Raw genomic sequence first — 71,764 nt, 5'->3', positions numbered from 1 at the left:
GGGCTGACATGGCAGATACTGCTGCCTGCCTCAGCTGCAGTAAGTCAGTCTCAAGTCACAAGAAGATGTCATGAGGATCTGCTGAGCTCAAAACCTCTGTCAGGACCTGAAAAACATTCAGAAACATTACTGGCCATTATCCCAGACACCAGACTGGCTCCAGGCTGTGCAACATGGGGAATGAAAAAACGGTGTTATTTTGGGCTTTTGGCTCCAGGAACTTTGAAACTGCACGAGATCCTTGAATTGACAGAAGGTCCTGGTGTCAGAGTAATCCTTAACATACCCATACTCATACGCCTTGTACTGCAGGGCTCTTAGTATGTGCAGTTTTCCCTCTGGGCAGTGGGAGCTGAGGGTGCTCTTTCATCAGGATTTGAGCTGGGAAGGTTATGTGGATTCTGGCAGACTTGGCTATAAAAGAAATCACCAGACTGCGCTGCTTTTATATTCCCAAATAATATTTGTGTGTTTCTTGTTCCTTTTTGAGTGCAGGAGCTCTGAGGCTTGTGAGCACTGAGCTGTTTCCTTGGGAGAAAAGGCACCTGGTATCTGCAGCAGTGCAGCTATCTGTCTACAATTAGGGCCTAGTTCATCTGCTACATTTCTTTGAATAGGATTGTTTTTATGTTTGCCAATTCTCCTCCCCAAGTGACCCACTAAATCATGTTAATCCCTCCACTCCAGTCTGTTCTTCTACTAAAATCCATGTCTTCCTGTAATTTGCTTCTCATAATCAGTCCATATACCTGTGAGGTGCAAAACATTTCGGCCGGTGGTCAGTAAATGGAGTTTATAGACTAGAAACAGGTAGGTGTTCATGCCTTCCTTTTCACTCATGATGTGATCCCCTGAGAGACACATGGCTTTTGTCCCAGTTTCCCCAGCTGAAAAATTGTTTATTGCATTGCAAGGTTTAATGCAGTAAGGCCATCAAGACAGCTGATATAAAAAGGCTAAGGAAGAGCATTTATACTCACATGAACTTTGATAGTGCCAACAAAATTAGCCTCACTCCTTTGGTTTGCTACCAACAGTAGTCAGACTCCATCATAAACTAAAACTGTCTGCAAGAGTTCTGGTTTATCTGTTTGCACTGGGATTATTCTGTTAATCATCATGCCAGCATGGTGCAATATCATCTAAGAGCATTACAGGTGAAATGGATTTTTCTCTTCGAAGTCTTCAGGCATGTGTTTTGTGTATGGAGAGACAGGCAATGATCTTTTAGTGGCATATGGAAGGAACAGGATTTGTATTTCCTTGAGTGAAAGATAATACATTATCATGTATTCAGCTTGTCATGATGCCACAGGAACAATATGAAAGAAACGGGGCATCATGCTGAACAGGGATTGAAGTCTTTGGGGCAGGAGCCATCACTCTTTAAATGTAGACACTGTCTCCAGCATGGTAAGTGATGTGTCCCTGAGATTATTAAGCATTCCATCAGAAAAACATAATTATTGTCACCAAGGCCTTGTGATGAGATTTGTAAAGAAAAGTCTGATTTTTTTAGGGTTATACATGCAAAATATCCAAGAGCTGGCTGTCTGCTGCTTGGAAACCCATTTTGGTCCTTATGCATTGACTTTTTCAGGGTCCTGAGGCCCATGATAATAAGGGCTTTATGAAAACCTTACTCATTTTTCTGATGTGTGGAGCACACAGACACAATTAATCCAAGGGAGTTCAGGGATACAGCCAGGCATGTACAGTATCCATCCACTAGAGTAGTCAAAATGGGTGTGACCCAACAGGAGGCTGGAAAACCGCCTGACACACTTGGCAAGTGATGTAATTCTCCATTCTCAGGAGGAAATTCTTTATTGAACCCCTCTAGCAATGAACTTTTGGCCTGAAGCTGGAGTTAGGATTGCACAAGCTCAATAAATGTGTAATTATAAATACCAGAGACACATCAAGCCCCACACCACCCCCCTACAAGTAGGACCTGTTTTAGAAGTTGGGAAGGAGCAAACATCCAGCCAGCAAACCCATAGCAGGAGCCAGCTGCTCTGATGGAGAGCAGCCTCTGCTCAGGGTGTGGGCCCTGCAGGAGATGGCTCCTGCCCAAGAAAGTGTCATCGGTCATCTTGGGCATTGTGGCAGCCAATCAAGCCAGCAAATCCATCAAACATTCAACCTCCTCCTCAGGTCTTGCTGCTTTGAATTGGCTGCTTGACAAGTGTGTGGTAATTCTGCTTTTACCTGAAGTCATTGCCTAATTTAGAGTTTGTTTGCAGCTTTGCCATTTAGGAGCCAGAGATGGATGGGAAGCCCACGGCTATTGGGCTTCCTCTGATGTGGGAGATGGTATCATGCAGAAGGGGAGAATCTCAGCTTTCATAAAACTTCAGTCTCCCATCATGGTTTTTTTCTTCCTCTCTTCTTAATTTAGAATGACTGCAATGTAATGCAGAGATAGAGGATCCACTTTGATGGTAGAAATATACCTGCAGCAGCTTGAAGCTCAGCACTAGTGGACCCTACCCTGCTCCACTCACTCCAAAGGGAGGATGCAGAGCTCATGTTCCACCTGTAATACAGTGCTTTGAGTGGCAGTGGAAAGCAATGGCAAGCTCTCTTACAAGGTGATTTTAGGGCAAACTGTACTTATGATATTCCAGGCTAAGTGTGTATGTGCCCACCAGGTCGAGAATGAACACCCCAATTTTCAGTCCTGTGACTCGAACCACTGGTGTTTCTCATACATCTGTGCTGAATGGGGTGAGGCTGGGATGGATGAAAATTGTTTATATCTTCATTTCAGCTATGACAGTGTGCAGTGGTACAGGAAGAGTCATGACTCTTTGTTTTGTGGGGTTACCCCAAACCATGTTAACTGTAGCTCTGCCTGCATAGAAGGGTTTTTTTTAAAAACCTCTGCTGGTTTGCATGATGGCTTGCTAAGCTTTTTATGTATAGGGTGGATCCAGCACTGAAATAAGCAAATGAAAAGGCTGCTGAAGGAAGGGTTTGGAGTGGAACCCAGAGATGGCATATTTAGTTCTTTCTGAAGTCCAGGAAGACCTGTCCAGCCTGCTCACTGCAATTATTGGATAACTAGAAGAACTCAGCACAATTTTGAAAAGTCTGATTTACATCTAACTGCAAATATTAGAATTGACTGCCATTGGACAAAATCAGGCTGGAGCAAAATATTGTTAATCTTAAACTGGAGATGGAAAAACCAATCCTTGTCCTAAAGCATTCAGAGTAGTTACCCCTAAGCTGTGATGCACTGTGCAGCAAGGTTGTGTTTGGAAAGCATTATGACAAAGGGGGGGAGGGGGTGTATGAGTGTGTTTGTACACACACATGTCCTTTAGGGTTAGCAAATGGAAATGTTTTCATTTCTACCTGAATACAAATTTATCCTCCTGCTTTAACACACCTACCACCTCTTTAAAAACTACACAGCCTGTGAGGCTTATGAAGCACTGCTGGCAATGACTGTTAACCAGAGCACCTGAGTGATGATCTAGGTGTGAACAGCTTTGTCATGGTTCTGTGAGTTTTCTCACCGTTCCTTAAAGCTCCAAAGGGCATTAGAGGAGGTGTAGAATAGTCAGAATGTTCCTCTGCAGGACGCAGATCACAGCATGGCTACAACAGTTCTTGCTCTTGCAGCAGGGACAGCAGTGAGGCTCCCTCTCAGAGGTTTATCTAGTTAGAGTGTTCTTTGGGAGTGTGTGTATTAAACAAGTGACCAAATACCTTGTCACTGCACATGTGCAGTTTGCTGAGTTTGTTAATCCTATACAGGAAAGGCAATTCAAACATTCTTGGGACTATTTCAACCACATTATTCTATAACACTTGTAACATTGTTTCCCTTCAGATTCTGCAAGGTCATTCCCTTTGCTCATCTTTTTTTTTTTTTTTCTCTTTCAAGACTGCTGGTTGTATAACCTGCTGGTTCCTTTTGTTTTGCCTATGGATTTCAAATTGGTAAATTGGTTTGGCACCTTCTGCAATCGTGAAACCTGAAATAAGGCTAAGATTTTCTATATGTGCTAAATTAGTTGCATTAGCTCAGCAAAATATTTTATTTAGCTGTAATCATAGTACAGTATTCTAATATAAAGGTAGGTTATAATTTATTATGGTGTATTATTGCAGTTAGTAAACAACACTGTCTGGTGTAATTACTATATCAATACAGCCATGTCAAGGATCTACCCATGTTTGTACTAGAAAACTAGATTTCAAGGGTTTATAATTCATCCATTATATATTTCCTGAAGGTGGAATATAACACATTATGTACCAGTATTGGGGAAATCCCTATTCCCTTTGTACTATCCACTGGATTGAGGCTTATCATGCTTGGAGAAAGATCTAACCTCCTAGAACTACAGCTGTGGAGGCTTATCTTTATGGGTAGGAATCTGTGCCAATCCCCACAACTGAAGGTAGATATCTACTCTCTCCAGCTTCTAGTGAATGTTTCTTCTTTTTCTTTCTTGATTCACTGTCCAATTGGCTCATTTTACACTTTCAGAGGAAGGGAGTGATAGAGAAAGCAAGCAAGAAATGCTTAAGAGAAAAATTAGTTTCTTTGTCAGCAAAGAGATGAGAGAAAAAAATTCCTGGAGATGAAGTCTCAGTTCCAAGCTGCTAGCTGCTCCCTGACAGTCAGTGTTTATTCTTTATTTTCCAGAGGTAGGGAGGTATGATGGACTGGAATTAGTCCATACTTCCATTTCCCTAATCTATGGGGGTGTTCTAGGCCGCCTTCTCTCTCCATAACCCAAGGAATCCTAAATGAGATGTCTGGAGGGGAATTTTGAGATTTCTTTACAAATATTGCCCCCCAGGATCTATGTAGGGGCTCTTTCTCCTCCTTCTCGCCTGTTCCTGTTTCGGTTCAGGATGACACATGGCCTATGTCAACATCAATCTTCACCTCTTCATAAGGGGCTCCAAACCCACTGTTCTTTCCTTAATCCCTGTTGGCATGATAGTATCAGATACAGGTTTGAGTATTTGCCTATGGATGCAGATATATATTTATTTATTCCTGATGAAATGCTTGCAAAGAACCAGATGTGAATACAAGAAGAGATGGTGAGTCACAAAGGACAGGAGTGAGCAATGAGATGCAAGGTGCTGATGTTGGAGCTGTGGATGCCCTGGTCCAAAGGCAGAGTGTTGCAAACACGGAGGAGCTCCTGCTGGAAGGTCCTGCTGGTCCAGGGAGGTGCTACAGGGAGCTACTGTCCATTTGTGCAGAGGCACCAGAGCTGAGGGCTGGGATCCACTGGATCCATGAGTTAGCAGTGGTGTGTCCCGCAAACCTGCTAAGATAGTTATGGTAATAATAATAAAGATGATGGTGATACCTGGCAGAGTTTAGAGTGGGAGAATTTCAGGGAGATGTGCTATGAATCTCTTACTCTTGCTATATATTGTGTCTCTGTGTTGACATGAAGGTGTGGATAAGCCTAGAGAGCAAATCCAGGCACAAACAATAGAGCCATACTTTTTCCCCCCTCCAAACACAACAAGGATGAGGTTCCAGAATGGAAGCAAAATGAAGGAGCTTTCTGGCCTGCAAGTGGACTGTGATTGACTTCAGCTCTTTGAGTGCAGGAGTAGTGATGGCGAGTATGAGCAGGATGAGCTGGAACCAGCTCTTCCCAGGTTGATTCAAAGGAATTTTCTCATGACTCTCCTTTCACCCATCCTCCCTTCCCACAGATTCCATGCGCTCCGCAATCGGAGCGTGTCCCGTCAGTGGGAATCGGCAATCCCAGAACGCTCTGCAATAACGGGAACAGGTGGCAGGGGGCGCAGGAGAGCCGCTGGGAGCGCACCCCTGCTCAGCCCGGAGGTACCTGGCTGCCGTGCTAGGAGCAGTCTGCACTTCATACAATGTACAACCAAACGCATTTTAAACACACATTAATGTGTTTTAGAGCTTCCTGGGTGATTGACCATATCTCCTGGAATCCCACCTAATGAGCTGCACTTACCTTCAATTATTTGAGGCTACGTTCTTGTGCAGCCCTGCTCTCTCTGTAGGAAGCCATGCAGTGTAATGGGTTAACTCAGTTATTCACTCCCTAGACTAATTCAACTGCCTCGGGGATGAAATACAAAAGTTAGTTAACCACTAAGACTTCACAGCAGAGTTTGAGAGTGACACAAAATGCTGAGATTTTATATCAGTTGTCCTAGTGAAATCTGAAATAATTCTGTCAGCTGTCAATTGAATTGCTTGGTTTATACCCCTGTACAAAATCTATCCTCTAAAATGTCTCTAGCAGAAACTATATCAAAATATTAGCAACAGTTTGGCCAGAAAATGGAAACTAAGGCGATTTCTGCTGGGAATGCAGGTCACAGATGTATTTAAACCAGCTGCATACTGGCTTAAATGCATCACATATCACATATACATCTCTGTGTTGCACTCACAGGATAGAGGATAGTATGCATGTAAGCTATATTACTACACTGGAAAGCATTATGGAACACAAAACCAGAAGGACAAAGCCTTCCTATCTCATCCCAACATCATGTGAGACTGGCATGTACTCACCCAAGAGGCATTTGCCTTTGCTGGTCTGTCTGGTTTTACCACAAAAGGTTATGGTACCAGCAATTTGATTATGGTGCAAGTGGGGGATTATTAAGGGTTTATGTTTCCTGTGGTAAAATTCTATGATTCCAATTGCGTTATCACTCTGCTATTACTAGAACCATCTACAGAAAATACACTGAAATATTAAAAATTTGGCAACACTCGTTTTTTCCTCTTCTGTATGAGAAGTTCATCAATTTGTTGCCTAGGGGCTTGCTGAAGAGCAGTACTCAATGTCTCAATTTCTCTGGAAGTTAATTCTTCATTCTGCCAAGGGCCTTTTCTCTTTCAAACAACAGTAGTTGAGACAGTACCATCCACCCTATTCTTCTCTTGCCTTCAGTGTGCTAATATCTACCCCTTGCTTCAATAATTACCATGTTGATAGCACTTTGTAGATTTGTCTTCATGTGAATATTTATTCTGTTGCAAAGCACTCTGCACAGCAATAGAGGATTCATTGCTTTCATGAAGCTGTAAGGTACCTCTTCAGCAATGTGCTAAAAGGACAATGCTGATCTGAAAACAAAGCTGCCTTATTCAAATATCGAAGCTGGACAAATACAGACCAATGTATGGCAAAAGCAAATGTAAAACCCATTGCATTAATCTGCCCTCAATAAAACTTTAATCTGGTGCAGTGAAGGCTGAGAGAAATTCTATAATACACAGAACAGGAGAAAAAGGAGAGGTAAATGCCAGGGAGGAGGAGAACTGCTTAGACTGAAGGCAATATTGGCATATGAACAGATGGGCATCATCAAGCCAGTAGTAACTTTAGCTGGTAATTAGAAGGTTCCTAACCTCAGAAGGGAGAGATTCTGGAGCAAATTTGCTGTTGGGGCTTTTTTTCTCTACTTCTTGCTGTGAGGCAGAAGTCAGTAAGCTGGCATGAGGGGTTATATTATCTGATGTACTGGCTCTGTTTGCACATGTTCTTCCTCCTGTACCCCTACAGCTCTCAGTGAGCAGAAGGGGCAAGGGAGAGAACAGCCTGGAAGTAAACGTCAGCATCTACATGGTAGGAATTAATCTGGAATATTTTCATCTTTCCCATCCTTGGACTGTGGGAGAAGAAATAGCCAAGAGCTCTCTTTTTTGTCACTGCGACACTATCAGTCAGTCTCAGAACAGGGATTCCTGTTGTAAAGGCCTGAAGATCTGAGGTGGCAGGGAAATTCACCCTGGAGAGTCTGTCCCTCTACAAAGGATTGTGGAGAGGTCCTCCCTCATGCTGGATGAGATAGGCATGGGCCAGGAAGTCAGATTGAAACAGCTCCAGGTCCTCTGAACCTGTATGAGCCCATCTCCAGTGACATCTCATTGAATCTGAATCATTTCTCCAGCTGCTAATGTATAACAGGCAGATGTGCATTCTCACACCTACTGCTCACCTGTGATTCTGTTTTTCTCTTCAGTAATTGTGCAAGTCACCTGATAATTCAGCTAAAAGCCCTTGCGAGACATTACATAATGTCCTCGGAGAAACACTGTCTGCTGTAACATTGGAGAGATTATTATGTAAAACTTTCTCTTTTTTTCTCAGTTGTTTGGTTTTGGGTGGGGAGTCAGGCTGGATTTCCACTTGGCTGAATCTAAAAGATTTCAGGTTTACACTGGGTTGTTTCTCTGTTTTATTCATCTCTGGAGACTGTGCTGGAGCTGCCTTAGCATCACAAGTGAAATGAGTTTGGCAGGGCTCTCTGGATCCGGGGAGCACACCTGGCTGTGATCTGAGCTGCAATTCAGCTCAAGCGCTAACACTTACTCAAGAAAGCCCCCAGCTCTAATGTGATGATTTAATTAGCATCACTGGACCAGATCCATTGGATAAAACCTTCCCCCAGTACTCCCTCTGGACTGCAGAGCTTTCTATTTGCACAAGTATTGCTGAAGGGATCATGCATTGCTTGCACACGTGGCCGGGAGAGCTGTGGGCAGGCCTCTGTTGAGGAGGATGAGCACAAAGGTCCCAGCTCCCACTGAAGCCTCTTCCCTGTGTGCCTGTTGAAGGCTTAAGCAGAAGGAATGGCTCATTCACTCTCTCCTTTTTGCTCAAGCCCCTGTGGCCCTGCCTGCTCTAATGAACAGCCTGTGGGTGACACTGAGCTGCCACAAAGGTCTGAAGAAAGGTTAGAAGTCAACACCCAGAGCAGTGTGATTCACCCAGATGTCCCTCAGCATCCTGCTTCTATCAGGAAGTCTCCATCCCCAGCTGTAGGGTGGAGGGGAGCAAGCAGATCTCTGCTGGCAGTTTCCCCCAGCTGAAGGGTAACCAGCCATTCCCAGCACCAGCCTCCCATCCTGTCTGTGTCCTGCCTGGCATCCAGCACAGCTCATCATCTGCCCAAGCACAGAGCCCAGGAGCTCCTCAGGGCTGTGCTTTAGGCAGCACTTTGTAAAAGGAATGGGTGGGAGAGCAGGATGAGAGCCTTGAGGTGATACCATGGGCAGAGGACCTGTGCAGGGCTCTGCTCCTTGAGCACCCCCTGCCCCAGAAGCAGAAGGGGGACTGCACCAAAGCTCAGGTCAGTTGATCTTATCAAGAACTGTTTTCCTTCCTGTCCAGAGTTGATCTTATCAAGAACTGTTTTCCTTCCTGTCCAGAAGTTCTGAATGGAAATGCATTTTCTGAAATACTGCTGTTGGCTGCATATTTCAAAGCAGCATGAAGAATTTCATTTCAGCTAAAAGTGTTCTCTTCAAATTGAGGTTTTGAGAGAACATTTTCTTCTTGAAAACTGAGATTAAAGAAAGTCATCAGCTGCAGAATTTCAGTTAGGAAATCTGTCCAAAAGTGCAAAATACTAGGTTTTTTTTTAAACTGCCCTATTGATGGAGAGAAAAAACCCAATGATTTGTAACAGCTATGTTTTTCAAAAGGAATTTTTTTCCATTCAGAAAAATATCAAACAGCTCACTCAAAATTGTATTTCCTTCTGTTTGTTCACATCTCCTAGTCTTTTTTTATTTTATTTTTCCCTCTTACTTGGGACACCAACAACTGAGAATCCAGAAAGCCTTTTTTTCCCCAATGGTTTGCAAGCCTTCTTGATGAACAAGCTTCAGGCTTGTCATGAAACCTGAACCCAAGGAAGGTTTCCTGGCTTCAGCTTTCAGTCTGATCTTGCACATGGCTCTGGCTCAGAGGATTGCTTTAGAATTGCAGCAGGGATGGGAAATCCACTTGTGCAGAGGAAAAAAAGATGGAAAGTGGATGGGCTGCAATGTGGAAAATCCAGCTGCAGGGCAGGCTCTCTGCCCCTGCTCCTAAAGCCCAGGCTGGTGCTATGCTGCAGTTCTCACCAGCTCTGGCAGCTGAACTGGATTGCTGTGGACCACCTTAAATGTTTTCCATGCCAGCTGAGCACAGAAAGCTGCTGAAATGGGTCTCTGCTGTGTAGTGCAGCACTCTCTCTTAGCAATGCCCTCATGGTGACTCAGTCCCATTCCCCGCTTCTTTTAACCCACAGCAGGTCAAGAGTTTAACAAAGTGACTGGGGCTGGGAGCCAAGTCCCCAGAGTTGCAATCTGCAGCCAGCATGCCAGCATCTGGAAAGCGTTTGTGACCAATAAAAAATGAATGTGCAGACTCCGCCAAAGCAGCAATCATTTGGCATCTCAAGCCCAGATCTTTACAAGATGATTCTTCTGAGGCTTGGAAAGGCTTGCCTCAGTGTTTTCTAATAAAAACAGTTCTGGGCTGGGCCAATGGTCGGGTGAATAGTGCTATGCGTCGCCACATGGGAGACAGCCAGCCGGGAACGGGAAGGCATTGCTGGAGTGAACCTCTGGGGCTGGAGCTGACTGCCTCATGGCAAAGATGCTGGCACTGAGGCTGGGACCAGGGCACTGCCAGTGCTCCAGCAGCTGCACTGAGAGCACACCCTGACCCGGGCTGTTTAACCTGCTGTGGGTACAGAATACCCTGCTGTTGGGGCACAAAGCTCCTGGTCAGTTTGACAAAAGCTGCCTTAGACCAATCCCGTGGATAAAGCAGTTTCCAGTATTCAGCAGTCACTTTTCCAGCTGGTGTAGGTTAAACGTGCCAGACTGTCTGCAGGGTACATTTGCCATGTCTTTGTCAGTTCCTGACTGCAGAGATCAGTGGTTGTCAGCAGCTGCTCCCAGGCCTTCTCAAATACAGGTAACAGCACAGGTCCATGGCCAACCTTGAGGAGGCTGAAGAGAAGAGGTTCAGTGTATATAGGGTCTTGGTACTTTGGAGTGGTACAAGCCTGATAGGGGGCATTGAAAATGGGAAAAAGCAGCATAATGTGAGTGCTGCCATCGAGAGCCCTTGCCAGCAGCTAGCTCATACTGCTGTTGTTGACTGCATCCAAGAGACCTTCTCATTGCTTCCAAGCTCTGTCCCTCAGGATGTGTTGAACTCAGCACGCTGCTCCTCCTTGCAATCCTCAGTGGGATGGGTTTGTCTGCATGCATGTTCCTTCCCTCAGCTGGATTCCTCCCTTTCTGTTGCCTTCTCCCTCCTCTCTGGAGTGACCATGACTGGCAGTCCCTCCCATACGAGCCTCTAGGGCTGTTTGGACTCCAACCACCACATACCCTGAATTCCACTGTGAGGAAAAAACCAAAAATGAGTGGAAGTTTAGTAATTATCTTGCAAGTTGCCAGAATACTTTTGCTGGAGCTAGATGGATGTTGTTCTTCTGGTGTCATCCTTTCTACCACAGAATCTACCATAGCACAGGACAGTGCTATGGCTAAAGCAGTGCAGCTGGCATGCAAGAAACCCCACACCTAATCCCCTCTCTTAATTCTGAAGATCATGAAAACAAACACACATTTGGTTGTTCCCCTGATTCTGAGCATGATTTGCAGAGGCACTGCCACCACAGAAGAGGAAGCTGGCATCTAAACTGCAGGATTCAAGCACAGATACATTCCAGATGCTCCATCATCTTGAATTTGATCTTGTCCTTGAGGGCATCAAATGTGATGATCCTGAGGAAGCTAGGAGGATGAGGAATCCTGTAAGTGAAGGAATTTTCTTTTATTCATTTACCCTTCAAACTGCAGATATTTGAAGTGGGTCCTCTGGGACTACCAGGGCTGTGCATAATACTGCCATTTTACAAAGTTTGGGTTTGACTCAGCACTGTTTGATCTCACCTTAGTCCTGCTTACAGTAGAAAAATGAGCCAGAGTTAGCCAGTGTCAGCTGCTGTATGTGCTTTTCCATATATTCACAAAGGATAGGTTAGGGTGGCTGACCTGGGGCAGGTAACAACAGAATGACTTGAAGAGATGTTACTGGTCTGGGTCAACCTGAAGTTTTGCTACAATCCCCCCTTGTTTTGCCAGTCTTAGTAGGATTAACAAAACAAAACCTACCCTCCCCCTACACAACACCTTTTGCTTTGAATTTGTGTCATGCATGCAAAATTCCTCCAAAGAATCTACTTTATTTCCCTTGGTTTAGAAACTTTAAATTGGCCAAAGTTGGCTTTAAAAGCTGAGTAACTCTTGGCCAAAATCATCCTGATTCAAATTTTAGAACAAAGAGAAATCCAGAGACATATTTAGTTTTGCTTTGGGACATTTCTTGGAATCCTAGTTATTGTCACTTACTCCTGTAGTCAGTTTAAAATTAGTACTTGTGAGATGGCTGATTCATATTAGCCATGTTCTTTAGAAGTGCCAGTTCTTTTTCCTTTTGTTACTTTTAATGATTTTTTTGGGTTGTTGTTGGTTTTTGTTTGTTTGTTTGGGGTTTTTTTTGTGAGAGATGCCCCATTAGCCCTAGTAAGAGATTATTTAGAGCTTGCAAAATACTAAGTAGCAGTTTTTGTGCATCCCTGAATGCCGCTCCTGTTTCCTCTAGATGGAGATGGCCTGGTCTCTTTGCTTCTTCACAGGATTAAAAATGTTCCCCTCCTACAGATGCTTAGATAGGCTGGACAGGGGTTATGTTAACCCCAGCAGTGCTGCTCCATCGATGGGGCCTGTTGAGCCTCTCAGTGATAAAAAGCTGCTTTGTTACTGCCCTGGGCACCCCTGGGAGGTAGTGGGGTGCTAGGCAGGCAGATCCATAATAAAAGGGTAAGGAGTTATAGGGCCATGGCATGTCCTGGGCACTGCAACTAGCACAGGCTTGGACGCTGCATCTGTGGGGTGGCAGCTGGAAGGCTGGAGCAGATGACAGTGCAGCCAGCAGTGGGATACAGGAGAGCTGGATGGGAATGCTGAACATGCATCCACGAGGGGGGTACTGGGCATGCTGGTGAGCAACAAGCAGGAACTGTGTGCACATCACAAGGTGACAATGACATGTGAATGAGGTGGCTCTTCTTGTGATGATCCTGGAGCTAGAAATATTTCACCATTTTGATTTCTGTTGGCTTATGATCATTAACCCTTTTGCACACAGCTGTCAAGTGATAACAAAATACTTCATTAAACATGTTCCAGTAAAGGCTGCTGCATTGTATCTAAGCATTCTCCATGGTTGTTGCACTGTTTTTCTCTGTCCTGTTTCTCTCACACTGAAGGGTTAAATCCCCCTTCTTTCCACGTGCCTGCTGATGAACTCTAAATATGCAGCCAGGACCGTGTTTTCACGCATGTGTCCCTTTCCATAATCCAATCTTCTCCACTGGAGGCTCTTCTGCAGGCAGCTCTGCTGCCTTGGGATAAGAAGCAGTAGGTTGATTTACATAATCACATATGCAAATAAGCTAAATCATGGTCCTTTCATTCAGCTTTGGTTTTAAGGGGACTCTTTCCATGGGTTGAGAGCAAAAAGGTATGAAATGATGGTTTTCTTCTCTGGAGCCCCTGTGATTCAGAGCAACCCCTCAGAACAGTTCTGCTGTTGCCAGCCCTGTACAGCTCGATGGGTGTAAGTGATTAATTGTGCAAACCCACCTGATAGTCCATCCCATGCAAATGCACCCCTGCGCTCCAGGCCTACATCATCTGTTCCCTCTACTGGAAGTGTGGACTGCATCCTTATGCAGGAAATGAAAGAAACTCCATCTCCAAGGAACAAAGGGAATTCATCTTTTCATCTGGTGGAACACTTAAAAGATGTTAAGAGCAGCAACAGCCTCACACCTGTGGCATACCAGATGAGACACGTGGGGAGGTCATTTCAATGAGTGCCCTTAGAAAGGCTCCAGAGAATAAATCAGAGCACAGCACTGTCTGTCAGCACTTGGAGCCAGGACTCCAAACATTTGTGCTTCTACTTGGTTCAGTTTTCCTTGGTCCTGCCATGCTGGCTAGCCTGGTGTGGGTTTCTGGAAAGCTCCAGGAAGCTCCAGGAAGTGGTGTGAGCCATCCATGACAAACTCATTGATCAGTTCAGTGATCCTGTTTCCAGCAGTGTCCCTTGTAGGAATCCAAAGAGAATGAGGCAAATGAGGTACCTGGTAGGGGACCACCTGTTCTGGACTTGCAAGGCTCAGACAGGAACCAGCAGCATCACAGATTTGAGCCTAGCTGATGGAGTGCTCTAAAGATCTAACAGTCAAGAGATAAAATGTTTAATCAAATTTCTTTAATCCTTAAAAAACACCTAAAATTAGTAAGCTATTAATCTCTCTTGCAACAGTGGGAGTAGAGGTAAATTGAATGTGTTAATTAAACATTGAATAAAAAATGATGACGTTTTGTCAATTTTAAGTGCTTTGCCTTTGGAATTCCACTGACTTTAAGAGAATGTGTTTCTTGCTGTGCTGTTCTGCTTGAGTGATCAGCTCCTACTTGAACATACATGGAACTTTCCAATTTGTTTTAAAGCTTTAGATGAGAGAAAATATGGTCAGGTGCTCTAGCTAAATGCCACAGATTAAGGGAAAAGATCAAACCCAAGAGATACAGTAGCTGGGTGCTGTTGACTCTTGTCCATTACAAATTCTGACGGTGGGAAGCTTAACAGTGGACATTCAGAGGTAGGTAAAGTTGTGTCTTTAGCTTTAAGCAATCTCCTCAGTGCGGAAAATTATTTTTGATCCAAGTCTGTGAAGCAGCTTCATCATCCTGGAGTTCAGAGCTGCAGACTCCAGGCTGTTCTAGGGGTGCAGTGAGCCATGTCATACCCTGCTACCCAGAAGTTGGCAGAGCTCTGTAAACCACTACTGGCACATCCACTATGCCAAGGGCAGGCAGAGGGAATGAAAAAATACTAACTTGGATTGCTTTGGTGGAGTTAGGAGATTTCCTGACATCTAGGTAAGTCACCTCCGCAGTCTCTTTACCCCTAGAGCAACACACAGTTGCCACAGATAGGATCAGAGTTGGCTCATTAGGGCTGTGGAAGCTGTCCCTGCCCGGCTCTGCCTGCTGTGCACACTCTGTTGCACCCTAAACCAGTGTCCACTGCCATGTACCAACAGCATCACCTACACTAGCAGGACATCTCAGAAGAGCAAAGATATTGTGGTTCTTCTAAGAATCAGCTAGCACTGAAGAGAAATACAGCCTCTCTGCATTTTTGAGAACTATTGACACAGATAGTGTCCATCTCTTGCAATTATAATGCTCATAGAGTAGTTGTGCAGAAGCTGAACACAGTGCTTCTGCTAGGAAACAGTGCTACTGTTAAAACCTGATCTGAGCTCATCCTCTGATGCCCAAGAGGTTGGTCCTTACTGCTGAGATGAGTTGTATTTGTAGAGGATTTTGCAGCACCAGTGCCCACTGGGTAGAACTAATTAAGTCAGGCAGTGCTTTGCTTGAATTGGTGCATCACAGACAAAAAACTATTACAGCTTCTTCTTGACTCCCTGTGGATAAACTCAGGTGGTGGCTGGCACCTGAGGCAGGAAGAGTAGGGGATTAAGGGAGGACCCAGTGGCTTTTTTCTTGAAAGGTGAGCTTTTGAAAGTTAAGCTGAGTTTGCACGTCATACAGAAACTGGGTGTGCCTCACACTGTGGTCTCATGGAGAGTCTGGGTCTGGAAGGCAGGGGCTGCAGCAGCTTTTGAAAGTGCTCATCCATGTAATTTGATTCCGTGTTTTGCTTCTACAGCCAGTAAGGAAGGATGTCTTTGCCATCTCTTGATCCTGATACTGACAATAGGCCTGACCTGGACTGCAGGTGTCACCCAGCATCCAGTTTCTTAGTTCTGAATGAATCTCCTTTGGGTGGATGGGAGGAACACTGACCAGCTCTGCTTTTACATGCACAAGTATTTGCCATAGCAGAGAATCTTGCAAGTGTGTGTGTATTTATAGGGAGGCAGATGTAAACCACATTTGTCCCGTGTTTCTGGCAAAGAGAGAGCGTGAAATATTTGTGACCCGAGTCATTGGCTTTCCTGCCATTTGTATAAAAATTTCCAGATGTGATTGTTGATGCCTCACCTGGGACCAATTAAAGAAAGAAGGGATATCCAGAACCAACTGTGTTCATGTGGATACTTGACTTGTTTGTGTGTGTGTATGTGCATCTCTGTTGCAATGTGTGTTTTAAAGTAAAGCAGAATTTCAGTTCAAAGAACTTGTGTTCTCTCCTAGGACCTTCCTTTTGTCTGTTATCCTTTCCTCTTCAGATTTTCCCTGTCCCACAGACCAGCATCAATTTGTATTTCTTAGATACTTTCTCTCCTCATCCTCACCCTCACACCTTTTCTGTTCTGCCTCCCACTAACTGCCTGTGGCTCACCTTGGTCACTGTGCTCTTCCATTCAGGCACAGCAAGTTCCCTGGGGGAGATTCCTGAATACTATGAACTTCCAGGAAGCCAATGTGAAATCTCCAGTTACACAACAGCAACTAACCAAAACAGGGTCCAGCACAGCATTTGGACCACTCACCTCCATGTGAGTTTTATTCTCTGGTCTGTCTCTCTGCCCTTGCTTTTCTCACCCGTTACTTCAGTCTGTCAGTCTGCTGGTTCCATATTAATAGACTGTGCCTGGAGAAGCCTGGAGATTAAACTCCTGGCTCTCCTCCCTTCCAGGCTGTGTCCACAAAAACTGCCTCCCAGTCACCTGTTTGGTCGCCATTTTCTTTACTCTGCTAATGACTGGAAACTTCGATGTCTCTTGTTTATTTTCTATTGAGTTTCTCTGTATGTTTTTGTCCCACCCCAAAGTCCTGACTGAGTGTATTTACCAGGCTGCCTCCCTGCCTTAGTCATACTCTGCTGGAAAGTAAATCTCAAGCCATCCAATGTTTTTCCCTTCTTTTATTGTTGTTTTTGCAAGGTGAGGTCAAACAAACAAATACACCCTACATCCCCCCAATATCTGGTGCCTTTCAGGAGCCTTAAACTCATGGCCTGAATGAGTAAGTGGAAAGAAAGGCAGGATGGTAATCCAGCTAACTTGCAAAAACTAGGCATGGACCCAAAGGAGCGGACTTTTTCTAATTTGAAGTATCCAAGGAACAAAGTTTGTACTTCTATGGCTATCAGTCATCCCCTTTAGCCATAACCAAAAATCCATTCCTGTGCTTCCCTCCATACCTGCTGGTGTCACCCACTTTGCTTTTTGGACACAAGGCCTTCCCTGTGCAAGCATTTATTCTGAAAGGGAAAGAATGCAGGGTCCTGTCTGCAGCAGGATTCATTGGACAAAAGGTCTGGAACCAGATCTGTGTAACTTCAAACCCAGTGTGGCCAAGTATCAGGTCCAAAGTGAATTTTTTTCTGTCTTAATTTTTAGCACTGACCAAGTAGATTTGGATATGTTTATGTTTCTTGTCAACACAGAGGATAATTAAAATACAATTGTCAATGCTAGTTTATGCTTTACACAGTCATTTGTTCATTAACAAATGTTTCCAGGATAGTTATTGTTTTAGCTCTAGACTTTCAGCTGGGATTTTATTCCTCCAGCAACAGATTTTCATAGCTAGACTGACATTGACAGTCTTAGTAGATGACATGTTAAAACAGGACTATAACTCAAGTGTAGATTTGTTTCTGTGTTTGTTGGGAAGAGAGATATGCGCATTCTAACCAGCTGATTATAGCCTTTCTAAAAGGGTAATTTTTGTTTCCATGGACTGTAGCAAAGGGAAATTATTTGGTGTATGGCTGTGCCCTGAAAAGTCTCTAACAGTTAAAACTGTTCTGCTTCATTTTTTTAAATAGAAAAGGGGCAAACACGCTCAGAACACAAGGACATGACTATCACTTGCTCAGTGAAGCTTTTAGATGTCTGTATGTATTTGAAGTGGCACTGCTCTGTTTCAAAGTTCTGGCTGGCATGGGTGTAAACCTCTCAGACTTTGCCCATCGGTGTAAGCTGGCACCACCAACCCTTGCAGACAACTCTCTGCACTGTGGAAAGATGCATTTTAATTCCATTGTGATACTGTGTCAGGTGCTGCAGCTGCCTAGTATTGAGCCTTTCACTCTCTTTTTGTGGTGCAAGCAAGTAAGAAAATAAATGCAGTGATGGAATATTGTCCTATTTGCTCTGTGTCCTGCAGTCATTCTGGCTACCCAGGGCTTTATGCCACACTGCACCATGGAGTGAGCTACATGCAGGTAGTCCAGAGAGGAAGGGTAAAGATAAACTGAAGCAGTGAGTTTAGCAATGCATCAGCCAGGTTATCTCAGCTTCCTGCAGGTGCCAAAATTTCCCTGAGTTGGCTCTTTGATACTTGGCCTCTTTGTCTTTAACCCTAGGAAGGCCAGAGTGGTGGTTTCCACCCTTCCATGTGCTATGAGACTCTCAAAGGAGAGGTGGGAGGGACAACAGTGCCCAAAGGGCAAGTGTGGAAGGAATGAGGCTGGGTAGCTGGGAGCCAGGGGGATGGGGCTCTGGGAGAATGCTGTGATGGCCCCAGGGCAGTGAAGGAAGACTGGGGCTGGAGAGAAGCTGTGTAAAACTGATCAAATGGAAGATAGAAGTGCATGAAGAAGATTCATGACTATATTAGAGCAAGGGAGTGGAGCGCTAATATACTGGTGGCACGATCAGGTATCTGGCAGCCTTTCTTTGCAGTGAGGCCAAGCTGAATATTCTGCTGCATAAATGATTCCTCGCTCTGCAGGGGAATTTCTGCCAAGTCCCTTCCTCTTCTGGCTCCCAGGTCTGGGTCTCTTGCTCAAGTCATGGGGCTTCCAACCAGTTTCCTGGACACTGCAGACAAAGGTGGTGCCAGTACTTCTAAAAACAGCCTCTGCTCTCTCCTCCTCCTCCTCTTCACTTTGGTGAATTCCTGCCTCCTCCCTTTCAAGCAATGCTTATTCAGCTTTCCTTGCTAGACTCTCACCCACTCTGGAGCATACTGAGTCCTGACCTGAGGAATGGAGTAGAGTAGATAATGCAGGAGGGACAATTTTAGGAAATATTCAGCCTTCCCTGCTATTATGAGACAGGTCTGGCTGCTTTGAGCTGCTCTCTACCTTCAGCAGTTACTTGATTGTCCCAGCAATGCTTAAATCCATTATTATGAAGCTTTGTGGGTTTTTTTTTCCTCCTATCTGAAGGAACACTTGTATTATTGAGGATCTGGCCCAGTTCCTTTGTACTTTAATCAACACTCAGCTGTGCTTTAAGCTAAAAGGGCTGGGGGGGCAAAGACTCCTCCAGGTACGTGGGGGCAGTTATGGGGGTTCTAAGGCAAAGGGAACCTCAGTTGTGTTTGCAAGCAGGCAATGCTCGTGCCCCACCAGAGCAGGGTCGGGGCTGCCTTTCCCCACACATGAGCAGAGCCACTCCATCAGGCCGGTGGTGCGAGGCGCTCACCTCACCCTCTCGGGGGCACGGGGGCTGTGGGGTGGTGCCTGCCCGAGCGGAGGGGGCGATGGTCGGCAGGGATGGGGCCGGGGCTCGGCCTCAGCTCTTCAAGCAAGGAAGCGCCCTGTGCGTCGGGGGGAGATCTGTGGGTGAGGAGCAGATGAGGGGGCTGCCTAAGGCAAGTGTCCGTCCGTGTTGTCTTGTGTGTCAGACTTGATTAGATTTGGCTGGGGCAAGGCCTGCACGCTGTGAGGGGTGGGGTCTGGCCGGAGGGGCAGAGCCAGATCCTCCTTTTATGTGCTGCTGAAAAGTCTCCTTTGTTGTGGGGTTGGCTGTCTTTGTCCCTTTCTGGAAGCAGTGCCCCTTTCTCTGGGCTTCAGCCCCGGAGAGAGGTGAGCAACCCAGTCCTTTTGTGTCAAATCTGAGCTCTGCCTTCTGCCAGTGCTTGGGTGTTGCACTGACCGCCCCAGGGGTCGAGAGAAGCATTTTCCCTGCTGGTTTGCAGTTGTTAATTTGAAACTGAATTCGGCGAGGATCCAGCAAGGTGCTAAGCTACTTTAAATCGGGACTTCCCCCCCAGGACCCTTCCCTGTTTCTTCAACCCTTTGTGAAAGGTTTAGAACACCTGGAAACAGAAACTCAAATAAAATCTGTTCTTGCAGGCCTTTCTGCAGACATGTCCCCCACAGACTGCATGATCTGCACTCAGCAACTTCCCATAGGGAAATTAAGGCTTTGTTATTACAGTATTAATTTTGAGGAACATAACAGACTGGGAGTAAACAGCCCTTAGCTGACTTTATGAACCCCTGATGTCAGGGTCTGGTAATTGTCCACCTCCTACCAACCGCATACCCAAATCTTCCTGTATTGGAGAGCTGCAAGCTGGATACCCCACAAACCAGAGAGCTCAGTGGGTGTGAAGGCAAAAGTGGCTGTTCCAGAGAGCAATTTTCAGACCATGGATCCCAGGGCTCCTGTCTCTCTACCATGGGACAGACCTGGCCTGACCGTGCAGCTGTGCCCAGGACAGTACACTGGCAGTGCTGCATCACTCCCCTGTCCTGAAGGCTTGGCTTGTCTGGCTGTCTGTTTGCCACCTCCTTGCCCATTGCATCTGCAAGATATTGATCCCTATACTGTGCTCTTCAAATCATGCATCATTTTAGCTTGTCCAAGGCCAGGTGACAGGACAATGAAACGATTTTCACATGACAGTTGGATTTGTATTTTACTGTGTATGTTTATTGCTTTGATTAAAATAATTTTAAGAGTACAGTAGCTGGAGGGCTGGCTATCTTTCTCTTAATATGACCTGTCCCTCCTGCGTTGCCTTTGGCAATATGAGAATGATGACTGTTCTACAAATGCCTCCTCTGCAGACTAATGCTGTCATTGTCCTGGGCATGCATAAAGGTTTGGCACTGCAGGGGTTAAATAGCTCAAGAAGGGTGGAGGATTCTTCAGCCAAACCCAAACTGATTGCACCTGGTTTGCTCAACCTGTGTGTAAATGACACCGTGGTCTTCCCACCCCCACCCCAGCAAATGCCACAGGGGCTGCCAAGGTCTACGTGCAGGCAGGGCTGTGCGAGCAGGTGTGGGGCCTGCAGCGCTGGGAGGCTCCTGGCCCTGCTGCGGGAGCAGCCCGGCCGTGCCAGTCACACGCACACGGCAGCCTTGGAGCTGCAATCACCCGCAGCCACCTGAAATTTGTAACCTCTTGTTAAACATACACACCAGCTACTGACAGACCTCAGCACCGTCTGTCCTTTTGAGCAGGGAAAGTGCAGGTTTTGGTCAGCATGCGTCAGGCAGCCTGCTCAGTCCGTGGGAGCTCTGAGTGCTCTGGCTTTGCGCAGTGATGTGGCTCTGAGTTCCCAAGGCTTGGCAAGGCCCACTCCTGTCTTTGCTCAGCCGTGCCTCTGGGACAGTGCTGGCTGAATGTATGGAGAACTGAAAGCAAAGAGGTTGCTCACATATGTGAATATTGCTTAGCTGTCCTCAGGGAAGTAATGAAGGGTTTAGGTCTGTAGACTTGGGACTTGGAATTTAGTCTTTGGGAATTTAAAGGAATTTAGAGTCTTAGGGAATTGCTAATGAGGCAATGAATTTCTTATAGGAAACTATCTGGAAGTGTGTTCAGGGAAATTATGCTTAAGTATAGGTGCCTTGTGCAGCAGTGAAAATGATCAGTATCATGCAGTAGAGGACTGAAATTATTCACATTTATTCTCTCTTCCCGCACCCTGACTCCAGGTGGAGCCAGTCCTTCCTTTTCCAGTTCATGTTTACAAAGACAATTATCACTGGGTCATCCGGCTCTTCAGAGTCCGTGCTTTTTTATGTGTCAACCAAGATATCCTTCATTTCTTGCTCTGTGTCCACTATTTAGACCAAGCTTATATATGTGGGTGTAAACAAGACTGTTCTGCTGAATGTAAAGTTCTGCTCAGCTTCAGTGGAGGGAGTTTGGCCCAGAGCTCCAAAGGCTGACCTGCATATGGGTTTTCTTTGGCATTGTATAAAGACTCTGAGGTGAGTGGTAAGGGCTGGGGAGATTCCATGTTGTGGCCCAGCTGGCGTGTGCAGCCACAAATAATAATTAATTGGCTCTTTAAGAAGTCTTGCAAACTCTTTTTTTTGTCTGTCTGTCTTAAGCTCCTTTTAATTAACTTCAGTCATGTCCCAACACATCATCTTGGCTGAATCATAGACCTCACTGTGCCAGTTTTTTGCATTCCTGAAATACACAGGCCGCCAGTGTTGCGAATGCAGCTTGGAGGCAGCGGCTCAGAGGAAGTCGGGCAGCTCTCCTGGAACTCTGAAATTTTCAGGAACTGTTGTGACATCGAGAGACAAAGCAGACCAGCCTCTGCTTCAAACTCCTGAGCTGCCCAATTCCCAGCAGTGTTGCTGGCTTGCACTTTACCCGCTGACTGAAGGAGCAGGCACCTGTGTACAAGCAGCTTTGTTCCTTCAGAAAGCCCCTTATTCGGGTTACAGTGCTTGGGGCATAGAGCCTTTTTTCCCCATTCAAGAGCTTATTTCTTTGTCACACTTCTTATTGCAAAGGGTCAGCTTTCAAGATTGTAGGGCATGTTAACAAGATACTCAGGCATACTTAGTCACCAAACAAAGTCTGTGTGGCAGCAGGACAAACTTTTATGTCTCTTCCCTGGAAAGCTTCAGGCCTGGTCCAAGGACTCTTACCTTCTTTTGAGAAATTTGGGGTTCAGGAATGTCTATTGTATTGTAACCTGTCTGTGCTCTCACCAATGCTGGTATTAATAATGCCAATGTTTCCATTGACTCAAAGCTCTACCAATAGCTTTTGTCCCTTGATCTACGTGTTTGAAGCTGGGGGCTTCTGCATTTGATAACTCAGACTCAATCTTAGCACTCCATTTAACAAAATGTTTAATTTACTGAAAATAAGGGAGGTCTTTTTGTGGTCTCTCGGTACGTGTTTATTGAGTGTAGTTTTGATCATGGAGTTGTCCAGCTAGGGCAAAAAAAGAGTGTTAACATTCAGTGACTAACAGCAGCTTTTAAAGAATGGGGGTGCAGCATTACAGTGGTGAGGATCTTTATCCATTTGAATAATGTATACTACTGTATTCTTCATTCCAAAGCATTTCTTGAACCAAGTTTGGAAGCAGTCTCCAAATAAAATTATCATATAAAAGAAAAAAAGGGGAATTTATTCAGGATACTTCTGTGATCTGTGCTGAGGAATAAAGAATTGCAATTTACCTTCTGCCCTAATGAGATAGGAGACAAGGCATTATGATAGCAGCTTCAGGTGGTGTGCCCCAGGCTGCAGGTGGGGAGCCTGAGTTGCCAGAAAACTCTTTTCCAGCAATTCTTCTGTTTCCATAGCAGCTCCAAGAATGACTGCTCAAAGATTGTTGCTGTGTTGCACACTGGACTGTTTTGATGGCAAAATTTTAAAAGGTGTGAGGGAAAACACATAGGATAGCTGAGAAAAAGCAAAGAGGAAAAAGTGCCTCAGTCTTTTGGGAAAAGCATAGGAGAATTTCCAGCGAGCATCAGGTTGGAGCATGGGAGCAACATGTGGATTGCTGAGTGCTGTACAGAAGCATAAGGACACAGGCACACTGCAAATTGATAAGAACCAGGAGCAGTATTCAATAATGAGTAAGAAAGTAAAACAAAACTGAAAATGCTGAAAAATGCCTCATCAGTCCCATGGAACTCAAGCTAATTCCCTCTGCTGTTGATGCATGGTGTGTCACGGTGTGTACAGACTCTGAGCCAGCTGCAGCGGCTCTAAGGTGATGTAGAAGTTGCTTCTGTTGAAAAGAAAACTCGTTAGAAGTCAAATAGCAAAATACACTGACAGCAAAAAGAGAGAGAGAACTTAATGAGCTGCTAGGGGGGACACTCAGTTTTGTTGCCTGTTCAGGAATTAAGAGTCTGCTGAGACACAAAGGATTTGGGTCTTTTCAGTTGCAGCCTTAAGGAAAGAGCAGGTATGCTGCAGTGGGTAGGTTCAGGAATATATTTCCTCTGACATACTTTAGAAGTAATGACTTGTTTTTAAGGAGCATGTTAGTCACTGCTTCCCAGGGAGAACTTTGCCATGGATCTGGATGCTACCAGACCTGAGGGAATGTTCACTCCAGGTGCACAGAAATTGCTGCTCTAGAATGGGTTGGACCCCAAAAGAGATGCATTTCAGAAGGCTGCCATAGCAAAAGCACATGACTTTACCAAGAGGGCTATAAAAAACTCCTGTCATGGATGTTAGGATAGTATTTTTCCTGAAATTCTTCCTCTTGTGAATAGTAAACACTGGTTTCTAAAGCACTTACTGGGCACCTGTCCCACAAGAAGTGCTGGAACAGCAAAATTGAAGTGTGCTGTCAGAGAGAGAGGGCTGGGCTTGGCCTTGAGCCACTGACAGCCTGTTTAATTCACTCAGTGAGGTGCAGGAAGAGAAAAGGAAAACTGAGTCACTGGTTGTTAGAAATGATGAAAACAACTACCAGGACCTGCTCACAAAGATCCATTGGTAGGTAATGAGCCTTTTCTCTGTGTAGGGGCAAGGCTACAGATCATCACCAAGTGCCATTAAACAAGTCATACTGTGATTTGTTTGGTTTTTTTAAAATATTTTCGCATATTTTCAGCTATGATTTTCTTCCAACAGACCACTTAAGCCTAGGAAAACTATGAATCAAGTATTGTTTATCCTGAGCATCTGGTGTCATACATGTGTTTATAACCAAAAATATGTGCATTTTTGGAAGTGAAGGACTTAAAATAGCTCTCTTTTATACTAGGTGAAGAAATGAAGAACCCATGCCACTCACTGATCCAGGCAGATAAGAAGATCCTTGTACTAAAGTTTGGGATTGCATAGTGCCAAAAGTAACCAGTGGTAGGGGAAAAAAGAAAGCAGATAGTTCTCAGAACAGTGTGTGCTGCCTTCAGAGAGCTGACCAGGCAGCTACAGGCTTGCTGACTTCTTCCAGCATGGCTCTTCCATAAAACAGTTACTGGCTGTGCTTCCTTGTGCTCCCCATGGCCCCCACAGGGGTCCCCTGTGTGTACATGATGTGACTCACAGTACAGAAAAGGCTGCTTCCCTATGTTTTTCTGTCTGCTTCCACCTGGGAAGGGTTCTCAGATGTTCTGCCTGGTTGTGTACCAGGCAGTTTCAGCCTATGTTTCCATTTCTAAGGGACTTCAAAAGAGGAAGATACTCCCATCAATGTTTTGCATGATAACAAGTTAGGCAAGCATCATTTTTGGATGCAGTTGATGGAAGACTGGTTAGTGCCACTGCCAAGTGGGAGTCTAAGTTGAGACTATCAAATGATGTCTGTTGTATTAAATGCTTTGTTATATTTCCGGCTTGGAAAATTATGCATGTGTCAGACAGAGCTTTCTGTTCTGGCATTAAAGCAATCTTGGCACTCGGTGGAAACTGTTTACTTTAAAAGCTTAATTTTAAATATAGTTTTGGAACACACTTGGAAATGTCTGCAAATCAACAGTACCAGACAGGAGACTAAAGCACTGTTTCCTTAATTCCTGTGTCCTTTGAAATACCTTAATCTGCTTTGCTTTGTGTGAGCCGCTTCTGGTTTGTGCGTGATTTATTCACACATTGTTTTTTCCTGAATTGGACAGTAGCTGAAAGACAGGTAGGAGCCAACAGCACTAAAGAACATAATGCACAGAACCATTTAAAGTCTTTTCAGTATTATTTAACCCTTTTTTGTGATATATGACTGGTGCAAGGAGAACGTGTTCCACCTTGCTGAGCAGTCAACAGAGACAGCCTGTGTTGGGATCCTGAAGGGCACTCTCCAGTCTGCTGCAGGCCAGTGGACATGCCAACATGCAGTGCCATTAATTTCCAGTGAGCAGAAAAGTTCTTTAGAGTGCCAAGCGTGACGCCAGAATACAAAACACTTCATTCATCAAAGCCATAAGTAAGAAATTCTGTGTTTTTGGTTTTAGAAGTAACTTTTGTACATTTATGACTTTTTCCACATTAAACATCATTTATGGTTTGGAAATTGTTCAGGCAAGAGGCATGTGGTTTCTGCTCCTGAATATCAGCAGCATTTTTGCTAGGTTCAGTCTCTATTTTTTGTTGACATTTTTTTGGCTTTTCATTTATCTTTTGGGTGGACCTTTTTGGAGCAAGCTGCCTCAAGGAGAACCCATAAACTTCTTTCTAAATGAAGACTAAGTGATCTCTGTAAGGTGAAGAAGATTACTTTGGTGTAGGGAATTTGGGTTCAGAGCCATACTTTTGCAAAGTACCTGGTGAAGAAATACTTTTTCTGGGATGTTCCCTCATCAGAGCAGTTGCTGGAACAAATTGAGAAGTAGGAATTTTACACCTGCACTGTGAGACATAAATTGATAGGTTTTTCCACAGGCAATGTGAGAAGTTATGGAGTAGCTGTTAAATTTTCATTTAATTCTATTTGTGCTGAATGAATGGTAAAGGGCTAACTCAAGATCTTGGTTTGTGATCTAGGAAATTTATAAATTACAAATTGTACAGAGATTTCAAGACCCTCCTTTTTCAGGCCTTTCTATGCATAATTGCCACATTTCAAGGGGGAGTGGATGAAATTACATAAATATGTTCTCTGTGTGCATCAAAGAGAGGTGACTGCATAGATTGGATGTGCTTTTGTTCCTGCAGCAATTTGGATTCTGGTGCTAATTCTTCCTTTAGCTGGCCAGGAAGGACAAAATTTAGAAACCAGTGCTGGTTTTTGCCTTTCTGTATTCAAAGCTCTGTCCAAAAGAACAATGTGTAAATGCTCTGTGCGGGTCCAGTTCTGCTCCTTGCTGAGTCCAGTCACTCCACTGATTCATGACAAACAAATGCTGTGGGGTGTCTGGGTGCAGTGACAGGTACTACAGTGAACAAACTCCCAGAGCTGCTGCAAGCTCTAAATCAATGCCTTTGTGATTCTGGGGTTTATAAGAATCTAAAAATTGCCCTGCTGGGCCACACCACTGGGCTGCTTCCATTTAGCCACAGGTTTTGTCTCTAGAAAGGGCAGCAGGAGATGCTATTTAGAGGCAGCTTTCAAACCTGGCCCCTCTGTGGGCTACACTCACACTTCTCAGGTGCTGACTCATATCTGTCCAGAGAAGCTCCTGTTGTCCTCTTCCCAGAATCTCTGCTCTGGAGCTTTGTGTTCCAATTGCCCCTGAGGATTAGAGACTCCTTTTATGCCATCTTGTGGGATAGCAGTGAGAGGGAGTCCTTGCTGTCTTTTCCTGAGGTGTACTACCAAAAAAAAAGGGCCCCGAATAGAGGTCTTATTTGATTTCCCTGCTTCTGCCTGAATGAGGAATGAATAAAGACATACCCTATGATATATTAGGGGAGTGTTCTTCACTCTTCAGCCCTTTGCATCATGGCCCAGTGACTTCTAGTGCTGAGTGCCTCTGTCTCTGTTCTGGTGCAGTGATCTTTGAGACTGAGGTTTGTGAAGCTCCCTCTAGCAATAGCCCATGTGAAGTTGTCTGGAGCATACAGCAAATGATGCCTAAGAACCTCTGGCATCTGGGATAGAAGCTGCTTAGAGGGAAAGAATGTTGCTATATTTTTAAAATTGCTTCCTCTTTAGTGTTTGCCTGTATTCTTCCATTACCTGACCATGGGTATCCATCTGTCAGTGCTAAACTTCGAGGACAGAAAACAATTTTTTTAACAAATTCTTCGGTTTGTTTTCCTCACTTGCCTGAACTTTTTGCATGTGCCTACTTTGTATCCCAGCTACTTCTGCAAGTCTAATATGCCTCTGTTTCTAAACCCAGTTTCTCCTTCCTGGTGCCCTGGGCTAGGGGCTTGGAGCAGTTCTCTGTCCTGCCCTGGCAGAGCAGCCTGTAACAGCGGGGTTTCATTCCTGTCCTCCCAGGTCAGGACCACAAGCCTACGCGTGATGGTGCAAGCTCCCCTAGCTCAGTCTCCAGCTTGATTTGTGATGGTTTCCCAATAATGGGAAGAGATTATGAAATCAAAGAGAGGTGCACAGATGGAGAAAGATATCTCAGGGCTGCCAGGGCAGCTGTTTGAGATCTCTGAATCAGATGGAGACAGAACTTCACCACCTTCAGCTTCCCCACCCTCAACCAGGACATCTCCCTTGTGCAAAGCAAAACCAGCCCCACCCCAGCCATGCCATATTAGCTAATGGCCTAGTTAATAAATGGCAAATTCCAAGGGTGATCCTGTCAAAGCCTTCCTGACATCCTCAATTGATAATATTAACCACAAAGTGCTCCCCTGCTCATCTGATTAATACCAGAAGAATTCTACTTGATTAGATTATTACTGAGGGGAAATGTGGAAAGATAAATATTCCAGGGAAAAATGAGGCTTTAGACAAGGGAAAAGTCCAGAGTGTCCATGGTTTGTAAAGCTTTTCACCTTGTGAGGAGAGAGAGGGTTGTGATTATTTTCTGCTCCCCAACAACCCTTGCAAAGGATGCATGTCCCAGCCCTGCTTTGCCTGTAGCTAATTTGTATTATGTTGATGTGAGCAGTGTAAGCCAGGTGAGTGCCTGCTTCTTTGAAGGGCTGCAGACTTTCAATGTAAAGGCATAATGGCAGAGACCCTCATAATTGTTCCCTTGAAAAGTCTGGCAAGGTCAAATTAGGGCAATTTTTGGGCTCTTGGCACAGAACTGAGAGTGGAGGGAGGGGCAGAGGGTTTGGTGTTTTTTTTTTTTCCATCTTGTCCCTACCATAGTCCTTCCCTGGAAAAGCTGGCATAGTAGTTTGGAGGCTGGGTAAGAAATACAGTATTTTGGGAAAGATACTGGGCTGCTGCCCTCTTACCCTTTTCCACCCTGTCTAGAACTGTGGTTCTTACTTATCTTCTGTTGAGATGTCAGCTAGTCACACTTCTCAAACCACCTGCAGATTCAGACAGGCATCACAAGATTCCTTACACATGGGCTTTTAAGTATTTATCATCCTGCATGCTTCTAGAAATGGTGGGGAGAGGGTGTGTCTTTTTAAATGGATGTCAAAATTGGGATACAGAAAATGAGTAGAGCAGTTCTTCATCCCTCTTTTCTGATGCTGCCTTTGATTGCTCTGCTGCCTGCATCCTTGCTTCTTTGTTACTGGGAAGTACAACAAGGTTTGGTCACGTAGATATGATCAGAACAGGAGCAAATACTTGGACACACCTGAGTGGTTGTTTGCTGTGTGTTTCCCTGGCAGCTCTTAAAACTGGAATCTGCTTTGCTGATCAGAGTAGGCATTAATGGGAAAAAGACATGGAGAGGAGATAAAAGAAAAAAAGGTTTTTGGAGTTGAATATGATTAACTGATGTGTATAAATAGTTGATGGGAGGAAAAAGAGGACAGACTCTTAGTGATTTCTACTGTAAGGGTGTTTGAACATAGGAGCTGGTTGCCAGAGAAGCTGTGGAGTCTCCCTCCTCAGAGATAATCCAAAGTCCAACTGGACTGTTCTCAACACACTGTTAGCTGAGCCTGTTGTGAACAAAGGGGGGTGGACCAGATGATCTCCAGAGCTGCCTCCAGTCTCAGCAATTCTGTGATCCTGTAAGCACACTTGCAAAATACATATCAGAGGTTAGCTGGGATAAGCTGACTTGGGAGGTGAAACTAGCTTTGGAAGTTCTCACAGATCCCTGGAAATAGCACAGTTGAAAGCAGTTTTCCATATTTTGGGTTTTTCTCCAGGCCATGTGAAACATAGCCTGCAGACTCATTGATAATCTCATCTGGGGAGAGGAGTGAACTGTAGTACTGCAGCAAAGTTCGGAGAGAAGAAATTTTTAAGCTGCCTCAGTTATTTCAGGCAATTTTGCATGTAGCTACACTTCAGCCCCTGCCCAAAGTATGGGGCTGTGCCATTCTCCCTCACATAGCAAGCTTGGCATTTGCCTGAAGATACAAGAAGAGAATCTAGGAGGTTTAGAAGGGGAGAACTGAGAGAGCCTGAGGCTCTTAAACAAGAAGAAGGAAGGAGAAATGTGATAACATCATGGAGCAGTAAAGGGCTGGAGAGACAATACAGATAATTGTCTGTACATACAGACAAGGAGAATAGGTATCATTTGTTCTCCATGTCCAGGGCATATAGGACAAAATTTTGAGATTTTTAACTACAGCAAGGCTTTCAGGAAAAAAACCCAACTTTATAGCAGTAAATCTAATGAAGCCTAGGAATTAAGTGCAAAGATGGCTGTGGGGCTCTATGAAGGAAATATTTAAAACACAGTATAAAAATTTCAGTCAAGGATGGCAGACCGAGATGACCTGCCCTGGGGCAAGCAGATGGATAGACCAGAAAGTCCCTCTGTCCTCAGCTTCTGTGACTCCCTAAACAGTGGGAGTTCATATGCAGCAGAGAGCTTGCCTGCAGGAAGAGATTTCTCTTAATTCCCCCCACTCTAATTTCTAACCCTTAGAAAGCAAGAGAAATTCATTTTACCTTGTGGTTCTCTGACCCTTGGACTGTCTCAGAAGGTAAGATGCATCTGATGATGTCACCAAGTTCAGAGTTAGTCCTGGGTCCAGCCCTGCCCTTTGCAGGGAAGCTCAATACCAGAATTGGCCTTTTTGTTGTTATTCTGTTTGTGGTTGTTCTTATCCCTTGTCAATAGCCTGTCTAGAAGACCTGTGCCCTGCAATCATATAACTTGCTGCCAACATCAACATCTGTAAAAATGTCATTGCATTCTACAGTGGCCCCTAAAATGGAGCAATTCCTTAGGAGAGGGGGGGTGGTGGAAAGGCAAGCAATCTCCCTGGAGTGAGAGAGGCAACCACTGCTTGTTAACTGATCTTGTGGAAGGAAGGGAAATAAGCTGAGAAAAATAATAAAAGGTCATAATGCAGAATAATTTGGGAATCAATTCCTGTAAAAGAAACCTTTGTAATCCACTGAAAGACTTTAAATCCTGATCCGACACATCCATAGGGAATTCCCCACCAAATATGTCTTATTCCCTTCCTACTTGAGCCCTCCCACACCCTGTCCCAGACCACAGATAACATTTTTAGGCATGCTCTGAGTAAGCAAGAGGGAATGGATCCTACTGGTAAAGCAGGCAGCTGGGGAGATGAAGTTTCTTGTTTTAAAACATCTTCTCCAGAACCCTTCTGGCTTCAAAATCAGCTTTGGGAATTGACTAGCAGCTGAGCAGGGATTTTTAGGCTTTTGCTGAGTCCTTAGTTGTGAAACCAAAATCCCTGAGGAAAAGAAGGAGTTTGCAAATCTCCCTCAGGCTCCAGGTCATAACACCTTTTCAGCCCATCTCTCATTTGCTCCTTCAGAGGAAGGCACTGGCCTCAGCAGTCTCCTGCTTTCTGCAGCCTGTGCTTCTCAAGTGTGGGTGAGCCTCGCACTGCCCTGGAGAGCCAAACCCTGTAACGTGCTGAGGGAGCAGACTCTCTGCTCCTGGTATTTCTTTATATTCCAGCCCACAGCCGTTCCCTTTCTGAGAAACCTAACCACTCTGTGTCCTTTGTTCCCTCCCTCTCAGCTCCCTGGACACATCTACTGCCATGAGATGCCTCAGCCAAGCATTTGGAGCCAAGATATGAAGGAAATGCTTTAACCAGATGTGTGCCCATGCCTGTGACACTGAACTTTCAGATGCTGGTATTTAAAAAGATTGCCATCTCCCCTGCCTCCCAGCAGCAAGGTGAGTAATGGGTGGGACAGCAGCATATCCAGAAAAACACCTCTTTTTCAAATGGAAGCAGAGGAGGTTATAATTCGACTGCAAAAAATTTGCTCCAGGCTGAAAACTTGGCAAACAAAAGCTTAGCTTAGGAGTGATTTAAAAGGAAACAACAAAAAAGCATAAAATAAATCAGGGCAGTCATTTTGGGTGGAGATGAGGGTCCAAAGCTTAGAGATCATTCTTTAGTGGGGGAGGAGAAGGAACAGCTCAAAACAGAGTTGCATTTGGCTCTCAGCCCTACTATAACTAAGCCTTTCAAAGCCAGGAGAATAAACTTAACACAAGTCCAGTCCCTAACCCTTTTGTCAGATGAAAGCAAGGCCCCCTGTACTCTTTAAGGCAGAGTGGAAGCAGATATGATGGCATTAGCTGAATTCTTCCTATTGCCACTTTCTAAATATGGATTTTCCTGTACCTGAAATTATAAAAGCACATGAAGTTATTAACACTCATTTTGTCCAAGAAGCAAAGGGGGGCAACCCTTGCCTTCAGCATTATGACTCTCCTCAGGCCCTCTCTCACTCTGTGCCACACCATGCCTGCTGCTCAGCATCCATGCCCTGCTTTTGCCTTCAGCATTGCACAAAGCCACTCCATAACAAGCTGGAGACCTGAACAAGAGGATGATTGCCCCTTGCAGCTCTTACATGGGGCTTGTTCACAGTCCCAGGCTGACAAAGCTAAGGAAGAGGAAGAGGTGGCTATCTGCATAGCAGCAGAGACCAGGATACTCTAGAGGGAAGGCTTTTTCAGACCATTATCTAATCTCTGAAAGGAGGGGAAAGAAGCTGATAAAAACATGCATGGCAAACATGGTTGGCAGCACACTGGGCGCAGGCCTTGAGAGACAAAGCCAAGGCCCAGCCAGTTCCCCTGCCTTTTGTCATCTCCAGACCCCTGGGCCCCTGCAGCCTGCATGCCCATGCATAATTGCATTGCAGACTCCCTTTGTAGTGCTGTGGCTGGGAGATTTTCCTGATGGGCTGGAGCCTCCACACATCATGTTAGGGAGAAAAATCTAATGGTGGCATTCTAGACAAACTCCTCAACCTACAGAAAAGGACTTCACAGTGAAGTGGGTTAAACACTGGAACAGGTAGGCCAGCAAGTGTGTGAAATCTCCATCTTTGCAGATTTTCAGAACTCAACTGGATAAGGACTAGAGCTATCTGGCATAGCTTTGCTACCTCTCCTTAGTGCTATGCACACTTCTGAAACAGCCATCCCTTTGGCTGCCTGATGGAGTGCTTTGGCTCCAAAGGTACCAAAGAACAATAGGCTAAATGAACAATCAGAGGCTCCCTCCCACTGCATGGTTTCTCTCCTGTGTTTGATTCCATCAGCTTAAAGTGACACAGGCAGTCATGGTTTAGATGGGATGCTACTCAATTTTGCTCAGAAGAAGCCTTCTTTGAAGGGCAGCACAACTTAAACCTCTCTGGTTTTGTTACAGGCTTCATAGTTTGCTTGCAAATATTTTGTATGTGTTCACAGATCCTCTCTTCAAGCATCTCAAGGCTGTCTGAAGAACTCAGTGCTTTCCAGCAGCTGACAGTGCCTTGTTTTGCTTCATATAAAAGAAATGCACTTTAATGCTGTCCTTTCTCCAGGCTTAATGAGGCAGGGAGAACCAGCCACTACAGAAACTTTTAGAAATAGGTCTGTTTGTTCAGAAGGCCTGGAGAAACTTTGTGCTTTGCTTTGTACTTCTTGCAGTATTAAGAGATCTCTTACCTTTACTGCTGTACTGTATGATTTGAGATCAGGTTTCCAAAGCATCACCTTTCTGAATATCTCAGTAGAGTAAACTCACTGAGATGTCAAGGAAGACTGTTCAAGATGCTGATGCTTTCATGTATTGCCATTTCTAGGGAAGGCTGAAGCCATAGAGCATGGAATCCAGCCCTTCTTCTAACTACCCAAGGGCAGTAGAAACACCTACAGCTGCTCTGGAGCACTGGAAGTTCCAGTTGTGTATGTTTTCAGGGCACAAGCCACCTCAGGAAAGCTGCTTTTCAAAAGGTATGTCATCTCTTGTTTAGACTAGAAAACTGAAAAGGGAAAAAAAGAAAAACATTTAGCTTTGGCATCAAAACAAAGGAAATCTTTCTTTTCCCTAAGCTTCTTTAATTGTGCTTCATGCAAAAGAAAATGACACTGTAAAAATGAATGGGGATGAAGGTAAAGAGAAGGTACTGGCATTGGAGATAAGGTTAAATCAGAGCCCAGCAGAAAGAATATGGCAGTGGAAGAAGTTTAACAAGTTCATTTTATGTGCCACTGTGTCATGCTTCCCTTTGTTGCTCAAGTATGTTGCTTCACTGGTTCCTAGGGGTGTGAAAGGGCCATGCTGCTGGGATGATGTGACCCACAGACTGCATGAGCTACTATTGGGCTACCTTTTTATCTGGAAATTGTTGTTTTACTTGTATGACCATTTTGCTATGGACCAGGAACCGGTCTGGGCTTTGTAGGCAAAGGTCTTCTGTAGTCTGCCAGCTGGTGGCACAGTGCTGTGCAGGGCAAAAGTGCAATGAGAGCAGGTGGGCACTCCAGCTGAGTCCAGGGAAGTCAGTATGCCTCTGTAGAAAGCATTCACAGTGGTCAGGAGGTTTGAAAGGTACCCATCTTGTAAGGAGCTCAGAAGTATAAGCTAAATTCTCTTTAAAATCATGGAGATCCCTCTGACCTTTGCTTTCAAAGGGAAGAAGCAGGACAAGATGCTCACAGACTGTATAGTGTGTACAAGACACAGCAAAGGACAGGAGGAACCTCACACCCCTTGTCAGGAGGGGGAGTTTCTGGCAAGCCCTGGCAGATACACACCTCCCCACTGGGAGCAAAGCTGTGCAGCCAGGCTAGGGCAGAGCCTACACCAAGGGCTGGCATCTCTCCTCCTACCAGAGTTTGTACACTTCCTATACTACATCCTATGGTCTGGTGTGAGTCCTGAGACTGGAAGAGCCAACTGCTAGGTCTGCAATGCACTGCTAGAGAGCTTTAAGCCTGCTTGCTTTCCTTCCCCTCTTCCAGCTCCCACTGCACCCCCAGTCCCGGGACAAGGACTCCCACTGAAAAGCAAAGAAGTAGCTATAGTGAAAGATTCCTGAGTTGCTGCCCATGTCAGCTGCTGCTGCTCCTGCAGGCTGTGGCTTTATGATGGCAGCAAGGATTCAATTCCATGATTTTTGAATCCTTCCTCTTATGGCACTAAGTCCTTTGTGTGCACACTCTTAAACCTGTTAGAGTGGCCAGGAACTGATCAATGAAAATTTATAAAAGAAACAGAGGTGGAACTCTGCTTCCCTTCTCTTTTTCTGTGTTTCCTCTACCTAGAGGCACAGACCCAGCTGGTTGTTAGCTCAACCCTACATGGAAAAAATAAAAAGGAAAAAGTGGTCAGCCTCCTCCATAGTTTGTTCTGCCCTTCGTGATCACAAAGCCTGTTCTGAAGCACCTCTGTGTGAGCTCCAAGTAAGTCCATTGTAACTTCTCCTTCTACCCCTTCCAGCATAAAAGACACTGTATAGGCCTTTGCTCTACAGGACCACACCTCGCACATGAAGGACTCAGAAAAGGCAAGGTAGGACTCTTGTAACAGCTGTAACTCAGATGTTTTTGCACACATATTATTTTTAGTTAATATAGATGGTGTTAACATTAATGCCTTAACCCTTGAGGAAGCTAGCTAATTTCCAGGTCGATATGGCCAGGGAGCTGGCTAATTTCCAGTGTTTTGGGGAGAGAGCCAAGAAGTGCAATGCCAGGGTGTTTCTGGCTGCTGGTGTTCCTGAGTGGACCACATCCGGGTCTGCACTTCATCCTGGCTTTCCCGCCACTGTCTGCCACCCCAGCACCCTCTGTGTGCACCGTGGGCTGAAGTGTCTCTAACAGCAGGGCTGCCATTACCCAGCTGCAGGTGTGTGTTCTGATACTGTCACCCAAAATGCCTAGGAGGGAACAAACTGGCAGCTCATTAACAGAGCTGTATAAGGCTGGCAGCTTAGGAACAACAGCCACCGTGGTCTAGGAGTTTAGTGTGAGTAAGATGTAGCAAAATAGTGACACCATCACCCATACATGTTGTTACTGAAACATGGCTCTAACCAGGAAAAGGCTGTGGCAAGCAGGCAGGAGAGGAAAAGGGAGGGGGGATTTCAAACACTACAGCCCAGAGAAAGAAAACCTTGCGTTTGTGCTTACGTCAGTAGCCTGTCTGTGTGCTGACCCCAGGCTCACCTGAGCCTTGGCAAAGCTCCCCTTTGTTCTGTGTTGGCGTTCAGAACCCAGAGTTATCCACCACTTCGTGACCCATTCCACCCAGACAGCCTGCCCATGATTGCTTCATAAAGCAAGACCAGGAATCAAAAACAGGGCATGTTTCCTGAGCAGAGATGGAAAACAGCTGTGCTGGAAAAAAGGAGGGGTTTTCTGGCTGAGCAGTGGAAAATACAGATCAAGACCTGGTTGTGCAATCTTCTCTGGCTGGCCTTTGGCTGCTATTGTGGCAAGGGGACCAGCTGGACTTGGCAGGAGGCTGCTGCCTGGTGATGGGGGTAGCAAGGGCCTCTGGTGACAAGGCTAGAAACCCAGAGCTTAGTTCTGCACGTTTTACAGATCCTTGGGAGGCTGAGAACTGACATCTGGTGATGCTGCTCTCACCACTGTCCTGCAGTCAGATCTGTCTGGCCAGTCCCAGATGGTGTTTGAATGGCCAGGCCTGTTACTGCAAAGGCACAGAGCTCTGTAGGGCTACAGAACAGCAGCACCTACCCAGGTGTGAAGCTCAGTTCTGCCTAGTGCTCATAAAGTGCTCCCTGTGCAGCCAGAGCCAGGGGATGTGGTTATGTCGTCTGGCCAGGTTCCTGTGTCTGAATCCCCAGTGCCTGACTGGGGACTGTGAAGGGAGATTGGCCAAAAGAGCTTAGAGCTGGAATCTGCTGTGCCACTGCTGTCCTCTGAAATCAAGGGAAATCTATGTCTTAATTTTACTAGCCTAAAATGCTGCTTGCTTCAAGCATGGCTTCTGCAAGAGTTTTTGATTTTTATCAAACTCAAAATCTCTGATGAAAAGCAAAGGAACCAGCTGGATCCAGAGACAAGGGGTGCAGGATTCTGTCTGTTTTTTAAAAATCCAATTATTGTGTACAAGAAGGAGAGAATGGACAAGAACAGAGAGGGAGAATTAGGCCTTTGCTTCAGAGCCAAATTATCCCCAAAATTACCCTCTTCTGCTGAGAGAGCCCTGCAACAACATCTCTCCTTACTAAAAAGAAAGGGACAAAATGATGAGAAAGCAGAAGCAAAGGAAGTAGGCAGGACCATGAATCACCTCCAGGGCTGATACATGCCAGCTCCATTGGTCTCTCTTCTTAGCACCTGGAACAGCAGAAGACAGTATGATGGATGTTCTTTGCTCTGCAGTGCTGGAGCTCTGGATGTGCTGTAACTGCAGGGAGATTGTGCTTTCTTACAACTGGCTCAGCTACTGAGCTGAAACATATGGATCCAAACCTTGCTCTGCAGCAGCTTCCAACAGTGTTCATCACTAAGACAGCACAACTGCAGGGCAAAAAAGCAAACCCAACACTGATCACTGCTACAGAGCCATGAAGGGAAGGAAGGAAGGAAGGAAGGAAGATGTGATATGGTGACCTGTAGCAGGGAGGAAACTGCAGAATTTAGGCAAGAGAAGTGCCCAGAGGAGATGCAGAGGGAAGCAATTTTGGTCCAAATAGCAAACTTTGGAGTATTTATGGTTCTGAGTTGGGAGCTGAACATGAGCATAAACACAGCCCATGGAAGGGGTGAGTGACTTAAGGCTCTGCTGAGAGCAGCCAACCTCTCCTGTGGGAGATGCAGTTTGATTCTTCAGGTGCAGCTTACAGGGGGCTGCAGGAGCTGCCTCCCACAGCACAGGAAAATAACAAGACAAAGAACAATGCATTTTGCTATGGCAGTGCACCTGCTTTAGCTATTACTGCTTTAAGCCAGGTCACACTAAACTTAGTACACAGCAGGCTTTGCACAAGTGCACACAAAATCAATTTGCTGAAACCTGGACAACTTTGTAAGACATCCAGACAAACAAAACTCAGACACACAAAATTAGTAGTTAGTAATGGCTTCAGCAGTCTTAGGCCTTTTGAAAATGTAGCATTACTTGCAGATGAAATCTCTAGTGCTTCAGTTTATCTTCAATACAAAACAGGATGAAGGCATATTTTAGAAATAATTTCCAAAGTGAGATGTTAGTCTTTCGGCCTTCACTGACCTGAAATTATTCTTTACTAAAAAATTGTCCTTCCTTTTTAACTTCTCATTGTGGTACCAGTCATGATGATTCTTATGAAACAAACAAATATTCTCCATCTGTATCTACTCAGCAGAGTCCAAATGGGACCTCAACAGTGGCTGAAACAAAATCTCATTAAAAAAAAAAATGTTCCCATGGAAAATTCCAATTTTGATGAAATATTTCCTGCAAGAAAGCAAAAACCAAACCTATCATTCAAAGGTTTGACCCAATGTCTGCTCTTCAAGAGGGAGAAGGGTAGTGGAGAGGAAGCAAGCGAGTGTGGGTTTGGGAGAAAAGAAATCCTACCAATAAATGGCGCTAATGAAAGCAGAGAGAAGAAAGTACAAATTCCCAGGCATTCCAGACATATCTGGTATCCTTTACATCCTGCACTCTGCACTTCAGTTGTACATATTTCAGTGTTTCACTGCAGAGGCAGCTGCATTTCAGTTGGGAGTTACTGTATGAAGAGTTTTGTATAGTTGTTACAGGATCTTACAAGATGAAAAGGAGCTGACCACGGCAAAGAAAGTAAAATAGAACATGCAATCTTTTAACTATGCTAGAAACCACTGATGCCACAGAGAAATGGGTGCCAGGAAGCAAAAACTTCCAGAAGAAATTAGAAATAAAAGGGAAAAACCAGAAAAAATCACTGGTAGCTGGGAAAAGACTGCAGGCTCATTACCACATCCGAGATGTTGAAAAACAGCCTCTGGTTTTCTGTAGCTCTTCATCTCTTTTTCTGTTCATTTTTGTCCTTCTCTTTAACCTTGCTGGGTAAAACACATCTCCAAGGACAAATAAAAATTATTTTCTTGCCAGTGCTGCTGACTTTGCAACCTGTCAGAAAACTGACTAAACTTGAAGCTCCTTCAGTCAGTCACTTTAAAATATAGTCAGCATTGCGTTTAAAGGAAAAAATGAACTATATGAATTCAACAGCAGGGTTACTCTGCTGTATATTTCAGCATCCTCTCGTGCTCTGGGAGAAACAGCACAACTGAGCTGATGAGTAGTGTTACAAAGGAAGGGCTGCAAAATATTAGGCTTGGCTCTTGAAGTGTAGTGAAGATGCTTTATTTGTTTTGTTCAGGTATTTTATTAAAGAATTCTTAGATCCAAAAACTTGGCTTGGGAACCTGAAAAAATACCATTTAGAACCCAGGCTCTGGAAATGTGAATTAATTTTGCTAGGGTTACATTTAACCTTGCCAAGGAAAAATGACTGAATTGTAACATTGGAGGGGTTGTAATCTGCAGTGGGTGCTTCTGTCACCAATTACATTAACCTTCCCTGGAAGCATTTACTCCTTTTACCTGCACCATAGGTGGGTGGAGGACTATAATTTCTTTTAGGAAACTTTTCTGCCTCAGCTTCCTCGCTGCTCCTCATAGTTACACTTAGAGCCCAAATAGTTACACTGGAGGGATTTATGGATTGGAAGGTCCACCTACCATCTCCTGTCTCTGGCAAACACTGCTTTCAGACTATGGTTAGGAAAAACAGGAGTAACTTTCAAAATCAGCCTCATCTTCCTCAGGGTAATAACAAAAAAAGTGAAATTATGATTGGTCCATTATCCATTGCCTGCATTGTTTCTGTGTGCCCACCTGGCCACACAATTCATCCTTTCTTATATTCTAACAAGTGTCAGATTTTGGCTTATGACCCAAGTACAGAGGTGCATAAACTTTGAGGTTGAGCACATTTTTAAGGCTGTGTATATAGGGGGGTCTCTTTGTGAAGGAGCTGGTTCAGATCCTTGGGCAAGAATAAATGAAGAGAAAACATGGAGAGAGACAGCTATAGGAACAAGGTGAACTCTAGAGCAAGAGATGTAATTTTTCAATCAAGCTTTTAATGAAAAGATCATAAAATAACAGTTTTTCATCACTGTACATTAAGACTGCAAATTTCTGAATGCTGAGATCATATTATAATTTCTGTATCTTTTTATATGACACTTGAGTTGAAGCCACAACTATTGTGGCTCTGACCTGAATTCAAGCTCTTGAAGGAAATGAACAGAACATTGCAGCAGGAATGTTGGCCTTTCCCTTGACCTTCCCTCCTTCCCCCCTCCCCAGGAAACATCCAGGGCTTCCAGACTGACTGATAGTTAAGGCTTAAAATGAAAAAACCCAAACAAACAAAAACCAAAAGGGGTGATGCAACATCCCTTTTTCAGTTGTATCGAAAATATTAAAATAAAATGGGGAAAAATATCCAGCCAGCCAGAACAAGATCCTCTCCTCATAGAAAAATTATCCCCAGCCAGTCAAAAGTCCTGTGGAAGGTCAGAGGAACAGCTGTGCTGAGAGTGCTTCAACTGGCAGCTTGTGACAGAGGAAGTGTAAACCAGCCCCACTCCTCAGGGGAAGCAGCGCTATGGAGTGGGTCCCGAACTGCCAACAAATGCCACATCAGGTGTGGGGGTTCAGACTTGCCCCACCACGTGCCACAGGGGCTGCTCTGCTCCAAAAACACTGATCCCCTGATGCCTGTGCCCAACACTGGCCTTCAAAATGCTCAGGAAAATTAGGGAAGGAAGGAAAGGAGATGGTGGCAATAGGAGACAATGGAACAAAAATGCATTTTTCTCTCTAAACTTCTGTTTCAGGATCTTTGAGTTGTTAGTTAAAACAAGGAGAGCAGAATAAACAGCAGTTTTGATGTGGCAGAAAGATGAACCAGGGCTGAAACAAAGGAGTCTTCCTGACTTGGAGGACCAGCTAGGAACATTACAGCAGAGCTGGAACTGCCTCACAAGGGTTCCCAAATATTTTCCTTTTGCAAGGAAAGCAGCAAATGTAGTGAGTCTAACAGGAAATAATCAAAGGTGAAATTTCTTACCCTATTCTGAAAAAATGCAAAATACGAGGAGTGGAAAGGGGCTGAGAAACAGCTTTTCCTTTTGCCTGCTTGTTTCCTGCACTAAAATCAGGATCATAAAGTACCACGGGACTTAAAGGCTACTTTCAGCTATTGAAAGCAACCCCTAAATTTTCTTTTTCAAGAATATAGCTAGTTCTGGAGTGCAAGAATAAGCTTATAAAAAGAAAGGATTTTACACTAAATGAAGACTGTACTGATGTTGAGCAAGTAATTACTTAAAAAAAAAAAAAAAACAACTAAGAAAAAAATGCCCTAAGTCTCTTTAATTATTCCAGAATTACAGCTCTGGGTTCATTTAGATTTTAAATTCTTGCTTAAACAAATGTTTATCCACACATGTCATCTCAATGATGAACATTTCTGCTGTCTGGGGACAGCTTGATGTTTGCTACCCAGAGCCTCTTACACCAAATTAAAACATAGGGAGGTTTTGTTTCTTTGTTTTTTATTTACTTTTCCCTTAACTCCAGTACTGTTGATTGGAAAGGTTTCAGAATTTGGCAAATATCAGAAATCAGCAAACATCCTTTCTTCATGCTAATCTGTAAGGCTGTAGTAGGTGCTGACTCCACCAATCCTGGAACAAGAGGCTTTGGAAAGCACAGCTTCTCCCAGGGGCTCCAGCCCCCTGTGCTGGGGCAGACCTGATGTTTCAGGATGGTCTGCAATGCCCACCATGAGATGGCAGAGGCTGTGGGGTTTGGCACGGAGCTCCCTCTGCCCATCCCAGGCCTCCACTCCCCACTGCTGAGATCCTTATTGCTACCACAGTAAACAGTAAGTGAGGGATGAGGGACACTAAAAAGGAGCTACATCCTGTCCTTCAGACAGGACAACAGACTTTCTCAGTCACAAGCTGCCATCAGAAGCACACAGCTATTCCTCAAGTGACTTTGACCTTCTCTGGATTTTGCCAGCAGTCACCTCAAATTTCATTTTGTTTCACTAAGTGTACTGGATGTTTCTCTGGTCAAGACCTATATTCCTGCTTTTCAGAACTGAAGCAACATGGTAAAATACTGCTAACCCAGACTTTGAACCTGCACTGCTTGAAAACAATGCTTTCCACACACAAGAGAGAGAGGAAAACAAAAACAAAAACCAAAACAGGAATCTTAAAAGAGTGACACTGTAAATTGAAACATTTAAATACAGCAAAACATAAATTCCTCTTCTATGCAAAGCTACAAAAGTCCAGTCTTTGTATTGTCTTCACAGGTTATGGTTTATGGCTATGCTGAGTCTCTGAGATTCCTTTTTTCTTTTTTTTTTTCTTTTTTTTTTTAATATATTTTTTTCATTTTTTTGAAATCCTGTAGAGAAGACCCTGCGGACACATCTTTGTGTTTGCAACTTTCTGAATTACATTGCAAAACTGTGCATACAGAATCTGAGAAATAAATACATTCATTACTGCACATACATATTGATACAAAAACAACACTGTCAAATAGTGTTTGCACCATCTTTGTTAGATATTAAGACCAGGCAAAATTAATATTTCATTTTCCATCAGCCCCCCCTCAAATGTTTGAGGTGGCTTTGGTGTAGAAGGTAAAAGCTACAAAGGGTCAAGACTAATGATAGGGAGCTTTCTTAAACCTTTTTATTTTTGGCTTCAGCGTTATTTTAGCAAACCATCCTCATTGGCCATCTTTAAACTGTTCTACCATGCAGATGGGCTTAGGTTTCCACCTAGGCAGCCTTAGGAGTTTTGGTTGGGCTCTTTGAGCAGGACTGTAAGGTCTGGAGTGAATCAATCCAGGGTTCCCTTAAGGGGGCCCAGAGGAGCCCAGGCTCGGGTCCCAGTCCAGGCCGGGCCGCTCGGTGCCCCGAGGGCAGGGCCGGCAGCTCTGCCCCGCAAAGCCTCACAGAAGCTGCTGTCAGTAGTTCTTTGGTGTCTTCTGTGAGCTTTGTGGCTCCTGCTAACAGCCCCAAGTGCACAGAGCTGGGCCTTTGGGGATTTTTTTGTCAGGAATTTGTTTTTGGAAGTTTTGCAGTAAAGGACTGGAGCCCGGCTCCCCGTGGCTAAAGTTCAGGAGATGTGCTGGGTTACAGCAGCTCCCAACATCTTCTAAGATCCTTTCTTATCTCTAGAGCTTCCTGCATCTCCCTTTGCCCTCTTGGTTCCCTCAGACTCCTCTGAGGAAGAGGGAGGCCGAAATGCCTCTACAATAGTGCCTGGGTCTCACTCCCAGCAACATCTCTCATGGATTGAAGAAAAAAAAAAAAATTCTACATGCCATATTTCTAATTGCCCACCCTCTCCCCACCCTCCCGGAGCAGGGCTGGAATGCAGGCTGGGACACAGATTCCCCCTCCCAAGCTGGGGAACACTGCGTAGCCTTCAGAGACAAACCAATGGAAAAAGCAAAGATTAATTTTGACTGGCCCCTAGATCTGTTGAGGTCTGAAACTGTAAAAGTTTATGTAAACAATGAGATAAATATATTAGTACTTTTCTGAGCCAAGTGAGGTTCCATACTCATTCAAATGTGCTTTGGTTTAAAAAATAGTTTTGTGAATTTGGGTATGAGCTTCTTATTCTTTTATACAACTTTTGCTATTTTATCTTTTTTTTCCTGTTATTCCGAAAACATTCTGGAACTAAGTGACTAAAGCATATACTTAAGCTGCCTGGCCTCTTTTTTTTTTTTTTTGTTTCCTTTTAAGTTGGTTTTTTCCTCTTGAGGCTCTTTGTGTATTTTAAAAAAAATTTCAAAATAAAATTAAAAAAACCAAAAACGCAGCTCCCTCCCCCCCACCCTAAAATTCTTAAAATCTTAAATATGAAACTAGTGTTTTGCTTTCTCATTAAAATACAGAAAAATGTTGATACAATACTATGTCGTACAAATGCAGTTGAGTGTTTAGGCCCCAAGCAGGCCTGAAACAGTCCCTGAAGTTTTGAGTATTATTAGTTATTAATTATTACTGTCACAATTTGGAAAACGTTGTTTATACGCAATCTATGGAACACAACTTTACAAAGCTATTTGAAAAAAGAACATAATTTCCTTTTGTACAATACTCTTGCTGTACACAGACTTTATGTCGTACTGTTTAAGTGCTGGGGAGGGGATTAAAAAAAAAAAAAAAAAAAGATGCTCCAAAAAATAGTTTTAAAAAAATAGCATTGGGTCCTGAAAGTTCAACATAATTCTCAAGGCTTAAGAAACAAATGAAAGGGGCCTGGGGCAGGGGGAGAAGCTACATCACCCACACAGATGTAAAAATGGAATTAAGAGAGGGGGAGCAGGGGTCTGCCTGCTGAGGAGCTCCGTGCGGTGCTGCCTCCTGCCTTGGCTGCTCCCGGGCTCGGCTGCCCCGGTCCCCGCGAGAGCCGCTGTCCCACGGTGACCCGCGGCAGCTCCAGCCTGCTGTCCCCAGCGCCACTGCAGGGACAGGGCCCATCCCGCGCTAAGGGAGCTAAACCCGGCTTTGGAACGGGCCCTCGGCTCCAAGGGGAGCCGGAGCGGGGTCAGCTCCGCCGTGGGTGGCTGCAGGGGAGGCAAAGGCGCGGCGACAGTGCCCAGAACTCATCTTGCACAGCTGTCCCTGGGCTCTGCTCAGATACCCTCTGAGAGCAAGGTAGATGGCACGGCCTTCCCTGTCCTTCCCAAAGACTCTTTTGGGGACATTCTCGGGGGGGGGGGGGGGGGGCGTTGACAAAGAATCAAGGAGAAAATCATTCAATATATATTCAAAAATGTGGAAGTGCTAAAGACGCTAAAAGCCCACTTAACCCCCGAAAAATAAACAGCGCGTCTCAGCACAATTCGACAAAAGCAAAAGTCCATGCACCCCTCCCGCGCTCCAGGGCTCGCAGGCGTCCGGGAGCGAGCGGACAATGGCACCGGGAGAAGCACACGGGAGCGGCTGGAGAGGGACGAGTGTTCCCTGTAACGTGACACCAGGCCAAGGCTCAGCGCCTTTGGGTTGTCTATTGCTTGGAGCCTGGATTCCAGTTTCCTCAGTTCAGTCAATTGACCCAAAAACTTCTCATGGACTAGTCTACCTTAAAAAAAACCCAAATAACAAAAAACGAAACAAAACAAAACAAAACAAAAAACCCAAAAAAAAAGCCAAAAAAACCCCAATAGAAAATGAAGCTTATATTTCTTTGTTTTAGTCAAACATGCTCACTTTTTTCTTTTTTTTTCTTTTTTGGTCAAAACTTTAAAAAATTGTTCGTTTTGTTTGTTTTTTTTTTTTTTTTAAAAGACAAAACGTGAGGTTTGGTAAAACTTACGCATAGAGACTATACTGGTTTGAGTGGAAAAAAAAAAAAACAAAAACAAAACACCAAAAACCAACAAATGAAAAAATGCAAGTGTAAACCTTAGTCATTTCAGAAGGGATGATTCTACTGGCTGTGAATTTTTACCACCACAGTCACGGGAGGCTTGAAATAAGCCATAGCTTTCCACAAGGTCACGCCAACAAAGTCAAGGGGGCCAAGAATCGGTGGGCAAAGTTCTCTGTCTTCTCTCCTAAACCAATAGCAGCTGTTGGCTGTGATGTCTTAGGCAGATGTTGCAAGAACATTTTGTTTCTTTTTCTTTTCATTTTTTCTTTTTTTTTTTTTTGTGTGCGTGTGTTAAATTGTCTAAAAGGGAGGATATGAAACACTTTGGTTTGCTTTCTCCTCCTCTCCCCCACCTTATTGCACTCTGGATTCTAGTAAATTATAGGCTGCTATGCCCTCACCCTCTGTCCTGCCAGGTGTTTACAGACTGACCCAGATGTGCTGGGGGAGTGGAAGATGAGGGGGACATTTTCCCCTCCCCATAGTATCCAGACTCAATAAACAAAGCTGGAAAGGGCCCAAAAAGCTCAGAGAAGTTTTCTGCTTTTATCTAAAAGTGACTACAGACAGCCAAGAGACTGTGAATTGAGCCAGTCCAAGCAGCCAGCACAGCCTCTAGCTCAGTGTATTTTTTGCTTTGTCTTTGGCCAAGCTTTGCTTTAACATTTCTCTAGTTGACTTTTGATGGAAGGACGGGGTGGTAAAAATCCCTTAACTTTAATTTAGCTTCTACTTTTATACATTTAATTACTTACAATTAAAAAAAATGCCTAATCTTTCACTAACCATCTTATTGTTCTCATGAATTCAAGAGGTAGCAAAGGTAACAAGTCTGTCCACACAGACTTGCTCTTTAGTGAGGGAGGAAAGCTAAAAACATACACACACACAAAAAATAAAATAAAAAAATAATAAAAAAGTACCTATGGAACTTGTAGCAAGTCCAGCCTACATCAAACCCCCTCCCCACCCACCCACCCTAGAATTAACCTCAGACCTTCCAGTTCAAACATTCACATAAACGTTACAATGGTTTTTCCTTTAATAAAACAAGTACCTCTAAGCAAAGAATATTCATACGAAACTACTAGAAAAGTAAAGACGACCCCCTGCTCACTGAAAGAAATTCCCAGGGCATCCAGTCCCTGTTCAGTCATGGGTAAGGCAAAAGAGGTTTGCATGTTTTGTGGGAGAAGGTGGCACGTGGTTGTGTGTGCCAAGGACAAAGATCAAAACCAAAATGGGGAGGGATGGTAAGGGAGGCTTTGCCATTTGTTTAAATGAAGTACTGGGACTGGTGCAGCCCTGAGAGCTGCTCCTCACCATCGCCAGCCCAGGGGGACAGGGGTGGGCTCCACCACTGCTGTGGCTTTCCCACAGTCTCTGGAGGGGCTGCCAAACCCCATGAGATGGTCCACAGACACAGCTTCTGCACTTGAGAATGCTGTTATTTCACAGCTACTTAGGCCACTGAAAAGGTGTATTTTGTGTTTTTTTTAATGGCAAGAAATACCCCTACTAAGTTTGGTTTTAAGAGAGGAGGTGAGTACAGTGACAGGAACACAGAAAGAGGCAGGGAGGGGGAGCCAGCAGAGGCTGAAAGTTCCCCAAGGTCCCCCTACCTGCACCAGATAAACAATATGGCAATGAAGTCGATGTGTGCAAAAAGAAGAGGCATTTCTTGCCAGGTCATCAAAATTTGAAGGGAGACTGGGACTAAATGCATCAGCTTGGCTGTGGACCTTTCTTTTTTAAAAAAAGGAAAAAAAATGAACTTTTTTTTTAAATGTTAAAGCTACATTTGTTTAGGCCTCTCATGACTGAACAGAGTATGGGGAGTTGCCCCTTTTTTGTTTTTTGTTTTTTTTTTTTCTTTTTTCTTTTTTTTTTAAGCAGCAAGTCTACAGAAAGGTAAATCACTGCGGATGGGCTTGAAGCTCATTCTGGAGTCTTTGGCTTATGTGGGAGAGGTATGCATTCGCAGGTGGCTGATCAGATTGCGCTGCTGGGTGAATTTCCCACCACACAGTTGACATTCGTAAGGTTTTTCTCCTGAGTGGACACGCATATGCTCTGTTAGTCGGTACTGCCGGGTAAAGCGCATCCCACATTCCTCACAAGCAAAGGGCTTGAGCCCCAAGTGGCTGCGCATGTGCCGTGTCATGGTGCCACGCTGTGTGAACATCTTGCCGCAGATGTTGCAAGGGAAGGGCCGCGTCAGCCAGTGAGTCTTCTCGTGCTGCCGCAGCGTGGCCGGATCCTTGTAGCTCTTCTCACACACCGAACACTTGAAGGGCCGGGACTCCGCAGCGTAGGACTGATTGGGGTTGGACAAATCCTCAGCTTCATCCTTGCTGCCGTATGTGCCTTCCTCCTTGATGTAAAGGTCTTCCTCGGTGTGCGTTTCCACGTGGGCATTGAGCTGCTCAGAGCTTGGGAAGCCTTTGCCACAGGGGATGCAGACATACAGGTTGTCACCATAGGCCACTGGCTCAAACCCCTCCTGCCGATAGACGTAGTTGGCACTGGTATGGCCGCCGCTCTCGCTCTCACTCTGGCCACTGTCGTCACTGTTCTCCTTACCGTTTTCTACCTCCTCCTTACACGGGTAGGGCAGGTCTGCCCCGTAGGCCCCAGCCAGACTCCTCTCCACAGACTTGGACAAGGGCCCCAGCAGGATACCATTGGGCAGCCCTTCACCCTCGTCCCTGTCTTTGCTCCCTTCCTTTCGGTCAAAGGCGTTGTCTTTCTTGATCCATTCCTTCTTGCGGGACGAGTGCCGGAGGCCCTTGCGCTGGCTGCTCTCTGTCAGTGAGTGGTGGCACTCCTCACTCAGGTCCATCTCCATGGGGTCGCTGCTGTCCGCCATGCTGTGGGGGGCTCCGACGCCAGGCTCGTCGAACGATGAGGCACTGTTGGCTGCAGGGGCTGAGGCAGATTGGGGAGAGCCGTGCTGGCTTTCGCTGTGCTGCGTGTCATCGTGGGAGGCTGCGACAGGGAGCGAGGGGCTTTTTTTGGACAGGTCAAGGCCTAGCTCCTGGTCACCGGTGCTCCCATTCGCACTGCTGCTCCCACCGCCGTTCTTGCTGGTTCCCCTGCTTAAGGAGTGACAGTTCTCTTGGTTGGAGCTGCTGATGAAGACCTCGTCATCAGAGAGCTTTCCCTTTGACAGCTCCTTTGAATGTGAGCCCTTCAACCCCTCATTTGACCCTGAATAGCGAGCTTGGATGACTGAAGCAGTGGAAAGTCTCTGACTCCTGGCAGATCTCCCAACACCAAGGCCACCGGCCTTGCCAGCAAAGGACTTGCCGTTCCGCTTCAGCTTCTTTCTGCAGAGAGCTGCCAGGTCGTGCAGTTGGAGGTAGCTTGCTGCGGTGAGGAGAGCATTAAAGTTCTGTTCCCCAGGCTGGTCAGTCGTTAAGAGCTTGCCAGTATAAATAAAGTCCAAGATCTGCCGGAACACGGTGGGGTTCACCATGTCCGTGTCTAAGTTTATCAGGTTGTCATGCAGGACAAGGGATTTGAAATACATGCTGCTGGCTGCCAGGATGTTCTTATGGGCACGAAACAGGGCATTTTCTACCACAATGATCACATCACAGAGGAAACCTTTGGCTCGTTGCTGGTTCAGCTGCAGTAGCAGTTGTTTGGCATGATTTGGCAGTTCCATCTCCACCTTCTCGTCCTCTCACCTTCACCTTACCACCTGAAAAACACGAGGATGAGAGGTGTGAGCTTGCTGTCTCCACTAGAAAAGGTTACATTTAATAGACTGGTTTAACACAGTGCACGCTATGTTAGGCTTGACACTGACTAGGGAGATCTGAGTACATTGAGCCCTGCAAGCTGTGATCCTGCTGGGAATACAGCAGAGAGAAATATTTCTCATGCTAAGACTTGATTCAAGTCTTTCAAAAATCAGATTTGTAATTATCTTTTTACAAAAGCAATTGTCGTTGGCTGGAATCACTATTCAAAAAGATACCAGCATGAAAACAATAGTTAGGCACAGAGGAAAGCTCTTCTCTTCTGACACAGACTTGAAGGGAGGATGAGAAGTGAGAAAAAGAAGAAAAGAGAAGCATCTACTTCACTTTCATTTGCATATCTGAGCATGTAAAATAATTAGCATAAACTGCAGCTTCCCTGCTTTAATGTGTAGTTTGTTTCTTGGCTGTTACATGTTGAAATCTTGTAACACCCAGCTGCTCTGGGGTTGAGAAAATGACATGTAGCAACTAAGTCCATTGAAGATGGAATTACCCACACTGAAGTGTGAATGGGAAGCCTCCTTAAGAGTATGAAAAGCTGCTTTAAAAACCACTCCCCTGGCTATGTCCATATCCCAATCCATTAACACGTAGGGTTACAATCAACCCTCAACTGGCTGAAATTCAGGATGCTGAGCTAGCTAAATGTCACCAAATGTCTTCATAAATCTGAACCATTTTTCTCAAGTTAATTTTGTTCTGTCTTTCATTTTGAAAGAATTTTGTTTAAAATAATAGAGTTAATTAGCATATCTCAAGTCACAGTTTCTCTATCCTGAAATACTGTAAAGAGAAGAAAATTGTGGTTACCTGCATATAGTTAATGCATTTCACAAACAGTAGTCATGATGTATTTTAGTTTAGATGTTTATATTGGCCTTCCCAGTAGTATGGACTGTAGGAAACACCCAGGCTAAGATATGTCAGAACTAACTGCAGTTGCATGTTAGGTAGATATTACAATCAAAGCCAGAATTCAATCTGGGACTGCATTTGGGAATCCAAGATCAATTTTAATTTTTTTTCCTTGTTTTTTGAGGCTTTTTGGTGTCTGTGCGTTTGTTTGTTTGAAAGTACCAACTACTACTTGCATTTATCCATTAAAGTTGATTTAAAATAGTTTCTGAGGTTCAAAAGGAGGAATTAAATACCAAATTAACAACAACCACCATTTAGCCTTCTACTTCCTTTCTTCCTTTCCCAGTTCATCATATTATTGAAACATTTCTCTTACTGAAAGAGAAGCAAGCCATAAATACAGAGAAATTAAGAGCTTAAGTTCTCTCTTAAAAACATAATCAGTTAATTTTTTTATTGTTTGTGTGTTCCATTACCACACTCTGTCCCATCAGAGTTCAAATGATTAAGCATCAGACTGCATTATGTTCCCTCTGTGCCAAGTATAGGTACACAACAAAAAGAAATAAGGAGTGATGCAGTTAGTATAAAAAATTGCTTCCCTCAAACCTGATCTTACTATGTGATGATAAATAGAAAGACTGCATTTGGCAGAAAGGTGGTAAATTTACATCATCCATTTCTGCACAACAGAGAAGTTTTGCTTTATGAAAAAAGCTACCAAAGAGATAAAAAATGAAATATTTCCTCCAGCATTGTTGCTTGACTACCCTGGTACTTTTCCTAACGGATCTGCCAAGCAGGTGCCTCCCTTTTTCCACAGGACACAGCTCTTTGCTTGTTTGCTGGTCAGTCTGGTGCTTGCTTATGCTTTTGGTGGAATTTCATGGTGGCTCTTCAGTGCAGCAGCACCTAATTTAGCATCCACAGAGATCCCTCTGGCTCATCACCCTGACCCACAGCTAAAAAGGCTGCTCTGCTTCCCCATTTGATTTTGTTTCAGCAATGGATGGCAGCCCAAGAACACGGTGGATTCACCGTGGTGCCTTTGTGCACATGGACATTGTTCCCAGAGCTCGATACCTTTAGAAAGGGTGGCAGCCAAAAGGAGGAAGTACAGGCTTGCCATGGTGTTAGTTCCACCCATAGTGTTTCTGTAACAGAAACTCACTCTGCAGAATCAGAAAAATGTGATAGGACAGGGGCTCCTGTCGTCCACTGAGCAGTGCTGAACATTTAAAAACCAAGTTTTGATGTAATTAGTCACATCAGAGCTGCAGGATGGAGGATGCAGTGTGTCTGGTTCTAGTGGATTGCTTCCAGAATTGCTGATTAAGGGGAAGAAGCAGCAGCACAGAGGCACAAAATGCCCACTTTTATCTAGCCAGGCCAGTAAGAGCCCTTACTTCTGGGTCACCGAGATACATCGATAGGGGAGGACAAAAACATGGCTTGCAACTTAACAGCATCTTGCTATATAAATGCATCCTGCATTTACAGCAAGATACAGCCTAGTACTACAGATAGCAGGAAACAGCCTAGTACTACAATTTCACTGCAAACATCATGGTGCTTTTCCATGCATGTAACACACAAAATCCCTGGGTATCATTTTTAAGTGTTCCATAAAGGACAAATATGGGGAAGGGAAACAGTACAGCCAATATTTTCTGCCTAAACAAAGTAGTAGTAGTCGTAATAATAATAAGATATCACTGAAGTCTAAGTAGGCTTATTTCCCATTGATGTAGCACTTAAAGTAGAGGTCTAGAAACCACTGGATTCAAGTTGTCTAAGCCTTAAGGCTTAAAACAGCTATTAATGCAGAATATTTTTAGCATTTTACTTTTTTTTGTTTTACTTTTTTTTTCCTTTCTGCCTTAAATGATATTGAAACCAAGTAATAAGCCAGCGGAGAAAGCCCTGGAAAGAGAGTTAGAATTCTAATTCTGCTACTGACCTTCATGAGAAAGATAATGTTATTATTACTGAGTATGTTCTGCTGCATAAAAACTAGCATAGTACAAGTGTTTAAATTACCTCTATTTATCTCACATGTCAAATTTTACAGGACTGTTCATGTTCAGGAGGACATATGTATAAGGTAGGCTATTACCTTCAGTAGGTTTCAAAAGCAGTGGTCTGGTGTAAGCAGTATAACCCTGCCTATCAAATTTGAATTTGTTAGCTGAAGTCTAATGTGGATTTAACAACCCCAAAAAAATGAATGTAATGAATCAAGGCAGCAAAACCTTCAACCAAGCTTAGAGCATTGTGTTTAAAACATTGTCAGAATTGCCCACCAAGGGCTTTGACCAGAACAGGAGTATGGCTCAGAGAACACTCCTTTGGCTGATGTCCCTTTGTAGACAAAAGCCTTATAGCAACCTGCCTTGTGTATCTTGTGCAGTCCTCAACAAAAATCAATCCAGTCCAGATATTTCAGAGAGGTGCCTAGTCACAAACCCTTCTCTGACCATGATGCATTTCAGAGGTGGAGGAGGAAAGGTGTGTTGGAAAAGTTGTTAGCAAAAGAGAAGCAGGCATTATTCCTTAACTTATGGCATTCCTAGAATCTCACTTCTGGCTGAAAGCATGGGACCTAGGACAACTGTGAGTTTAAATCCTCTAAAAAGTTATTTGCACAAACAAATGGCAGGTGCAGCCTTAGAAAGGCCTTGCTATCCATTAGTTTGCAGGGAGTGTCTCTTAACAAAACGTAACATTTGAATAACATCACCACAACCCTCCCAAGCCCTAAAAAATCACAGTGGGTTTATACTTCTTGTATTTCAGTATCATTTTTAATAACCCTTCCTTTTCTGTTTTCTGGAAATTAAAAAAAAAAAAAAAACAAAAACAAACCAACAAAAACCCAAAAAAAAACCCACCAGAAAAAATATGCTCCCAGTTCAGAGGAGCCCTGATTCAGAAAAGGCTCAGGTGCTTTTCTAGTAAAAACCCCAACTCCCCAGACCTCAAGAATACATAAATGTCTCACTGGGGCCACAGTCTTTAAACACTGAATGTGGTGTGCAAAATTTCACCCCTTTGCATCTAAGAGGATTACAGAAGGCTCTGGACAAATAGCAGCAGTGATGGTCTTTTCCCAGATTCAGCTTGGTTTTCCCCCATTCAAGACACTTTTTTCAGAGCAGTGAACCTGCTCAAATATTCCCATGCTGGAAGGGAATGAAACAAGGCTAAGACTCTCCACTACCTCCACCATACCCATGACACTGAGACACAGCACATGCAAAGACATGAGAAGTACAGGGCACAAATCACAGAATACAGTAATGCTGCAAGCAGATGCCACACATCAAACAAAGCTTTGCAAGCCAAGAGCACCTTCATACCCAATATTGCCCCAGGAGCTGCTGTGCCCAGCCTAGGGCACACTCTGACCCCAGGGGCTCTGCACAACACACAGGCTGCTCCTGGAGCTGTGCTGCTCTCACTACACAGCAGGAAAAAACTTCATTTGCTCTCCATTTGCACAAAGACTCTGGACACCACAGAAAATGAAATTGCTAAACAGAGGAGAAGAGAAATCCCTTCATCTCTTTCAACAGTATAAAATCTACATATTCACTACAGGTTTGATTCTCTTTAATATCACTAGATCTCTACCCAAAAGTAATTGCTGAATGAATGCTAAATGTGTTATCTTAGCAACCTCTGGCAGGAGATGCTCTTTGATTTCATCTCTGAGTTATAGATCGCAGCACATGAATATTGTTTACCTTTTAAGAAGCAACACCAGTGAAGCAAAGAATCAATCATAAACAGATCTAAGGAATCACTCATTTCACGTAGAGGATTTGTGGCTGGATGAGAAGGCTAGACACCAAGCACCTGAACAGTGAGTTAACAGTACTGCAGATAAAAACCAACAAACAGATTAGATGTGATGTATCAAATTAGATGCTGTTAAAACATCAGCCTACTGTGCATGTTCTAACAGACCCAGGAAAAGACAGTGGCCTGCTTACTTATTTCTCCACCTTCCCAAGCAGTTGAGCTGCACTGAGCAGACACTGCAGCAGTGAGCATGGAGAAGAACAAGACAAAATGAAATCCACTGTTTCCTACATAGCTCTCTCCCACCAATTTGACATTAAAAATGCTGTGTCCAGCTGCTACTGGAACTGAGTGAAACTGAAACAGAAGACTTCTGCACCCTTCAGTTTCAGATGAACCAACTTTTTTTTGAGCATTGATGACCCCATGGGAAGAGAGCTTTCCTGTTCCCCACTGGCTTATCTGATCTTCCTTTCCCCACATCCCAACAGAACCAGGACCCTCAGAGGTGTCAGTGTAGTGGGTGGTTCACAGCCACTAACCTGCCCCCAGGAGTTGCACTTGGCAGGTCATTAGCCCATGACTTTTAAAGATATTCACATTCTAGAACAGCAGAAGCATGGGGAGAAGTGCTGGAACTGTGTTAGTCCAAATGGTTCCCTATCCCCAGCCCCTTGGAGCAGTCAGATAGCAGAATTCAGAAGCTTAGGCACAAACATGCATTTTCATCACTGGCAGTGGAGCAGCAAAAGCTCTGTGAAGAAGGCTCAAGCAGAAAACAGGATGCAGCACCCTTGTTTTTCTCACACAAATATTTAGCACTTTAAAATAGCTAAGACCAACATGTGAAGTTACTCAGGCAGAGCTCTGCAGAGCTGGGGGAGGGAGAGAAAACATGCAGGACAGATCAGGATGTGCAGCTGATTTTGCAGGTGTGGGCATGGAAAAGAGAAGGAAAATGGAGGATGGAGGATCATTTTGCAGAGGATACCACATCAGCAAACTGAAAGTGGCCCTTGTTTAATTTGTTACATTCCAATTAGTGCCAGGCAGAACCGCCCTCCTGGCTCCCCGAGGCAGCTCTTGCAGGACTCCTGCAGAAATGGCACAGCTTTGCTTAAGGACATGAGCACCTGTCTGGTACCTCTGTGCGGCAACATTTGGATATTTGGGACGTGGGCAACACCTGCTCAACTGCTACCAGCTCCTGGCCCAAAAAGGAGAGAAACAAAAGAGTGAGATGATTTCCCAGTCCCTTCTCTCATGTTCTAGAACAACAAGGAGAGCCTGACATGGCTAGGCCCTTCTCTACTGCATGGCAAACTTCCCAGGGAAGGGGAATCTCCATGGGTGAAAAGGGAAGGGGCTCTGTGTGCATGAAAGCACTAAAATCAGGAGAGCAAAGTGATTTCCAGTCAGTGCAAGGCTGCAGCAAAGCAGGAACACCTTGCTATACAAGCTGAAACTGTGAGCAGTAGAATGCAGATTGAACCACTTGGTTGCCGCTTACCATGCCAGGTACATTGGGCTAAAGGCACCTCCATCCAGTGCTGCCCGACGTGCCAGGTACATCCCATGATGTTCCATTGAAATCACAACAGGCCATCAATAGAACGTGGCTGCACGGATGCAGAATGGAGAACCAGCAGGGACGCTGTTAAATGCAATTAAAATACTGCAATCAAAATTGAAACGTACATTTTAATACAGCCACCTGCCTTAAATATGTAACTGCTAGAACAACCTCCCCTCCACCCATCTCCCCACAGCTGGTGAACTGTGACGGAAGCAGAACAGGACTCTGCAAGTTTCATACTGATGCTCCCTGGCCACTTCCATTCATGACTCCCAATAGCACTGAGCTTCAGGGAGACCAGTTCACATGTATCCAAAACCAGCAGATCCCAGGATGTCTGCACCAGCTTCTTTCTGCCCAGAAATTCAGGCAATGAAATATCATCACCATGTAGAAATGCCTCTATGACAAGAACAGCCTGGTGCCAGAGCTTTTGGTCTCATTCCCAACACAGTACAGGCAGCAGAAGAACACTTCAAACCTGATCCACTGTGTTGTCCCCATTTCCCTGTTCCACTTCCCAAGCCTTTGAAAATATCTTCTAGAGGTGTTATGACATTGGACCAGGCTGGATACTTCGGTGCAAGGTGGGAGAAGACAACACTGTGTACCCTGTCCTATTTATAATGATGCTTCAGTGGTAATTTAATCTCCATTCTTGAAGACTGGAGATCAAGTTGATTCATGGTGAACTGCAGCTTGTATGAGCATTGCAAAACTTAAGATCTGGAATTCCACCCTCCCCTGCCCAAAGGAAAAAGCAACATCATCTTTTCCATGTCAGGGAAAGGCACATAGCACAGCTACCCTAGGTTTGACAAGCTGGTTCTATCCTCTACAGTGCGTATCTTTCCCACAGAGTTCCTATAATTGGCTCCAGCGGGATTATTATGGAGCAGTCTCAGGGTAGATGCTAAGAACAGGTTTCTTTCTACAAGTGGTGATGCTGCCCCAGTGAAAACAAACAAAGAAAGCCCAAACCCACCAAAAACCAGTACAGAATTAAGCCTGCAGCCTGGCAGGGATTTAACATAGGTTTTTGGACCCTCATGGTGAAGTGAAACGTGCATAGCTTTTATCATATTGATGGCTGCATGTCTCTGGCTGTGTTTCTGGAGATAGAAATCTTACATTTAAAAAATGAGAATACTATTGATTATCAGCCTTAAAAGATAAAAGACCAAATAAAAAATACCTATAATACTTAATGCTGAATGAGAGAGAGCATAAAGGAGGACACAGGCCTGAGAAATGGAATGGGTTGTCATGGAAAGGACAGAGTATAAGAAGATAGTTCATTCTTCCTGAACATCTGCTGGGCTTAGGCCCAGGACAGTGTTCCCATCATTCCCACCTGAATACTTATCCCCACAACTCTGTAACCAAACCCCTTTCACACTCAAATAATAGATCTTTTGTATTCAGATCACCCTGTTTTGACTGCTTGTAGGCTGAAGATTTAAAAATCTTGTCAATACAATGAAGAAGTGAAATGTAAGCAACTGTTTGCCTACTGACCTGGGCTGTGCTCAGCCAAGAGCATTTGCTGAACTAGTCTGAACAGACCACTGTCAGCATGAACAGGCCAACCCACAGTTAACTACCACGCTTGAAGCACCCTGGGCCAGAGCTCCAGGAATTTGGAGCTCCCCCCTCTCCAGAAGATCACACTCTGCACAGCATTAGAGCAAGCTGAACTCTGGCTGAATCTCCCAGCATCACAACTCTGCAAAACCCTCAGCAATACCAGCAATTCTCAGTTTAACAGAGGCTGAATGCTGCATAAAGGTATTTCTTGAACAGCAGCTCAAACACGAGGTTTTTCCCACCCAGATTACATCAATTTGCTTCTCACAGCTGGGAAGCAAGAGCTCTTCTCCATAGTTGTATTCCCCTCTAGGGCAGAGTTTAGCAGAGAACTGCTTCAACCAAAGGTGTTTCCTACTGTTAGAACATCTCACTGCAGTCAGAAATGAAGCTTCCTGCCAACTCCTAAAGAGAGTGTTTGTATATTATACATTTATTGTCACTGCTGACACATAGGAGACTAGGACTACCCAAACCTCTACTGGGAGGAGAAGGGGAGAGGCATGGACATTGCAGATCTTGTCAGCCAGAGTCCAGCATTAAAAATTCCTGCATATCCACAGAGCACAGTTGATCTCAGGAGCAGAGCAGTGGCACAAAACAAAGCTTCAGAATCTCATGACCACTTAGTAACCAGCAGTAGCCTCTGGGCTCTTCTTCTCATCCTACAACTGAGCAAACTCAGTTTTAGTTGTGCCTGCCTTGCAAGTAGTAAAGGCAACTCCAATGTCCAGTGCTAATCTAATTTAATTCATTTATTTACTCCCTATTGCATGAAAATAACAACAACATATTGAATGAAGTAGCTCAAAGGCCTCTTTGGTATGCAAAATTTCTGTTTCCCAGCCACCTCTGAGCCTGTACAGAATTCTCCCTTTACAATGCAAGAATTTAGGACATGAATAAAGGATCTTGCTGCCTCACAGTTAATCCTAGAGAGTGCCAGTCTTGGGCCCTGTCCTTCAGTAAGGTAGGCCACTTGGCAGGGGGTACATGGGGTGCCAGCCTCATGCTGAGCATCACTCTGAGGGCAGGAGCACACCCAGCACTGTGGAGAAGGAGGAATGTCATGACCCTGTTCCGACCAAGACTGTCCTACAGGACACTCCCAGCTGCAGCACCGCTTTAGGGCTCTGAGTCACCACAGGTACAAGCTGATAGCAGGTTGTGAAATGCAGTAATACTGGAGCAAATGCATGACCCTTTCAACTGTCCCTGCAGCTGGGGAGGGTTCTCCAGGACAGGGATGAGGCAGGCAGCTGGAACTAGTGACTGTGACTCAGACTCCATAGTTACACGATTTGTTAGAGCAAACAAAGCCTCAGAGCACTAGGAAAAATGGGAACAGGTTTGATAAAGATCCTCCTACCAATCGGCCTGTTTATTTTCATTTCTTGTGTGGACTCAGCAAACGTTTCTGCAGAGAGAAGCAGTCTGCACAGGAGCATCTGCACACACAATACTGCTAATATCATGAGCTTGCAATAGTTAACAGCAAGTTTCCATGTTGAGGGATGTAGTGACTGTCTTGGACCAAAATGTCATCTCTCTCACCAGTGGTGAGCACAGTGTGCACAAAACAAGCATTGCTGTCTTGTTTTTTTTCCAGTAAGAAAAAAATCTCATTCCCTTTACCCATATCTACAGATCCAGCAACAGTTCTTAATATGAATGATACCTTAAATAAGCACTAAATATAGCATATTTAGCACTTATCCACATTTTCTTTTCTTTGCTTTTCCCCCAAAACTGACCATACACAGGCCTGTACTTAGCAAAGCAATCTTTTTAAGTTTCACTTTAGTGAAGTCTTTCAAGGAAACAACTCTAAGAATTGGTCCCAGCAGTATTAGGACTGTACTGCCTACCAAACATCCCTTCAAGTCAGATGCTTAACCCATCACCCTGAATCCTTTGTATTTGATTCTTTGCAGCCACCAAGAAGTCTCAGCACATCTGAGCCTGGCAATTGAGAGAAGGCCAGAAAGCCACTATTGCTTGTAAAAGCAGAAGGCCTAACAGACTCAAAGTTCTACAAACTGCCTGTATTGCATCCAAATGACCTAATGGGAAAGCAGAGTTTACTCACTTTCAAAATTCCTCATTTCTCTGGCTGCTTTTCCTCAACCCCTACTTCTTATTTTGATTGTTTTATTCCTCTGTCTTCTTCATTTTTCAACTTCAAGCATTATTTAAACTCAGCTCACAGACTGCAGGGAGGTCACTCTATGTATGTTTCCAAAATCCACCTTTTCCCAGCAAGGCTCCCATCCTACTGGCTTTGTCCTGCAGCCCTGCACAGCAGTGGTCCAGGGCTGCAGACACCTGGGGCACATTTGGCCAGCCCTCCCTGACAGACAGTTTCTCAGCCTGGGGGATTACAGCCCCAGGCACGTTATGAAAGGCAGCCCAGCAAGGTCATGGGGTGTTGAAAACTTTGCTACAGTCCAAAGCACAGGATCTTCCTCTTTTCCTTCCCTGCACACTATTCTTGTCAAGGCCAAGGATTTCCTGGCAGTCCTCAAAGTACACAAATTATAGGCTTTTGTCATGAATTACAACTTAAAACTTCTCTTCATTTTAAGAAAGTAGAAGGGGTGAAGCAAAGCAGAGGGAAAGGTACTTTTGTCTAAGGTTTGGTTTTGAAAAGGGGATTGACAGCCTATGTTTGTGCTTTATCCTGTAATCTGAAAGCTGCTCAGGACAGGACCCTTAAAAGTATTTTATGCTGAACCATATACAGAGCGAGAGAAGCGGCAGCTCCCTGCATCCGTTCCAGTCTGCTCAGCTTCTCCTAAATCAACACTGCCAGAAGGCAAGACAACCCTATAACAAATTAGCACTGCTCACAATTTGTTGAAGTTGCTGTTGCATTGTTTGTTTATTTAAAACACACACACACACAAACCTCCCGAGCCTGCTCTCTGCTGCCATCCCCCAAACTCCAGATCTGTAGTCTCAGAGAGGCGAGCAAAGGCTGTGGATTAAACCCATGCAGAGCTGCAGCCACTGTGCTGGGACTCTGCTTGGATTTTGCTCTTTCACTACAAGCAAAACCAAAGAATGCCCACATCATTCCAGCCTGGAACATCATGCTGTAGAAATCCTTATTTCAGCACGTGAATCGGGAAGTGTTGTTAAGAAAAAGAAAGAGCCACGGGGTTGAAAGGACCCAGTGGTAATAAAACTCTTAGTGCTAATGCTATTTATGAACATCCAAGGGATAATCTGCACCCCTTATCAGCCCACAAGATTATAAGATCTTTAAAATAGGAAACATGTCTTACTTCATAAAGCACTGTATAAGTTTACAAAGCACAACATTAGTGGTAATAAATAATTGTCTAAGTCGAGCACAGAGGTGACTGTAAAACCTGAAGCACCATCACTGTTCCCATTTCATTCTGAGCTCTGTGTAGCAGCACATTCTTGCCTAAGAATGTACAGTGCTACTTGTATAGCACAGTGCATGCTTGTGCTGACTTGGTCTCTTATGCACCAATCTGGTTTTATTTTAAGGGATGATTTGTGAAATGTGCTATGCTTTTACTCACAGTGGAGAAAGTAATGTTTGATCATGAGGTGATCACAATGAGGGTGATTTTAAAGAGCTGTAATAGATTCTTATCCTTGCACCAAACAGTTTAGTTTGCCAGCCTGTGTCAGTGTGCCAGCAATGATTCCTCTACACAGCATTTCTATCTGTAGGCAATTATCACACACAGAGCACCCTACTATCAGAGCAATTGCTCACCAGTTCCATCATGTAGCCTATAGAGACAGCTTCCCTTTTATTTCTCTTGGTTTATATGACAATAAGCTCTGGGCTGCTGCAGGCATAGTTCAGAGGACAGTAAAGTCAGCATCATCCACTCAAACACTTACATGCTTTCATTCAGTTTTTTTTTTTCATTTTAGAGAAGTGTTTTTCTGTCTTATGAATGCTTTAATTTCTGGCTACTGACAGGTAACTGCATCATCCAAAGCATCCCTGCTCACTTGGGTTGAGCATGGCTTTGGTTTCTGGACAGGTGAATGCCACAGATACCACAGCTATCTCTACCAGTTTAACAACAATTAAGGAAATTAAGAGATTTTCTATTCAGATTGAGACCTTTGCATTGAATTCTACTGGTGCCAAAACATCATAATTTTATTCTTCAGATAACCCATGATTTATCAAATGTTTAAATACTCAAGCTTTAGTATTTCAAAAGCTACTCACTTTATATTTGTCACCTAAGGAAATTACTAAGCAATTTTTTTTGTGCAATTTTTCCCTGCCAGAAAAAAAATGCCTCAAAGAGCAGAGCTGAATGCATCACCCTCCTTCTTTCAGCATAATTAAAACCATCTCATTGGTAATTATTGTCCTCAAGGTGGGTGCGGGGGAGTGAAAATCTGTAACAGATTCTATTTTTAGAAGATAACCTTAGGAAAAACAGGAGGTACCAGAGAAACAGGCATGAGGGGTGAAGTTATGACAGTACTGAAACTAGCAGGAGACACAGGTGTACCAGGTGTCTGTGCCAGAGAGCTCTGAGAACACAAATGTGGCCACACCTCCTGCTAGATTTAGACTTGGCTGGCAGGTTTCAGAGGCACTCAGAATTCACAGAGACAATTCACATATTTAAAAGTTTGAGCAAGAGTTTAAAAAAAACAAAACCAAAACCAAACCCACACTAAAAGGTTATTTTAAAACTTTGCTGGATCACTTCCCATGGAGTTCTCCCCTCTCAGCAAGGAAAGTGGTTAAAGGAAGGAGAACACAAACCAAAAAGCCAAGCAGAACCAAACCCTAAAAACAGCCAGAGAGGCTGGAACTTCCCTAACACAGATGGAACAACACAGCAGTTTTATAGCTACATAAATAGGATCAGAATCTGGCCTAAGGAGTAATACACATACAAACTTCTGCTCACAGCCACAACAACCATTGATACCACACCTTAGAGTGGAAGGAAAAAGTAAAATTTTTCCATCCTTACCACTTCCAGCAGAGCCCAGTGATGTAACAGCATCAAGAAACACGCAGAGGATGCAGGAAGTTCTCTTAGTGAGGATACATAATGTATCCTGTCTTGGCAATGTGCATTCCCAAACACCTGTACCTAGAGTCCAGCTGCTTTCAGCCCCTGGCTGCACGTTACTGAGCCACATTCAGTTCTGTCACAGAGAAGGGCTGAATAAATTGTGGCATTGTTCCCCCACAGTGCAGGTGCTCAGAAACACACACATCCTGAGGCTCCCCAGCCACAGGGATATTCTGATGCCATCCAGCTTTCCCTGACCCACCAAGTCAGTCCACCTTGGCTTAATCTATTCCCTTCTCCAGGCATTTTCTTGGCAGGTACTTCACTCAAAGAACAGGTTTTAACAGCAGGAAAACCACCTCAAAATCCCAAACCAAACAAGTCAACATCTCTGAAGAACCTGAATAAGTCACATCCTTCTTATCACAAGGTATCCACCATCACACATGCCAACATGGCTTTCACACACCTGCTTTCTCTGGAACCTCATGTAAGAGGCCTGACAGTAATGCCAAATCCCCAGACCCTTCCAGGAGCAGTCACTGCACACCCAGACCTACTCCAGACAATCAAAGTCTTATTACAGGGTATGTAATGTGAAAGTTTAATCTTGTGCAGGCAAGAAATAGCAGAGACTTGCCTATTGAAAAATTAGGAGGTATATAGTAATTAATCAAATTGATTTAAAAGAGCCAGCTGCCTGTGTGAATGCTGGCCCTGGCAGAGACAATCCCAACCCTAGGCATTTGCTTACAAATAGGCAAGGTGCTTTGGCACAGCTACTGAATCCTTTGAAAAAGTTGGTTTTGACATGTTGGAAAAGGACGTGAATTTTTCAGCTGCTCTCTAAGTAGGAGGCAATTGAGACAACACACCCAAGAACTGCAGCAGACACCACTTTAAAATTTGTCTTCATTATGTTCTAATTTTTACACAACTTTCTAACATTAGCAATAGCCAGATGAAATTTTTCATCTTACTAAAAGCAGCGGAGAGGTCAGGAAAACACCGTTACACATCATTTGTTCTTTCTCTAGTGATAGTCACAGTCCAGAGTCCTGGCCCAGGGTTTCTACTTATGTTTTCCCTGTGATTCTTAAGCCAACAAACCAAATAGAGTTAGTTGTCAGGTTTAGTGGGTTTCAAAACAAAATGTGTATTAGAAGGAGGATTTTTTATTATCTTATTATTTAAAGGATTTAGTGAGGAATCTAAAAATCTGTGGAAGGGTTTGTTGGAGGAGGATTAGAAAGAGAAGAGCCTTATAAAAACAACCCAAACAGAGGGTCCACCTCTAAACTGTGTCCCCATCTACACCTCCTTTGGATAATCTCCAGGGATGGCAATTCCACCATTTCCTTGAGCAGCCTGTTCCAATGCTTGATGACCCTTTCCTTGAAATTTTCCCTCATATCCAACCTACATCTCCCCTGGTGCAACTTGAGGCCATTTGCTCTTGCCCTATTGCTTGTTACCTGGGAGAAGAGAGCAACCCCCATCTGGCTACAACTTCCTTTCAACCTTGTTGAACCTCACCCAAGTGGCCTCAGCCCATGGATCCAGCCTGTCCAGATCCCTCTGCAGAGCATTCCTGCCCTCCAGCTGATCAACACTCCCACCCAGCCTGGTGTCACCTGCGAGCTCACTGAAAGTGCCCTCAGCTCCCTTGCCCAGATTTCTGATAAGGACATGCTCACTAAAGCCTGCCTTCCATTAGGGAAACAAATCTAAAGACCTGGAAAACACTGCACTGAGACACATGGTGGGGAGCTTCTGGGAAGCAAAGCAGCAGCTGAAGTTATATGGAAATAACAACAACATTCACAGAAGTTCCCCTTGGATACATGTCAGCATGTGGGAATGAAGGATTAAGATTGAGTATTTGCATTTCCCAGTCAGATGCCAAGATAGCAAAGCTGGCAGGCTGAGGTGTTGGGGCATTCCTTGAAGGGAGTCTCCAGCCATGAACACTGTGTGTACAGAGCTCTTCTGCTTGCAAGTGTCTCTTTCTCTCTCTCTAACAGTGAGTATTTTGAATTTTCAAAAATGTGCTCTAGGTTAGTGCTTATAAAAGTCAAGCATTAACAGCTCCAGCATAGCACAGGCAGCTGGGCAAGCTCTGCTGACAGACCCTTGCCAACACAACCCCAAATTAATCCTGTGCTCTGCTCCCAACCCACACACAGCAAGCAGGTAGTACCATGGTGCCAACTGCTTCAGTCAGCAGGTAAGAGCAAAGTGCCATGTTATTAACTCTTCTAAAGGCCACAGCAGAGCATTCTGACCCCTGCATACAACAGACACCTGAATAATTAGAGTGCAGGGCTGAATCCTCTGGCAGACATGGCTTTTAAAATAAGATGTAGCACTTCTGCATCATGGCCCTCTACACAGATCTCAGTGCTTTCATGCTGCTTTGTTAAAGGCCAGCATTAACAGCATTGCCAATGATACATCACTTACCAGGTGGAAAAAGAATTCCAAACCAAACCACACAAAAATAGAGCCATCATTACAGAGGATGAGGCATCATGATCTGTTTTAGGGCATCCAAGTCAGAGCCACCACCTAAAAGGTCAGGTCTTGCCCTCTTTCTGCATCAGCCCTGGTCTGGCTCAGCCTCACAAACCCCATGGTCTTCAGGGCAGCACAACAGAGCAGGCAGCAAAGCACAGCCAAGGATCAGGAACACTCTTGAACAAAGCTGGCTGTAAAGCCAAATCCTGCATGTCAGAGGTCACAGCAGTAACTGAGGAGTGTGCTTCAACCCCCAAAACATCCTCTGGTATCCAGGAAGGCTGCTGGAAATGATTGAAAGATGGTTGTGAGACAGAGGAACAATGAAGAAAAGGTTCTTGGAATTGTTGTTGACACTGTGTGGTGCATGCACAGTGAGAAGACAGAGCAGAGCAGCACCGGGACCAGGAAGAGCTTCAAGGGAATATTCCTGTGGGCCTTTGGGCCTGAAATTGTCCTCTCCAACACCCCAGCCTCCACAGTCAGAAGTGAGATCAATGCCTAACTACACAAGATGCTTCCACTTTGTAATGACCTTCATTTCTAGGTGATTAATTGTTGTTGACTTCCTCCTTTGGAACTTTGTAGCAGCCCAGCAAGAAGGAAAGTCTGGACATTCTCCCCAAAGTCCCTCAAATGCATCAGAAACTGGAATCTGCTGCAGGCTGCAGTACGTTGTCTCAGCAGATTCAGTAACGAGGTCTTCTGAAACAAAGTACAATCAGAGTTTCTGCCTGGACTTGCCAAAAGACCTTAATGCAAATAGAACTGCAGGAAAATTAGGGTGGACTCTAGTGGCTGCCTCCCCCTCAGGGTTTTGCGTTTTCTGTTGGTTTTTTTTTTCCCCTTCATTCCTGATGAAATTCATTACAGTTGCATTTAAACTGAGGTTGTGATTTAAATTTTCCAAAGCAGGCAGGACAGGTTTGAAAGCCTGATATATCAGAGTGTGTGTGCTTCCTGAGAACCCAGGCAGTTGCAGAGCCTTCCCCAAGGGGTGCCTGGTCAGTCCCCTCACCCCCCTGACATGTTTGCTGTCACACAGGCCAGTGGATTCCTGGCAAGTTGAGCAGGCTTGCTCCTTACAGCCGAGCAGCCCCACATTCAAACATGCCACTACGTTCCTTGAAGGTATTTACAGTTTACTTTTTAGTGCTACTTTAAGTTCAAAGGGGCTAGTAAAGCCCCATTAAGCTATTTACATCAAACTGGTTAGTTAATTATCCTGTTGCAGGCTTTAAATTAGCAATTTATAACCCCTTCCCTGGAGATGCCAGTATTTAAAAACAACTCAGCCAGGACATTTTGCAGGGTGCAGTTAAGGAACAAAACAACCAAAAAACACCACTAAACCAAACCAAACCCCTCCCCCCCCCCAAAAAAAAATCCCAAAACAACCCAGAATAAATATCTTCAGTTTTTGATTGCACAGATCCTAACTTTGGGAGAATCCAGTAGGAACAGGGGTGAGGGAGAGCCCACTTTTACCAGCTAGCAGGGATAGTGAGGCTCTGTCTACCTTAGGCTATGCAGCAAAATGTGATTTGCAGAGGCCCAAAGCAGCCTGGGAGGCACCACAGCTAAAGGGGGATGATTCTTTCCTTACAACAAGATATTCTGCTTCTCAGGAGCACAATCAAAGGTATTTTTACATTCATATGTACAAAAATATGTCTGCCCACAAGGAAGGAAAACTATTTGAGGGTTTGGATTTGGTCTGAAGACCAGCATAAAGCTGCAGTCCTCTTTCAGGTTAGATTAAAAATATATATATATTTATACCCTCTTGTCATAAGGGTCAATGACCCCATGGGCCAAGTGAGGCTGGAGCTGAGGGGTTTCCATTCCCAGGATCTCCTCCCCTGCCAACAACCTTGGGTTTCTGAGAAGGAAAGTGTCATCCACTCATGGACTGGTTATTCCAGACCACCACACTCAGAGTGCAAAGCTGTTACAGAAGAGAATTACCACCCTCCCCCCAAAATACCTGACTGCCCACACCAACCAGGGCCTGGAGCACAACCCTCCTCCTTATTTCCACCAGCCATTACTTCAGTTCTGCAAACAATTGACATACTGGATGTTTACCTGAAAATCTTATTTAAAACAAAGATGGGAGGGAAAGCCTGTCCAGCTACTATTTCCACACAACAATCTATCAAGTGCAGGAGAAGCCTTGGCCCCGATCCTGGGAGCTGTCCCAAACCAACAAACACTTAACACCTCACCAAGAGCAGGAATCCGTGGAAAGAAGGGCCATGTGGAATGAGACTAAGGCAAACTAGGAGATTTCACATTAACATCAAAAAAAGGCACATCAAATTTGAGAGAAGAATTCCATTCTACTTGAAAGACGTGACAGACAGATGGAATCAAGTCATATGACAGACCCTGCAATTTCTTTTTCCTTCATCTTAATACATCCCCTTTTCAACAGCAAAAAAATTACTCTCTGCCAAACAAGTGTCAGATAAACTTCAAAAAGAGAGATAAAAATCTAAGCATTTTAATTCTTTATGCTATGCAATCATGAGATTTAGTTTCTATTTACTTGCTGCTTCTTATGGAGAGTAACTGTTTCACAGTAATTTTTTGAGATGGGGCAGATGGAAAGAAGAGAGAGAAATACACTCAGATTTCAAAGTGACAAAATATTTTTGTACAAAATTTGTAAGATGATATTAATTTCATGTGATTTACTGCTCTAAATTGCAAGACAGAGGTCTTATAATAAAAATACTGGTAAACACAACACAAAATCTAAATTATCTAAAGGACCGAAAAACCCAACCCCACACATAGATGACATTCTCCGAATTCTCTGCCCTTTCTTGGGAGCTGTTACACCCAAACCATTACTCAGACCAGAGGCTGTTCTCTCCTGGAAACACCAGCCTGGCCTTTGAAACAGCCCGGTGCTAACAGGCTACAGGGCTGCCTAATATCAGGGAATTATAAAATAATGTGGAACTGGGGAGAAAGAAGAAAGCAAAGCCCTCCTGAGGATAAAATGAAAGTCTTCCCTGCTCCACCAAAACCTTCCACTTCCAAGGCATGCAATAGCCTGTGCCTAGAACAGGTGTGTCTCCTTAAATACCTCACATGTCACACTTGTGTCCCATGGACACAGTGCTGGGGATTATATTAGTACCAGTGCATACCAGCTGGAGCTACCCCCGCCGGTGTCCTGTGACTCCTCGCACGGGGGGAGCCGCTCTCGCCGCAGGCACGGCCCCTTTGCCACATGATCCCGGAGACAGACAGACAGACAGACAGACAGCGACCCTGCCACTGCTGCTTCCGAGCACTTGTGCTCCAGGGGCCGACCCAAGCAAGAGACCTCCTCCAGACAGGAAGGGGGCACTGCCGGGAGACAGTGAGCCAGGCTCCAAGTATCCTTTTCTTTCCCTCCCCTGCGCTTTTTACCAGCAAATTCTCAACCAATTCATGCCAAATAGACACGCTGAAGACCTCCTTTAAATAAAAAAAGATGCACGGCTAACAGAGCAAAGTCCACTCAGTCATTCCCAAGCAGAAAATGCTGACAGGGCACAATGCAGGTATGGCTAAAGCAGGATGGAGGAAGAACAAAGGAGAGCGAGCCTCATACATCTTCAAGTCAGTGCAGAAAGACACCCCTTGGCAATTTCAACCTAATTCATCACTAACCTTGGAGCATGCTAGCTGCTGGCCTAAGCAGCTGGAAGAGATGGTAAGAAAATTTTTATGGCAGCAAACACATTAGTGACGTTTTTTGTGTCATGAGTGGCACAGATAATACAACAGGAAGAGCTACTTGGTTTTAGCTGTAGCTCTGCATCACAATTCAAAGGAATTCTTCAGCATGAAGATCTGCCCCAATGCCATCCATCGTGAAAGGATCTTGTAGTACTGATCAGGGAGCCAGAGCACCAGCAGATGTGAGAAGCTGCTGAGCAGCACACATGGGCTAAGGGCCCCTGTAGGGCCCTTCTTAGTCCTCCTTAGCAGCATTAAATGCTTTCATTTTCCAGAGAACAATTCTTGCAACAGCTTTTAGGAGAGAGAGTAAAAATGAATGGACCGGTCTTGGTGAAAAGCCTAACTTACAAGGAATCTCATCAGATCCATTAAATATTACACTGTTTAATTAATTCCAATTTCCAGGTCCCAATACACATCAGGTTTATCTGCTCATCCCTACAGTAACTGGCTCCAGGCACCACAGTCAGCTGTTGGGGATGAAGGCATTGCCAAGCTAAACGTTCTTCTCAAGTGCTTTTTCCAGCTCTGCTTTATAACCCCTCAAGGACTGGGTGAAACAGAGGGTTCAATGAACCCAGCTCATCAGTCCAGTGCAAGCTGGAAGGGAAATTCTGACATACTTTACATCCCATTCATCACTTCATCTCACTGGCCATTTCTGTTCAAATAAATCTAGAATAAGGGCACTCCATTATACTTCATTCTCAAACATGTGAGCAGGACCCCAAAGCCCCCACAAATCCATCTACCCCTACAAACACCTTCTTATTAATGCCATTACTCAGTTCCAAGAGGCCTCGAGTCCGCAGCCATAAAATTCAGCATGAACTGCCAGGTGAACTCTTACTACTTAGCCAACTATTTATTATGCTGGCTCCTCCACTACCAGGCAAACATCAGCTGCAAATGCCACCCCCATGTTCTCAGACACCAGGACTTTAAATTCTGAACAGCCTCCCATAACCAAAATTTAGCATCTTTATGTTTTCTTTATTCTTTGCCAGCCACAGTGTTAGGGACTTCCTGGCCAGTTAGCAGCCAGCCTGGTAAGAGCTCTGAACTTTACACATTTGTCAGGAAATCTTAGAATACAGACTGTCCTGTACTTCTCAAGCAACTTGAAACCAAGTTAACAGAGCAGGCCTGGGTGCCCAAACAGACAAATGGAGGCCCAGCTGTATTTCATAACTGTGCCACATAGAAAATGTGCACTTCCAGGAACCTTGAGACTTGGTGACACACCTAATGCAGAAATGATTACTTAAGAACCCAGATTTAAAAATCCCCACAGTTAGTACAGGAGTGCAATTATTCACTTTGATTTTCCACAAGCAAAAGTTTTTCAGACTTTGGGAAAACCAAGCTTTCTTATGAGCAACTTTCTGCATACCCAGGACTGTGTGCTCCCATAGGGAAAGTCTGAATTTCTAGGTGAGACCAAAACAAAACAACTCCTTTAGTGGGAGTAGCTGAGAACAGAGTTGTCCACGTGCCTCTGTACAGGCCTCCATCCAAATTATCAACTCCTACTCCTGTCAGTACTTGCAAGCCTTTAATCCAAGTGAGGTTCTTCACCAACCTCCAGCTATTTCATGACGTGCCTGTCTTGGGGCATAAAATCCTAGAGAGTGTCCCCATAAATCAAGCACATTTGTTATATAATTGAAAAGGTTTTAAAGGAGAAAATGGAAAAAAATCCTACTGTTATTAAGAAGAAAATTAATGATCTAGAGCATAGCAGTGATTAGCCAGATAGCTATTTCTGTTTTATTGAACAACCAGACTCATAATTAAGGTGTTTTTTCTTAAAATAATATATAAATAAACTCCTGGAAAGTTTTACACAATTTTAACTGGTGGAATTTCAGAGTTCAAATAAATTACAAGCTATTTCACTGTTGGACTCTCTGTCTCTAAGGCCATAATTAATTTTAATGTTCAAATTTGTAGTAAAAAGACACGTGACCAGTAATAAAATAGGAAAAAACCTCTTTAGGGCTCTCTTGCAGTTTGTATCAACAATACAGAATACAGGAGAATAGGAGGCCAGGTGCACTTATGTTCAAAGGTATCTTCAGCCTTACATACTTTGAGAAGTATTTTAAACATAAGAAATTCAAAATTCCCTTGCCTCCATTTGGGGGGAGGGTAATGGAGATGAGAGAGAGGAAGGGGAGGGGGAAAAAGAGATCAGCTGTTCCATTAGAGACTTCAGATATGAACACACAGAGGGAGTTTCCTTCATATGTGTATCAAACCATTGCAAATACAGGAACAGCCAGGGCAATGCAGCAACTAAATGTGCTTTTACTTATTTATTTATTCAGAGAGCATTCAGTGGTAGAGGAGACTGGATTTAAATACAAGTAATTGAAAGCTACCAGTTTTAGTCTTGTTTCACATTTACACTCTAGGTCATGAAGGACGATCAGTGGCTGGTAACTACTAAGCCATATTGATTTAAAACCAAATATAATCTGCTCTCCATTTGGTCTTATTTTCTGCTAACCAGAGCTGCACTATCTCCAGCTGAAACATTTATTCCATTTCACAGGTATTTATGCAGCTGATATTTTTCTTCTTTTTATAATTTTAATAAACAGCCAATGACTTTCATTAGACATTTTCTCATTTGAATGATAACTCCTGAAAATTCAAAAAGTCTTGATCCATTGAGAATTTTTTACTTCATTCTTGTATCTACCATACTAAGCACTTAAGTCCAAACATGTTGAACATTTAAAACAAACTCTTTCAAAAAGAAAAGTAAGCTGTAGCTGATGATTTAAAACTGAATTCACATTGCCTTGTCCTTCAAAATCTAGAGCTACCAGATGTTGGCCTCCCATTAGATCTAGTTCTTATTCACCAGCTTAGAAAAGGAGAACAAGCAACCTGAATTTCTTAAGCTTTCCCTGTTTTCTCAACTGAAATACTTTACTGATTAATTTTTTTTTCTTTTTAAATTTGCAAAAACAGCCTAAAGGTTGCCTTGCAAAGGCACCTTCATCAGCCAGAATAATCTCTTGCTCCTCATGTACAGGGACAGACTTTCTGCAATTGAGCATTCTGTCTTTCCTTAAACCTTTGGCAGAACACAAGCAGTACCTAAATAGAGACAGATCTAAGCTCATTAAGATCTGTGAAAATTGCTTAAGACAGCCATTGTCATTTCAAGTTCCTCTTCCTAGTTATTAAAAAGATTGTTCAATTCAGTAGCTCTTAGTTGTTACATCTACAGTGGATTTGACTTTTGTGCAATACCCCACAAACTGCCATCAAAGACCACTAAAACCAACAAAAGCAAGAGATGGTGCATCCATTTCCTACCATACACATTCTGCTTCACTTTTCTTGGCTTGTGTACTGAGAGGCTGTGATTGCTTCTGTCCACGATTTGTTTAGCAATTTATACTAGAGAATAATCTAATTTCCAAGAAAAATCTTAATACATATGCCAACATAACAAGATAAAGCTTAATTTGCTATCAGGAAGATGGCAGAGAAATAGAAGAGAGACCTTCACCTGATGAAACACAATGTTATGTGCAAAGTCCAGAATAAACAGGTTTCCACTAAACCTTCCCATGCTACTTTCAAATTCATTTTTGCCTTCATAATCCATTATATTTCTCAAACCACTTCTACACTAAGTTCCTTATTTGTTTATTCCTTCCCACAATAGCACTTCCATTTATAAAATTCACACTTTAATTGTTTGCACAGACCTTTCAAGCTAAGGAAACCTGAAATGAAATCTTTCCTTTTGCCAGCTCTGTGGTGGAGGGTTCAAGTTCTGTCTCTGTGGTGCTGTTCAAGTTCACCTATGGCCACATGTTCATCATCCACTAATCTGGCTGAGGTGATAAA

General features: G+C 44.2%; 1 protein-coding gene across 2 annotated transcripts; it reads right to left on the bottom strand.

Moving 5' to 3' along the window:
* Positions 1-46,026: 46,026 nt before the first annotated feature.
* HIC2 (HIC ZBTB transcriptional repressor 2) lies at positions 46,027-55,079 on the bottom strand. 2 transcript variants are annotated; one of them, XM_036392878.1, is made up of 2 exons: positions 54,945-55,079; positions 46,027-48,708 (listed from the first exon to the last, which is right to left on the bottom strand). In XM_036392878.1, exon 2 carries the CDS (start codon positions 48,670-48,672, stop codon positions 46,960-46,962), a length of 1,713 nt encoding a protein of 570 aa, XP_036248771.1. In that variant the 5' UTR covers positions 48,673-48,708; positions 54,945-55,079; the 3' UTR covers positions 46,027-46,959. The 2 variants fall into 2 exon arrangements, with proteins under 2 accessions (XP_036248771.1, XP_036248772.1); XM_036392879.1 differs by lacking the exon at positions 54,945-55,079 and adding an exon at positions 53,377-53,446.
* Between the last annotated feature and the right edge of the window lie 16,685 nt (positions 55,080-71,764).

This window comes from Molothrus ater, chromosome 18 (assembly GCF_012460135.2).
Source record: "Molothrus ater isolate BHLD 08-10-18 breed brown headed cowbird chromosome 18, BPBGC_Mater_1.1, whole genome shotgun sequence".
Taxonomy (NCBI): Eukaryota; Metazoa; Chordata; class Aves; order Passeriformes; family Icteridae; genus Molothrus; species Molothrus ater.
Note: the sequence above shows the minus strand (reverse complement) of the source record. Positions and strands in the feature narration are given on the sequence as shown.

Excerpts from the sequence above, each read along its gene's own strand:
- HIC2 (XM_036392878.1), bottom strand. The coding sequence starts at position 48,672 with ATGGAACTGCCAAATCATGCCAAACAACTGCTACTGCAGCTGAACCAG.